Source organism: Girardinichthys multiradiatus, chromosome 21 (genome assembly GCF_021462225.1).
Source record: "Girardinichthys multiradiatus isolate DD_20200921_A chromosome 21, DD_fGirMul_XY1, whole genome shotgun sequence".
Lineage (NCBI taxonomy): Eukaryota > Metazoa > Chordata > Actinopteri > Cyprinodontiformes > Goodeidae > Girardinichthys > Girardinichthys multiradiatus.
In genome coordinates, this window is record NC_061813.1 from 25,645,361 (window position 1) to 25,717,449 (window position 72,089).

A 72,089-nucleotide genomic window follows, 5' to 3' on the forward strand; every position below is an offset into this window, starting at 1 on the left:
TTTCCATATATGGTGGGGATGAGGGCTGTTCACCATTCACTTTAAAATGTGATTAAGTAATGTCTCTTGAAATATACACTACCGGTCAAAGGTTTTAGAATGCCTTTCTCACTTAACTGTTTTCTTCATGTTTATGACAATTTACACTGAACGTACATTCTCACTGAAGGCCTTGAAACAATGAATGAACAAATATGGAATTATGTAGCAAACAAAGAAGTATGAAATAACTTTAAATATGTTCTTTATTTTAGATTCCTTAAAGTAGCTGCCTTTACTGTGATGACTGAAATAATAATCTTCTCTATGAACCTCTGGGAAGTTCTTTCAAGACTCTTTGGAAAACCATTTCAGGTGACCACCTCATGAAGCTCATGGAGAGAATACCAAGGGAGCAAAGCAGTAATCAAAGCAAAGTGTGGCTCTTCTGAATAATATAAAAATGTTAAAGTGATTTCACGCTTTTTATTTACTACATAATTCTATTTGTGTTCTTACACAGTTTTGTTGCCTTTGGTGAGAATCTACAATTTATATATAAATATATATATATATATATATATATATACATACAGTACTGTGCAAAAGGTTTAGGCAGGTGTGAAAAAATGCTGTAAACAAAGAATGATTTCAGAAATATGAATTATGATTGTAGATTTTTATAAATTTACAATATGTTAAGTGAGCAAACACAAACATACAGCCAAAGTCATTAAGAACTATCTTCAGCGTAAAGAAGAACAAGACTTACTGGAAGTGATGGTCTGGCCCCTACAGAGCCCTGATCTCAACATCATGGAGTGTGTCTGGGATTACATGAAGAGACAGAAGGATGTGAAAAAGCCTACATCCACGGATGATCTGTGGTTAGTTCTCCAAGATGTTTGGAACAACCTACCATCCGAGTTCCTTCAAAAAACTGTGTGCAAGTTTACCTGGAAGAATTCATGCTGTTTTGAAGGCAAAGGGTGGTCACACCAAATATTGATTTGATTTAGATTTCTCTTCCGTTCATTCACTGCATTTTGTTGATTGATGAAAATGAATGATTAACACTTCCATTTTTTGGTTTTGCTTGCTGTGTTTCACATAGATGCACACACAAGCTTTTGCTACTTCACTGAGTGAAATGAAGAACAAGCTAAGCCCCCCAAGAACAAGGGGGTGGGGGGGGGGGTGCTAATCTCATATCTAAACATGATATGATGTCATCTGGGTTGTCCACACTGCCTTCATGAGAGTATTTGGTACGCAACATCTTGAAGTGAGTAACTGCCAACTCAAAACGTCTTGAGACACTTTTCTAGTAACAAAAATGCTAAAGCAGAAACAACTCATTCAAGTCCACGTCAACAAATAATTTGAGTCACCACTTAAAAACAATAATTCTGACCTATACAACAGGCTGGCTTCTTAAAAAGGAATAAAGAAAGGCTAGTCTTTTTCGAAGGAAGTCCAGCTCCCAAAAGTAGCCAGAAATCTTATCTCAAATGTCAACTGCAATATTAAAACTGCATTTATTTTGATTGGTGACACATGTAACTGCAAATTATTTTCTAACAAGTTATTAAACGGAGTTTAAAAGGTAGGAGTGGTATGATGTACATACATTAGGGTTGCCCAGTGACACAGCTGGCACCCACCAAGACCCTGGATTCGAATTGTGATCTGAGGTCTTTCTGCATGGAGTTTGCATGTTCTCCCTTTGAATGTGTTGGTTCTCTTGGGGAATTCTGGCTTCCTCCCACAGTCCAAAAACATGACTGTTAGGTTAATAGGTCTTTATAAATTGTCCAGCCCACTCCCCCGTGACGCGACCCTGCAAGGACAAGCGGGCATAGATGATGGATGGATTGTGTACATTGGTACCTGGCTTCTGCCTGCTGTGCACTCATCAGTATTATCCTCAGTTTACTTGTTTATTTAAACCAGATCAATTTTTTTATTATTCATATATTTTCCCAGCACAATGATATCAGTGCATTTAAATGCCTAAATTTCAGACACTGGCAGTTTTTGTATAAACGAGTTTACTCCATGACTAAATGCTAAACCAAGTCAATTCTGCTGTCTTGGTGTGACTCCAAAGTGTTTGGCATTCCTTTCTCAGTTCTTTCTGCTGAGCACTGCCAACGCGTTTTAGAGATAATTATGTGTACTTCTGTGTCTACATTTTTGGAGTCTCCTTATTTTTTCTTCTACTCCAGTTGTTCTTTCTCTCATGTTACTAAACCAAATATGCCAGCAGTCATTGTGCCTGCATGTTTGCATGCGCGAGAGCGAGCAGAGGAGTCGGCGTGTGGGGTCTTTGTGTCCGGGAGTGAGAGACCTGCTCCAGTGATTAATGGGGTTCCTGTGTGAGGCACTGCGAGGCGCCGTACACAATCACTGGGCCAGACCGCAGCCCCGCCAGGCTTGTCCTTCACATGAGAAAGGCGGGAAGGAGGGAGTATGGACAGGGGGAAAATTTCCATGGCTGTTCTGTACTCTATCTTTCTCTCCGTCTTCCCATCCATGCTTATTTTTCTTCCCTCCAGGAACTATTCAGTTTTACTTCTACTCCCACCTATTCTTCACCCCTCGTTTTTGCTCTGCTCAGAACACTGTGCACTGTGTCTGAGTGCACATGTGGTGCACACAGACACCAAGAGCAAACCCTATTTTTATGAACACTTGGAGGAAAAACTGAGAGAGGAAAAAGGACAAAAAAGTAAAGCAGTAGAGAAAATGAGGGAGTGGACGGTGAGGAGCCTGAATCCCACACCCTCCCGGCCTCCTCTTCCCTGCGGTTCGGGTATGTGGCCCCCTCTTCTCAGTGTTAAACAAGCCTTTTAAATAGGCTTTAACCTGGGCCCGCCCTCAATGGGGCCATTGTGGGAACGGATGTGTGGACAGTAGTGCTCAGCAAACACTACGACTTGTCCCTTTCTCACATTCTAAGGACATTCAGTACCGGATAGTCTGGTGGTTGTTCTCAGAGGGGGGAAGTGTGTCTGTAGGCTACGTGTCATGATGAAGGAAAGAGAAAAAAAATTAAGTTTAAAAATGAAGAATTTTAATGTTTTAGTATCTTTACTTTTTATCTATACTGCCATATCAAAAAACATCACAGTGATTTTTCATAATTACAGAACGTTTTTTTCTAACATCTACCAATGATTCATAAAAAAACAATACACTAAATGTTTCGGAGCTAACTTAGTTTACCAATGTCATTATGCTACTGATTTTAATTTTCTTTCTTTTCCCATAGGCTCAAATGGGCCCCCTCCATTGTTGTTCGGGCACCTGCAGTTGTTCTGCATGTCCCGGTAGCTGTGGTAACAACAACTTGCTGTGATGCTGATTCCCTGTGCCTCAGACCCTCCATGTACCCCCCCTTCCAACCTGCATGTCCTCTTGCGTTACCACATTACCAGCAACTCATTGTTCTCCCTCCAACACTGTATCGGCCGTGGACCACTTCAGGTTCTTTGGAACCACCATCTCTGAGGACCTGAGATGGTCTTCACACATAGACACTGTTCGAAAGAAGGCCCAGCAGAGACTGTACTTCCTGAGGCAACTCAAGAAGTTCAACCTTCCACAGGAGCTGTTGGTCATCTTCTACACTGCCATCATTCAGTCTGTCCTGTCTTCATCCATCTCAGTGTGGTTTGGCTCATCCACAAAACAGGACAGGTCCAGACTGCAACGAATAATCAGGAATGCAGAGAGAATAATCAGAGCTGACCTTCCCTCCATCCAGGACTTATACAGGTCTAGGGTCAGGAAAAGAGCTGCTAAAATCTCTGCAGACCCCACACACCCTGCACATAAACTGTTTAGAGTTTTACCTTCAGGCCGCCGCTACAGAGCACTGTTCACTAAAACCAGCCGCCACAGAGACAGTTTCTTCCCCCAGGCTGTTTCTCTGTTGAACATTCAATAGAGTACAGAACAACAGCATACAGATGTTGCAAATGCACCTTTTTATTATATATGTGTATATTGTACATTGTAAATTTGTATATTCTGTAATGCAAAAACAAAACCAAAGAGCAAAGTGTACCAGAGTCACATTCCTTGTTTGTATGTACGAACTTGGCAATAAAGCTGATTCTGATTCTGATTCTGATCCAAAAATAATAATAAAAAGCACCTCTTCACAGGTTATGTCATGACTTGTCAAGCAACCGTTGTGCAAAAAGATTTGATGACCAAGGTGAATACACAGCATGGTGACACATTAGGGAATTACACAGTCAAAATAGGTTACATAATTAGATTTTGAAGAGCTTATGAGAGGTGTGGAAATAGTCTGGGTAGGGTTGTGTTGTTATCAACAGTCACCATCTTACTAGCAGTTGGCAGACTTCAGGGTCTGCTCACTTTAGATTTAAGACAGCAGATTTAATCTGAACCCATGGTTAGGGGAGGGCAACTACCAAATCCGATTCTTTTAGTCAAATATTTGATGCTTGCATTTCTTCCAGGCATGCAAGTATTAACTAATTCATACAGTTTCACAAAGACATCCAGGTATGTGTGCATTAGTAGCGTAGTTGTGATTATATGCAGTTTTTGGATTTAATCTAAATGCATCAGTTTGCATCTAGATTTCAGTGTTACAGATGCAAACATCAGTGTTTGCATCTATGAAATCTGATCAATTCAGATCAAAGATAGAAGTCATTGTAGCATTGATATGCTATGCTAAACTATGTACACAAATCATTTAGTCTCATAATCAATCTCATAATCCACTAATAATTAGTCTAAAGGTTGAAATCTTTACCATTTAATTGAACTTTTGTTACAAACTTGAAAAGGTAAAGAAATGTCTCTCTATCCTTTAAAATAAATATTTAAATAAGGAGCAATATGAAAATGACTACATTTCAGTTGGAATGGTAAAAATACAAGAAAAACCCTTAAAGAACTGGCCCAGTCAAAAGATGTATGTTTGGTTTCAGGTTAAGAAAATATGGGCCTAAAAGCATCGAGTGCATTCATTACTTTTAAACGTTTTCTCAATTGCCAAAACACTAAACCCTATTATCTGAACCAAATTCTCAGTTGCCTGAACCCACTGATTGAATCAGTCACTCCTTTGGCAAAACCAAAAGCACTTTTCACCTGTTTAGACACAACTTGCCAATACATTTTCATTGTGATGCACCTGTGTTGCATAATAGTGAGCACAGGTGGCAAAAACCAAACACGGTTACAGCACGTGTCACTGGTTGAACACAAAAACTCAAAATCACACTTGTGGCCAATGATGTGAGGGAACATTTATAAGCATGTTCAAAGAGCACTGGTTTGTGTGATCAACGAAGACAAAGAACACTTATATCTGATGAAATCAGAGCTACTGTTATATACAATGTTCTTATCTATGGTATGAGCATGAGGGAGGCCGGACAAAGAGAACAACCAAACATCAGTAGATTCATTGTGTCCACCATAATTCGAAGACTTAAAGACGAGAACAGGTAATTACCTTTTTTGACATTATAGTATGTAAATGTTGACAGAAATTACTGTATGACCATAGTATATACTGTACCACAGTATACTGTAAGTACACGTTTCAGTACATCACTGTGTCAATGTACTGTGGTATTGTAATAGAGGGTTAGTCAAACTGTTTGTTGGACTAGTATTCCATGTATATTTTTGTAACTGCATGTTCCCTTTTTGTAGAATTAAAAGACAGCCACATGGGAGTGGGAGGACAGGTATGCTCTCCCCACACCAAGAGACCCTAATTGTCAATATGGTCTGTGTGTACAACACCATTAAACTGTGAAATTTAGCAGAAGATCATTGAGGACCTTGTACATTTAGAGGTTATCAACAGTGTAAGCCTCTCTACTGTTGATTGTGTTCTCAAGCACAACAGACTGCACATGAAACAGCTGAACAAAGTGCCCTATGATCGCAACTCAGACAGAGTCAAAGAGCAAAGATTCCTGTATGTACAGGTTGATATATATCCAGACACATTCAATGTTGATTACTGTAAGTAGTGATTCACTGTAATGGCCAAAATCACTTTTTCTGTATCACTCGCAAAACTAAATCTATTTCTACAGAGAGTCTTTCAACTGGATGCAATGGAAGGACCCCATGAATACATCTACATGGATGAAGCTATGTTTAATCTCACCAAAAGGAGGAGAGGCCGTAGACTGAATGGCCAACAGGCCATCGTTGGTGTCCCCAGGCAGCGTGGTGGCAATGTCACATTGTGTGTTGGCATAATTAATCATGGGGTTTTCCACGATCATGCCAACCTGGGGACCTACAAAACTCACCAGCTCCTCATTTTCCTCAATCACATGCAAGATGCTCTGTTAGGGCAGCAGGATGAACATCCTATCTATGTTGCTGTTTGGGACAATGTGAGTTTTCACAGAGCCCTCCAGGTGAGAGAGTGTTTTAATATGAACAAAGTTTTTATCAATCTTTGCCTTCCACCGTACTTCCCTTTCCCGAATCCCATTGAAGACTTCCTCTCCCCATGGTGGTAAATGAATGCCAACTTTACCTCAGAGTAAATCTCCTGCAAGCCATGGAACTAGCCTGTAGGTGACATAGATGTGGAGGCATGCCAAGCCTGGATATGGCATGTCAAGGTTTTTCCCCTGTTGCTTGGCCAGACAAAATGTGGCCTGTGATGTGGATGGAGTCCTGTGGCCTGACCAAGTATGGAGAAACAATGCTGTGGCTGAGTAATGCATTTATCATTTGTATATTTTTGTACTTTATTTTTATGTAGGTTTGCTGTATACAATTATATTTGTTTTCTAAACCATCCGTTTTGAGCACAGATTGAACTGTTCTGAAGTGAGAGTTTGGTTTTGCAAGAAGAGTCTGAGGTTCTGTGAATATAGGTTGAAAATTGGGTTTTGTGTTCACAGTCTGGAGAATAGGAGAGCAGCTTTCGAGAAATGTGTCTTAGCAATTGAGAAAAACTGTAATCTGTAATCCAACTTTGCTTTACTTTACTTTCTTTTATCATGCCATTGCAAAGTACTTTTTAATGTTTTTTGTTACAGCAATATCCTTTTTTCATCATGTAAAGCACTTTGAATTGTCTTGTTGCTGAAATGTGCTTTATAAAAAGCTTGCCTTTCCTAATGGGAAAGAGGGAAACGAGGAGGAGACCAAAATCAAGGTTCAGAACCAACTTTGATCCATCTTCTTTCAACACCAGTATTGTTTATGATAGAACTGGGAAAGAGAGTGCTCGCTGTGGTCCAAAACTGGATAGATATAACATAAAAAATTATTTTAAAGCTAAATTTGGGAGAAGTGCAGGCTATGTCACTTTACTTAAATTGTTTTTTTATTCAAAAACATTCTTTAGACTAAAGACCAAATAAGCCAACAATTAGCACTGTAGATAATATTATCTTATGACAGGTCGTTCACATCCAAGTTTTCAAAGGTGTAACCAGAAGTTTCAAAACACATTATCTGTTTCAAGTTACAACCACCAAAAGGTTATTTCAGTGCTTTCTGAACTTCTGAATGAGCAAAATAAGACTATTCATTATTACAGCATCTATTGACGAATCTGAGCTTTATAAAAGCATTTATATTTTTCCAGCACTCCATCAAAAGGAATTAAATACTTTTGCAGGTAGATTAATGGTCCATCAAAGAGATTTTGATGGGACCTTCAGGAAAACAGTTGAAATTTCAAATCTGGTGTGTTTGCATACACTTCAGTTATTCCTCCAGGGATTTGGTGCGGCTGCTATGGTTTCATGAGAGAACTGCTGCTAGTGTGTCGAAATAAAGACTGAAAGACTTTTTAGCATCTCATCAGTCCATTGCAGTTCTAATTATTATAATGCTGTCCTGGCCAACATGCAGCTTTACTTGTACTATTCTGATTTTCATTTCTTTTCCATCAACACAATGTCCCCATCAGTCTCTGTGGGTTTTTTGGATTTCAATGATCAAAATCTATACCAAGTGTGGGGGATTAGAATCCATGCAACTAGTCAAATATGTTACTGGCATGCAGAGCGTGAATGTATAGCACTTGAAATATGATAGCCCACCAAATGCTGCATTTAAGCTGTCCTTTCAACACATTCATATTTTGATTGAACATATTATGCAAGGCTAATCCAAAAGAAACTGCAGAGAGACATTTGTGCAAGTGAAAACTATGAACAATTTGGTTTATAAAATGTTAAGTTACTGTTGCCAGCTTTCTCAAAGGATTACTGTGAGTGTAAGCCACAGGTTTCCTCTAAATACTCATAGGAAATAAAGTTTTGCAACCGCTACTGTAAATCCAGGGAGCTAGTTTCGGTTTCTCAGCATTGCCACTCTGTGACAAGCTGTGCACTTTTAACATACAAAAAGACGGAAGTACTATGTTTGTGACGGGAAACACGGCAGCGTGTGATTTCCCTTTCCTTGTGACATCGAGAGAGTGACGAAGAGGGCTTTCCACTGCAGTAAGGTGGAATCTGATGTTCAATTGTTGAGAAATATGTGTTGTTTCTCTGGCACTGTGAGATAATGATAAAGCAGAATAAACTGTGCCTCTAAAATATCAAAAATAATAAATGACAAGCAAAGACAACTGCATCAAAGAGTGATGAATTCATATTCTATATAAATCCTAGGACGTAATAGATCCTAATGTATAAGACCTCTCTTATTCTCAATACTTTGAAAACTGTTTCAGATGAATTTCTTCCTTTGCCCTTTTCTGAAGGCACGTGAGCAGCATGTAAACACTGCATTGAGGAAGTGCTGCCGTCAAAAAGAAAATAGGCCAGTGTGGGGTTTCACGTTTGTTGTTTGGTTCTCATCTGACCCAATATCTCAGTACGCTCTCTTGCAATACGTCTTTTCAAACTGTCATGCAGCCATTAAGCACAAGCTGCCACATATTGATTTCCTGGGCAATGCAGAGAACCATCAAGAGTAGTAAATTCTGGAAGGCATGTTTTTCCAACAATGCTGCTGCTGGAGCACAGCCTGACAGTGGTTTCACAACCATTCAGGAGAGTGTGATGACAGCTTAGAGGTCTACAATGATCACAACATCTCAGTGATGAAGTGGGCTGTTTGAAGGGTTCATGTGAAAGGGAGGTTTAGCTCAGTCCTGTGAATCATCACCCAAGACACTGCTGAGGGATGTGATTGAACAGGCTGTCAGTCATGATTAGACCTTTCAGTAGCAAAACAAGCATTAAGTTTCAGAGTAAAGTGTGGAAACTATTGTAAAGAACAAGAGACAGGTAATTCTTTATTTAACAAATTTGTTAGATCTCCTAATCCAGAGTTTTTCCAATGATTATTGTGAGGTTTTCCATTTACACAGTGTTACACCTGAACTACTTGTACTTCTCTCTTTATCTCACACCTGCTGTCCAGAGAAAAATGGGGATCACCATGGCAACCAGGGACACTGTATGTAATCAGTGTGCTAATAACAAAAAGATGTTTTAACTTTGAGCTTAAAAGTAAAGCTCATATTTACTTTTCAAAACAAGAGACTCTGTCATAGGGAGAAATTAGAAGAAGGTTGTAAAATCCAAATGACATTGACCAGATGATAAATGATAAAGAGTAGATTTTAAATTCCAAATGGGCCTGCACCAGCAATCAACAACAGGATTAATTTAGACTTTCAAAATAAAGCAAACATATACACTCCAAAATAACACATTCATTATTATACAGCGTGTTTAATTATTACCAGAGTAGATTTAGAGCAGAAAATAGGTTTAAACACCAAATGGATCTGAACAAGTAATCAAAATGGTTACTAATTCAAACTCTGAATGAAAGATACGGTTCAAAATAAAAATCTTACTCTGCCATAAGATATATAAAATGAGGTTCTACATTACCTAAGGAACCAAACCAACACATAAAAAAGACAGCATGAAACTAATATGCACCAGACACTATGCAAATCTCTTGAGGAATTTTTCCAGTTTTTATATAATTGTTCTAACCAACCAAATCATCTCTTAAAGATTCTCGGCTGCTCATTCACACAACCTTCTGAATGGTTTTTAGAGTTTGTGTTTTAATGCATTTTCAATCCAGCAACTGTACCCTACTTTCAGAAGAATTGATGTTCTGATTTGTAAAGCCACTCTACAATGATTTATGAATTATTCAAACCAAGAAAAGGGACTTAATCCCAAGGGACAAATGCATCTTGTGCTATCACACCTTAGTAAAGAACCCATCTTCAGATTGTGACACAGTATATTCCCAAAAACAAAAATGTCAAAGATAACATAGTTTTACATAAATAAAGTAGCATTTTGGTTTTGGAATCTTAAAGAGTAATGTGCTGAAAACTTCACATAGAGTAGATGTATTAACTAAGGAACCAAATATTTCTCAATTGAACTAACAGCTTGTCACAAAGATACAAGTTGACCACAGTTGTTTTTTGAATTGCATTATGGCAGAGAGCAACAAAAACCTATTAGCTGAAACTTGTCACACAGTGGACAGATTCATTGAAGGATGATGCATCTCCAGTATCTTGTGTCAGATATTTGTTAGGGTTATGTTTTAATTTGTAAGAGGATTCTATGAGTCTATGGGCGAGAGGCAAGGTACACCCTGGACGGGTCCCCAGTCCATCGCAGGGCAACACAGAGACATACAGGACAAACAACCACGCACACACTCATTCACGTCTAAGGGCAATTCAGAGAAACCAATAAACCAAACAGTCATTTTTGGACTGTAGGAAGAAGCCAGAGTACCCGGAGAGAACCCACGCATGCACGGGGAGAACATGCAAACTCCATGCAGAAAACTCCCGGGCAGGGGTGTCTAACCCAGGACCTTCTTACTGCAAGGCTACAGTGCTACCAACTGCGCCACCGTGCCACCTGGCCTTAAAGTGTAACAATATTTACTCAATAGAAAGAAAAGTTGTAAGTCTGACAGATTTGACAAAATAAAAATTAAATACAGCAACTTCCACATTTATTGTCATTCTTGGTAAAGACTAAAAAACTATTATATTTATATTTGTATTATATTTATATTTATAGATGTGTAAAAAACCTCCAAATAAATGTATTATATACCATAGTAGAATATTTTAAAATGGAAACATTTTTTAAAATTCAACATTTAACTATATTGACTCCATAGGAAAAGATTTCCATGTTAATGTTTTTAACATAACCTAAGGTGTTCCGCCAAGTTCCCATGTTCTTGATCTCGCCGCCTATCTCCTGCTTGTATTGGGTCCCACATTACTTCAGCACATGACAACTTAAGAAAATGAGTTTTCCTCTCCACTGTCGCTACATGCATGCTCAGTAGGTCAATACAATGCCCACTGTCGGTACATGCTCATCCAGGAGGAGTGAATGCTGTAAGTCACTGACTCGATGCAATCTGCTGGGTTTTTCTTAGATAGAAAACCTCTTAACCAATTTTAATAATAAACTGAATTTAGCTGCAGTGTTTGATAGTTAGGATTAATAGGAATGTATGTACATGACATGAAATCTATATAATTTGATTGAACTGACTTTTTTTTTTTTTTAAAGATATGTTTTTCAGCACTAGTGGCCTTTATTTTGTATTTTTTGACAGTAGGTAGAGAGGAAAGGGGTAGAGAGAGGGGGAGACATTCAGTAAATGTCACCAGGTCCAGGTCTCAAACCTGGGACAGCCGCTTCGAGGACTATAGCCTCTGCATATGGTCACAAGCTTCGCCCCTACACCATCAGCACCATGCCTGAACTGACTTTTTTAGGTGCCTTGAGAAGACATATGCTGTGAAATGGCACTATATAAATAAAACTGAATTGAATTGAATTGAATGTTTGTGATATTTTACATTTTTAAGTTAAAGTGTCTAGGACTGCTTTTATTTTTAATTGGACTTCCTGATCACCTAGTCTATACAAATGAAATGATGCAAAAGCCCATGTCTCTAAGACACTTCTAGAAATAGGAAAGACAAGAGAAGATGGCATTCAAGCAAGGCTGCTCTGCGTGGATTTTTATGAGCCAGGCAACAGAAAACAGATCTGTAAACTTGTCAATATCTATTCTCAAAGAAAACTTACCTTTCACCACATACAGTAAGGAAATCGTAATCAAGATAAGAAATCCTGAAAACTGACTGTTGGAAACTAAAACAAAGAGTGGCTCTTTAGGCTCTTAATAACAAGTTATGTTCATCACAGCATCCAGAAATGTTGTGCTGTTTAGGTGAAAACAATATAAAGACAAGAAGCACATTAATAGATACTGATTCCCAATATTTACTGCTTCTCTATTGTTTCATTTAATAGTTATGAACCAGACATAAGAGAACTCCAAACTGTCAATGTCCTGAGTGCAGCCCTTCTTTTAAGCATCTATCAGGAAATCAATAAGATTTTGTCAAGGGGAGTCTATAGCGCACCGCCTCAATGAATAAAGCATAGAACCAGCACCCTCAGAGACAATCCATAGTGCATTAGTCAGACACTCATGTGACGTTGCCAAGTTGAAAAATGAAAAAAAAAACTGGCAGCAATTTTTACAACCTGAAGCTAAAGACACATAACCCAGTAGAGAGGAGCCATACAGTACATGGAGAGGGGAACCCAAACATAGTGCTTGTTTGTCAGTGGATGAATAGAAGCATTGAAGATGGAGCATTTCTTGTCACGGTGACAAGACAAAGGGAAGACAGTGGAGGCAAGATCCTGAATATGTGAATCGTGCCTGTCTCAGAGCTGAACAACAGAAACCCAGTGAATGTGCTGTAAAGTCAATCCTTGAAAGTAAAAGGTGAATGCACCACTAAAAGGATTGTATGTTTTAATAACAGAAAGAAAAAGCTAGAAAACAGTTTTTTTGTAAACATATCAGACCTTTTGGGATTTCTGCTCGTTGTCAGAGGTGGATGAAAGGCGGAGGAAAGAAAAGGTGACCTGTTCTTTATTGGGCAGCTGATGATGTCATAGCACCACACAGATTCTTTGGTCTCTAAGTAAACCAGCTCCTCCACATGCTGATTGGCTGCCTGTCTGAGAGAGGGGGGAGGGTATTTCGTTTTTCTTTTTCTCTTTCCTCTGGATTAATCCCTGTGCCTGAGTGAGCTCATCTTTGTGTTTTATTTTCTCCCTCCTTTGTAATTTCTGCAATTACTCTTAAAGTCCAGCTCATAATTCCATGCAAAATGGGATGATTTAGAGGCACGAGTGGATGATGAGGTGTGTGTTTTCTCCTTAGGATTTAAGTAATCTTGTTAACAAAACACTGAAGTGTTGGGATGCTTAGCCAGCTTTAAGTCCAATAAACTATCCTCTGGCTTGTTTTCCTCTGGCTTGTTTTTGTGGCTGTGACAAACAGTGGCCTGAACTCCACATTGCACTGGTTGGCCTCTGCAGTGAAACACAATGCCGCGAGCCTCTATCACACTCACGTCTGGGGCTACAGGTGACCAGCTGTCTGCCTCCGCTCCTCTCCTCTGGGACAGCTGGAGCCATCAATCAACAAGCCGACCCCCGAGCCCTGTTGTGACCGTCTGCTCCACCTGACCACCACCACTACACAGAGGAAAACATAGCCAGACTGCCTCATCTGGGCTGGTAATCCTCTGGGGAGTATTGCCCTGCAAATCCATTGAACTATTTTACATTTTCTCACATTACAACCGCAGACTTCAGTGTATTTTTGAGGTGGCCAGGGGTGTCCATTTGCGTCCCTTGGAAGGGTTTTGTTTGGCCTGTGACTGCAGTTGAAGAATAATACACATCTGGGATAACAGCACAGGTGATTGATGTAGATGATACACTTTCTCAGGACAAGAATTTTCGCTGATGTAAGATCTTTCAAGCAAGACGAAGTCAAATTAAACTCGTCTTAAAATGGAAAATGTTAAGATAAAGTATTCATCTTTAGTTTTTAGTTTTTTGTTTTTTTTTTGCTTTGATTTGAATTTTATTCTATTTCCTTCTTTAACTAAAGGAAATTTGCAAGACTCTTTATAATTAGAAATCCCCCTTCACACCAAAAATTTGATGACTTTGTAATAACGTTGCGGTACTTGAAACTGCCCTTGGTCTCAAGACCGAGCTTCAGACCACATTTTTACAGTTTTGGTTCTGGCTTGGTCTTGGACATGGACATGTTTGATTTTTTTCTCACAACCAGTTCAGACCAAAACTACAATATATTTTGCCTCAACTTATTAGAACTCCTGGCTGCATTCAGATGCAACTAATACATTTTTTTTACCTTGAAAATTTTTACACATTCACCTTTGCACCTATGTGCCGAGGATGAGAAGATCACAGGGTTGAGCATAAAAGAGGAAAAATTATTGTTCGGTTCAAATACACATATTTTTCGGTCTGTACAACCTGCAGAAAGAAAGAACGCTACATGAGTTTATTCCTTAACCTTCACCCACTGCCTCCTCTCTGTCTGCAGCTAATGATAAGTCAGTTAATGTTTAGCTAGATTTATTTGCTCTTTAGAATTTTCTGGTTTGTCTGTTTATCTTGTTGCAACAACATCTACATTATTATGATTAAAACAATGATCTTAAAAATTTACTTAGTCTTGGACTTGGACTTGTCTCCCTCAAACTCTTGGTCTGGACCTAGTCTTGGTATGCTTTGGTCTTGATCTTGACTTTGCCTTGGGTTAGGTATGCGAGACTATGACACGTCTTAGTTATTTCACTAGAATACTGCATGTTTAATTTTTTATGGAGCAGGTAAAAATGTTTCACAAAAAAAAAGAATTTCATATTTAAATGAATAGTTTGTGGCCCGCAGGTCTATTCAACTTGATTTTGGCCCGTGTGCCAAAAAATTTAGACGTACACCAGGATCAGGTTTGTGGACTTCAGGCCTGCTTCAACACCAACAACCCAGACATCTTCCAACAGCTCACCCAGCTCACAGTGCCGGCCGTCACCTGTGAAGGGATCACCAGCTTCCTGACTGACCAGCAGCGGCAGGTGAGACTGGGAGGCATCATCTTCCTCACAAAAACCATCAGCACCGGTGCCCCCCGCCCCCGGGTTTTTTTTCTCTTCCCACTCCCTTTCTCTGTGTACACAAATGACTGCACCTCTGCAGACCCATCTGTGAAAATCCTGAAGTTTGTAGATGACACAAATGTTATTGTTCTGTTTCAGGACGGTGACGAGTCTGCATATAGACAGGAGGTAAATCAGCTGGTCCACCGGTGTGATCAGAATCCCCGGGAGCTTAACCCGCTCAAGATAGTGGAGATGATGGCGGACTTCTGGAGAACACCCTCCATGTTGCTACCCCTCACCATCCTCAACAACATTATGTCTACTGTGGATCACTTCTGGTTCCTATGAACCACCCTTTCTTGGGACTTGAGGTGATCCTCACACAGAGACACTGTTTGGAAGAAAGCCCAGCAGAGACTTTACTTCCTGTGGCAACTCAAGAAGAACTTTCCACAGGAGCTGCTGGTCATCTCCTACACTTCCATTTTTGAATCTGTCCTGTGTTCGTCTATCACTGTGTGGTTTGGGTCATCCACAAAACTGGACACGTCCAAACTACAAATAGCAATTAGATGTGCAGAGAGGATCATCAGGACTGACCTTCCCTCCATCCAGGACTAGTACAGGTCTAGGGTCAGGAAAAGGGCAGCTAACATCTCTGCGGACCCCACACATCCTGGTCACAGGTTGTTTAGACTTTTACCTCCAGGTTGGTGCTACAAAAAAACATTATTTGCAAAAAACAGTTGCCACAAAGACAGTTCCTTTCCCCAGGATATCTCTCTGATGAACAATTATTGCTGAGATCAATACAATGCATATTTGCGCTAATTCACCTTTCCTCTTTTATATAAAAAACTGTATATAAATACATATTTACAAAAAAATAATAATATTACCTTTCTTGGATATTTATGTTAAAAATGTCTTCATTGAGACAAAAGTGGAACTCAAGTTGAATTCAAAAATAGTTCAAACTCAGTCAGACAAGATGGAGAGGACTTGGGCTCATTATTCATCACATCTGGCCACAGATTCAGAATTTACATCTGGTGTTGACTGGTCATTCTAAAACATGAGTAGGCATATTTAAACCCATGGTTCTCACGCTTGGGTAAAAATACCATGGGGGGCGCTTGGGCTAACTCTAATGGTACTCAGAAGAAATGTTGTTATGGTATCAATTGTTTGTAAAAATATGAATTAAATAACTTTGATATAGAGTTGAAGAGCGCCTACAGCCAAAAACAGGAATGATTTAAGCACAAGGATTTTTGCCTAATCAGAAACGTCTCAAAACAGTGGAAGAAATGTTGAAAACTCCCTATGCAAATTGAAGGAGCCAACATCAAACCAGGAACAAGTCAGAATTTGGACCCGCGAAAGACTTCAGAACCAGCTTAATTGTATCCCAGTTCCAAATTCCAAAACTAGTAGGATTTGATAACTAAAACGCTTGATAACCAGGCTAACACATATTATCACCACATCATCACTGCAAGCTTGTAATAATGCATTTTTTTAAACATTGCATCAATATGTTCACTGAAGAAGGTTGTACAGCACTGTTTGAGTGTAAAAGATTTGTTAAAATACCAATTGTCAGAAGTGCAGACAAAATCTTTTGTTCTCACCATTTTAAATGCAACCAGATCTGAGTTTGGATTTCCCACTTGGGATTCTAACTTCACAGAAACTTTCCCTAATTTTTTTTTTCCTTTTAAACAATTCAAAAAACTGAGAAGTACCAAACATTTTAAAATCATTCACAGTTCAGTGTCACGTGACTACAAATAGTATTTTGTGAGGTGATACTTGTTATTAAAATGTTGAGATTCATTGACCTAAACCATTCCATTGTACCTGCCTCGAAAAGGTTTTCTTCCAGGATTGGCCCTTATTTATTTCTACTTGGAAGTTGGCTTATCCGAGTTCTCGGACAGGAATAAAACAAGAATGTTTAAATTCTGACCAAAGTAAAGGTGGTGAGAGAGGGGTACATTTTTATGAATTTTATCCTTTCCATCCAGTACTCAAGTCTTTACCCAACAATCAGTTTTATGATGCCTCCGATGGCCATAAACTGCTGCACTGTTGAGGCCACTATGCGCAGCACGTGCAGTCACAGTCCTTTCTCCCTCTGCAGATGGAAAGCATTGAAGCCTATTATTGCACTCTTTGAGGGGCGTCTTCTACCATGAACTCTTTGGCACACTTTTAAAGAGAGTGGCCCTAATATATGCAGGCCTGTATGCAGTGGCTTTGGCACTACCATCCCCCCATCAAGTATGTACACTCGCATTGCTGTTTTTCTTTTCTCAGAAGAGAGGAGTAAACATGTGAGACACAGCTTTCCCTGGAACTTTCGTTGTTTATCAAAAAGGGGAATTGATGGGCCTGACAGAGGGACTTAAAAAGGGCGGCATGAAAAGCAGGAGTCCTATGGCCGAGACATTTCCTGTTTATCTCTTGAGAACTTTATGAAGTACGCTTCATCAAAGACCCAGAAACTCAGGAGAAGTTTTTTATTGCTGCCCAGATTTGCTTGTTACATAATGTGCAACATAATGAAACTACACTTTCGAACTTTTGCTGGTGATCCGGTGTTTGCCAACTCTGCTGCTATAATTAGGCGTTACGCTGCAGCGAACCACAGTAGAGGCAGAGTGAGTGAGAATGCCTCCGAGCTCTCCGGGACAGAGGACTAATTGTTAACGTTGCTGATTATTGAGGTCCTTTTTCTTTGGTGAGGAGAGCAGAATTCCTTAGCAAATGGCTGTGACTGCTGCTGTTCATGTGACTGTTGGCCTCTTCGTTCGGGCTGTGGATGCTTCATTGTAGTGTCTTAAAGAGTTGCCGGGCGACAGGGAAGCGAGGCCGGGGTGGAGTCTGTCTGGACATACAGACTCCGCCACACACCCGCACCTACTCTCTGTGACACACCTTGAACACATGAAAACACAAGCAATCACCCAGACAAGTATCATTATCAGCACGTGGAGTATGAGCCAAGTAAACAGGAATCACATAGTGTCATTAGATACAGTATGTATTTACTTGTCTTTAAATGCCTTATGAATTGGAGGTAGTTAAAGCATTGAAAGTATTTCTAAAGTTGTTTTTTTTTCCCAAAACAATCTTTTTATCAGTTTTACTTCTTTTGCCTAAAACAAAAATGTTAAATATATAACACAGCATCTTGCAAAAGTCTTCATACCCAGGGAATCTTTTAACATTTTACAACCACAAACATCATGTATTTGATTTGGATGTTTTGTGATAGACTAACACAAAGCAGAACACAAAGTGAAAGCAAAAATAATACATGGTTTTTAACATTGGTAACAGATAACAAAGCAGAAAAAAGGAGTGCGTTTTTCCTCAGAAGGCAGAAGGCCCATGGTAACTCTGGAAGAGCTGCTGAGATCCACAGCTCAGGTGGGAGAATATGTTGACAGGGGTGTTGTGTTGTGCATTTCACAAATCTGTCTTTTATGGAAGAGTGGCAAGAGGAAAATCATAAAAAGTTTAATTGCCATTTCCCACCAGCCATACAGGAACACATCACCCTGAACAAACCATCCCCGCCATAAGGAATGGTGGTGGCAGCATCATGCTGTGGGGATGCTTTTCATTCGCAGGGACAGGGAACATTGTCAGAGTTGATGGGAAGACTGATGAAACAAAATACAAGGCATATATGGAAGAAAAACTGTTATAAGCTGTAGAAGACTTGAAACTGGGGTGGAGGTTTACCTCTCTGCAGAACAACAAGTTTTAACATACAGCCAGAAGTACAATAGAATAATTAAATGAAAGCATATTCATGTGTTAGAATGGCCCAGTCAAAGTCCAGATATAATTTCAAGTGAGAATCAGTGGGGAGACTTCAGAATTGCTGTTCAATTCTTTATCAAATCTAACTGAGCCTGATCTATTTTACAATGGTAACCATTTTGCGCTCAAGATATGAAAAGCTGGTAGAGATAAAAAGACCTGCAGCTGTAATTACAGCGAAAACTGATTGAACAAAATACTGACTTTGGGGATAATTAAAATTAGGAAAGAACTTGGAAAACCATGCATCGTTTTTCTTCCACTTCACAGTTATGTGCCTCTTTCTGTTGGTGTATCACATAATTTTCCAGTAAAATCATTTAATTCTATGGTTGTATTGAGAAAAAAATCTAAAAATATTTTAAGGGCTCGTACAGCTTTGCATGACATTGTAACTGTCACCAACTAATAAAACTTAACCTCCAACTTTCTGACCTTGTTCAACCTTTTTAAAACCATACCTAATATATTTTTATTTTATATGTAACATCTATTTATTTAAAGTTAATCTTGTGCCATTTTTGTAGCATGGTGCATTTGCCACTCTTGCACACTAACTAATCACTCTCTAGTGTTCACAAATACATTTCCAGATGAGCCGTGATCTCTTGTATCTCACATGTCGATTACCACAGAACCCTGTTTAAATGTTAATTTATGTCTCCAGTGAAACAACCGAAGCAAACAGCTGACATCAAGTAAATCCACATGATGGCATTCTGTTATGTGAAAACACTGTCACTCATTAATTTGAAAAGGCACTTCAAACACTGTTTGTCCCTACCGGGAGCTATCTGCTGCTGATCAGCTTCACGTAGTTGTTTTGCCTTTGAGGTTGATGCCCTAAACAAGGAGACCCTCAGTCTCAACAAGTTGGTGAGAAAAAAGGCTCCCCTATTAGCAAAGAGTAATTAGCAGGAGACTAAGTACACAGCTCTGGGAGACATCTCCCCACATATCTGAGCAAAACCCCGCTATTGACTTTGGCAGGTTGCTTTGCTTGGTGTTCAGGTCCAGCTGAGAGGAAAGTAAAACATCTCCGTGGGCAGATCTACTCAGAAATACCTGGGAGGAGCTCATCAGAGGAGGGATGGGTGCGGGATGCTGCGGTTTCCACAGAAAGTGTTGCAAATGGATCCCGTCGGTATGTTACAACACTGTGGAATTCCAAATATGCGAGCACTGCTGGGAAAATGTTGATGTACTTTACAGAGAAAATACACTCATGGTGAAACTATTTTTTTAAAGCCTTGAATAGAAACAGTAGTTTCAGACATATTCAGGATGTTATAAGTTAAAGTCATGCTAAATCTCATCCAAAAATTACTTTTTTTTAAATTTGCCTTTTCTTGGTGTCTGTTTAGCTATGTTAAATTCAATGAACTGGATCAGGTCTTCCAAGGAAATTCCATTAACAATCAATTACTGCTGATAAACCCAACTAAGTAGACTGTGTTGAAATGTTTAAAACTTTCCCTTCAAATGGAAATAAGTTAACAACAAAACTTATCAAACCTCTCCATATCGAGACGATACGCCTGTAAATTAGCTCTGCAGCTTTAGTCAGTCTGTCCATAAAGTCAACAGTTCTACAAATAATTAGTAGAAAATTTACTCACTGCTTTTCACAATAACATACATATATAATATAACATATCAGCTGGTTAAAACTCCAGAGCCTAAAGAGACCATGTTGTGAATTCCAAAACTTTAACAAATTTTCAATATTGTAAAAAGAAAGTTAGCACCTACTCAGCGCAGCTTCACTCGGCTCTGCTCAGTTTTTTGGATTTTCCATTAACAGTTACTTGCATTTTTTTTTTTTCAGACTGCAAAGATTTTGAAAAAATTAAGGTGCTGCAACTGTGCATGTGCACCTGTTGGGATTACTTGTTGATAATGGGGTTGACGCCCTCGAAAAAAAAGAGGAAAGAAAAAAGGTCCCACAGCTGCACCTGTGCACGTGTACCTGTCTGGATTACTTGTTGACAATGTGATTGATGCCCTGGCAAGAAATGAGGAAGGATGAGCAAGAACCAGCCAGAAAAGCTGGCTTGCAGTGTCGTCATCACATCATGATGTTAGAAGTCTGGCTGCTTGTTTGACAGTTCCCTTGTATGGTCTAAGCACATCTGTCTCATTTTTATCTGTCTTTGCTTTTTTTGTCACAGTTATATGCTCCAGATAATCAAACAGATATTTATATCAGAGAAAGATAACCTAAGTAAATCCAAAAAGCAGTTTTCAAGTGTTGATTTCCTTTAGAAAAACTATATTCAAACCATCCTGGTTCTATGTATAAAAGTAACCTTCCGCCTTTGTTAAATCATGAATTAACTATGATTACCCTCATTATTTGAAAGCTGACATCAATTTCCGATCTGTAGAATCAATAAATCACTTAAAGAGAACCTGTCTGACAACAGAAAGATCTCAAAAAACATGGGGGGATGTGAACCACAGACCCCTTAAGTCTTTAGAGACCAGTTCACAGGGTTCCCAGGACAAGAAAAAAAAAAAACAAGGGGAGTCAGCATGTAGTTTTTACTCACCTCAGCTCTGAAATCATATTGCAGGTGTCAGATGTAAACCTCATATGTCCAAAAATGTAACCTTTCAGGAAAAAAGCCTTGCTTCTAAATGCAATTTTATATGCTTTGGTAACAGTCACATGCTCTTTTTGATACTTTTCACTGGATATTAGCAGTGGAACGACAGAGATGCGTTGTCATAAAAATTATCAATAAAGTTGATTTTCTCAAGAAGACAAAAATGACAAAAATTGAGATACACGTTGCTGCCTGTCAGTGACATGGCTCCTTTACATAACTGTTTACGGCACCTTTCATATTAAGATCAAAGATTATTATATCAGTTCATTTGTATTAGGTCTTAGCACATTGTTTAACATTAGGATTTTAACACTTGTTTCTTAAAACGATTGTTTAAATTTTAATGTGATTCTTAAAATGTCTGTCTTGCTCTTGAATGTAATTTTCTTTGTTACTCTAAATTCCTGTAACGCCGTTTCATGTTCCTATAATATGCACATTGACTCCTGTCTTTATGGTAAATGAAGACGTTTCCTCTGGAAAAAAAATACATCAGTTGTGCGCGCTATCTAAAACAACGTGAGTCACACTGAGACAGCTTAGTCAGTGTTTTCCCTGAAATTGAACTCTCTGCCAAACCAACACAATATTTCAGCACCTCCCACATACCAAATACAGTTGATCTTGTTATCTGTTGAGTGATCGCATCAGTTTTTAAAGCTAATCTGTCTTTAAATGATTGTTCAAACTTACCACTAGAATCACAGTACTCAATGGGCTTCCCTTTAACTGCAAATCAACCACAAACTACTGTCTAGCTTTTAGATATTTTACAAATAAAGCCCCTGGTGTGGCTTGTGTGGCACAGATGAAGAAATATTAGACATGTCTTTGTATGTTCTCACGCAGGTAATCGTGGACAGTAACACGGGAGGACAGGCAGGCAGGCAGGAAGCAGCGTGGGCAGCCTCCCTGTGTCACCGCCTGCGTCAGCCGCGACGCCAGGAGGGAGTTTTCCACTGACGAAAAAGGCTGCGCTTCTCGGCAGTCTGCTTCAGACAAGGGAAGCGCTTCGGCTGGTGCGGAGCCCCGGAGACAATAGCACCGAGGACTGTCCATACATACACACAAATACATACATATATGCGGGGATACGCGCTCTGTTTTTCAGCTTTTTTTATTTACATGTTTTATTCCTTGTGCCATACGGATTACACACCCATCGATCCAGTCCTTATTTGATTCCTAATGGTGATCGGATACTTAAATTGGTGAGTATTGCTACTGAGCACATTAATTTATTTCTCTCAGTTGGAATGTTTTTATTAGTTTGATGGGTTTCTTGTGTGTCGGGTTCGTTTAAATAACATTTTAAATGTTTTTTTTTTTTTTTTTTTTTTTTGTCTTTGCTGCATTTCGTAAAGAACGAGTGTCGCTCAAGTTGGCGATTCATTGTTGTGACGCGCTTGGACACTAAATCTGTTAAAGTGAGTTCTTATCTAAAAGAATATTTAAATGCAGAAATCAACAAACAAAGGTAGCGGTAAAGATTTTTAAATAATAAGTTGACTTAGACAATGTTCTAGCCAATCGGCTTCATTCATTTATTGCCTTTATGCGCTTATTCTGTTTAATCTAAACTCCAGCTCTCATTTGTTGGTTGGACGTAACAATATAACGTATTTTGTGCTTGTGGGGACATTTACATGAACTGTTGATGAGGTTGGCTTTGTGTATTGGATCTCTGTGTATGTACGAGTGTGTGTGTGTGTGTGTGTGTGTGTGGAGTTGTTCACCTCGGCGGTGTTGGTGCGCCTCTTGTAACGAGAGCGACTCCTGAAGGCACTACATGTGAGCGCCCAGCTGACAGGGCTGCTGTCATTAGAATTAGCATTAATCATGAGGAATGATCGGGTCAGGGAGGGGGAAGGAAAGAAGGAGCGAGAGAACCTCTTTGCGCATGCGCAGACTAGATTTGATAATTGATTTTTGATTGATTTGATTAGGATATTATTTGCTTAAGTGAATGATCTGCAGGTGGACACTGAATGCTGAGCACGTTTATTGTTTGAACCAACACTTTTGCATAACGATATATATTTTAACCAACTGATATTTCTGAATGTGTGATTTAATTTGCAGATAAACAGCTTGCATGTGCTGGGTGTTTTTTCGTTGTTTTTTTTTTTTCGTTTATTGTTCTCCTGAATGCTGTCTGAGCCTCATGTTTTTCAGAGATAGTTTACATCGTCTCTAGCGCGACCTCACCCGGATCATTTTTGGAATCATGTTTCCTGACTTGGTCTGAATGATGCTTTGTTTACCGGGAAGGCTAAAAGCACTTGGTGTTCTGCACTGATTGTAACATCCACATTCCCATATTCCGTTCCCATTAATGTTAAGACATGTTAAATATCTCGTTGTGTCATCTTGTAGAGCAATGAAATTCATTATTGGAGCTTCCTTTTCAGAAAGATATTGCGGCGGTGAAACAAAAGCTGTGTCTTTCAGGAAATTATCGTGCCAGCATAGGTATGTGGGCCCCATATGGATTTTAACTCACACTGGATGGGTACTCAGTGGGGCCAGGTTCACAGCGGGCTTCTCCTGTGTGACCCATTCAGATTGATTTAATACAGCTCTTGTCAGCAAAACGAGTTGGGCACCTTGTGTAGGTCTTAGTTCTTGATCCACAACACATAAGATCCACATGGGGCGTGTTTTTCAACCCATTTCCAGTCCACATGGGTCTCATTTGTAAATGCTGACTGAGTTCTAGCCAGAGGTGCACCCACAGAATTTTGCAAATGGTGGCTAAATGGGGGGCGCTGATAATCTTGTAAATGTGACTCAATTCAAAAAGCCATAACAGAACATCTGGAGTTTTTTATATTGAATTCGTTATGGTCTAATCTAGAGTTAAGATGTTAATAGTCTCTAAGCTAATATTTTCTAGTACCTATATATAGAGAAAATCAGCTGATTGGTTGTTTTAGAACATGCTCAATGATTCAAATACCTTTAGTCCCCTAGTTGAGTTTATTATTTGAGGCTGGTGTCATGAGTGAGAGACAGACTTTCAAAAAGAGATATTATAAAGAACAAAAATGTGAACATAGCAGAGAATAAACCAGAAAAAATTCTTGAAGAAATTTGAATGGTTCCTGCCTCTTATTTCATACAGTTTGACAGCATTTTATGCTGCAGGTTTAGTCCTTGCCTTATAAAAAAATTTTTTTTAATCCAGTCAAATTAGAATTCAGCCTATAGAGAACCTAGGCTTTTATTTTGAAAGTCCAATGTAGACAGATTGAAATCCCCACGTTGATTAATGGTTTAGCTCTGTAAGAAATTAAATCTATTCTAGTAATAATCTAAAATATATAAGATTGGATCTCCTATTTTAAAGAGTACCAATTGGCATTATTTTGAAAGTCTAAATTAGTCTCTTGTGGCTTGATCATTGCCTTACTCCCATTAGGACTTCAAACCCATTGAAACAGAGTTTCTTATTTTAAAGAGTATCCATTAGTTTTACTTTAAAATCCTCAACAAATAATTATAAATGGCTGTCTTTTCTTTGCCTAAATTCTTGCATAAAAATATATTATGCATATAGGAGGAGGTGGAGAGAGGTCAGCAAATGGTGGTGGCCATTGCTTCCCCCAACCCCCCTTGGTGGCGTCCCTGTTTCTACCAAAGCAAATATCATCCACCTTCTAACGGCATCATGTCCATCTTTTTATCTTGCATTCAGTTAACCTTGCGGCTCCTGCAGCTGTCAGGCGCATCACAGATAATCTGGAAGGCCACTTCCTGTGCACCGCTCTGTGTTTGTTTCACAACCTCAGGAAGCTCTTGCACACTCTTGGTATCTCTCCATCCCAGCTGGGAGTGAGAAGCAGCAGAAGAAAGCTGAGTTAAGGCTAGGCTGGAGCCCCCACGCTTTTGTGCCGGGAGTACAGAGAGGAGAGGGAGGGAAGAGCAGGGTATGGGGGTAGGAGCAAGGGGAGCTGGTCTTGAACACAGCAGCAGTGGAGATAGAGAGTGAGAGCTCCCATCTGGCTTTGTCCTCTCCCAGCATTCCATACGGCGTGTGTCCCAGACTTGAGCACGACCCCTGAACCCAAAACCTCCTCCTCCCTTCCTGCCTCTGCAGATACACACCCAGAGCAAGAGGAAATTTTCTCAGGTTTACTTGTTTTCTAACAGCCTTGCATAGATTTTAAAGCTACTAGCCAGACTATTTGGTAAAATCACTCAAACTCACATTAGATGTGATATTTTGTCACCTATAGAACCACAATGTAATGGTATTTTTTCAGTTTATTTGGTATTCTCTTATAAATCATCATTTAATAAAGATCAAGTCTGGCCTCCCAAAAGCAAGCTTCTTTGCCTCAGGTTAAATCAGACAAGGCTGACAATTTTTTGGGGGGGGAGTTTCTTTCATGTTTTCCCTCTTTATTTGCATCTTTTAATCAAAATTTTCCTTCAAAGGGGTTTACCTTAATTTTGTATGGATGCAGCAAAACCAGTGAGCCACACTGTATTAGCAAATCCGGTAACTATTTACTCATTTAGTGACTGGTGAATCATACAGGAAGCTAATCAAATGGAAAAATTCAAAAAACAGATTTGTGTCAGTTAAAGTTGTGAAGACGATCATTGGTTGTGTGTTTTATATCAGGCACTCGGGCTACACATTAAAACTAGCCTGTTGGCTAACTCGTTGAAATCTGGCTTTTTATGTGCTCATTAATGAACACTGTCCCTTTTTTAAATAGATACATTAAAATGAAAGTTCAAATACATTAGCATTTATTTTGTAATCTGTCAAAAGTTGCTGGTCAGCCATAACGTTTACTAATGCCAGTCTTATCAGCTTAAGTCTTGTGTCTCATCTGTTTTGTGTTATGGTTTTATATGTTGCATGCATCAGCTGACCAATCCTTTGCACCAAATTAGAGGGTATGTGTGAGGCCCATGCATGAGCCAACGACCTGACAGGTGTGGCTTTTGAAAAACAAAAAGCTCATGTTCCTCAGTGAGCAGGACTTTCCATCGCTTAGCAGCAAAAGCACATCTGGGTTAGATAGAGTCTGTGTTCTTCTCCCACTGTTACAGCTGGAGCAGCGCTGCCAGAGTGGAATTCCTGTGGATTGGAGACATGACATTATTTATTTGTTTTGTACAATCCGTCCCCCTTCTTCCCACCACCTCTCCTTTTTGGAATCGCTGTGCGCGCAGGCCGAAGCAGAGGAACAGAATGTTTCCGTGGCGCAGTCACACAGCTAGCCCTCAGTGAGAACAACAGGCTCATAGAGGAGGAAAGGGGGAAATAACAGCAGATGTGCTTTGCCTGCTTTCCTCCAGCAGGTGGTGCACTTCTGACTGACAGCCAAAGTTTACCCAGCTGGGCAGGAGCAGATGTCACCTACGAGTTCTGATCAGTTACCTATCAGGTGCTACACCCTTAAGCACTGCAGGAGGTTGGGGGTAGACCTGCCCAGACGCAACTCCCACACACGCAGGAAAGACTCCCGGGCTCATCATTATCACATTTATGAGTCAGTCAGTCGCTCAGATGCTGCGAGGTTGTCAGTGTGCCATGTAAATGCTCTCAGCAGGCCAAGATTAGCACAACTTGTCGCTCCCACCCATGTTGTTATCAGCTGCAAAGGGTGCTGGACAGGCAGTCCAAGGGGCAAAGTCAACTGTGACTTGTCCTGTTGGGCTGCGGGGCAGGAGGGGGCAGTTTAAACAGGCTGCTAGTTGCAGAGTTCCTGTGAAGTCTGGAAATTCTTTAAAAGTCTGGAATTTGACTTAGGGTTTTTTCCTGGTCTGCTTAAATATGGAAAAAGAAAAAAGAGGGTGGAAAAAAAGACATTTGTATTTCCAAATTTCATTCAGTGTCCTATTGTCACATCCATCCATCCATCCATCCATCCATCCATCCATCCATCCATCCATCCCTGTCTTAAGTTTCCTACCTATACATGTTTAGACTTGTTTGTTATTTTTAAATTCAATTCAGAAATACTTTATTAATCCCAAAGGGAAATTAATTTTATTCAAAAAATGTTATCTATAAAATTAATAAATTTTTGAAGTTCATCCCGTTTGAAATTTGTCCAACTATAATTGAAGTTATTAATTACACACCTTTCTGATCTGTTTTTAAGGAAATGGCTTTATTGAAGATTATAGAGATGATGCTGGATCTTTTTTTGTGCTCATCATCGGAGCATTTTGTTTACATCCTGATGTCATCCACTGAAATAATTTACAAATCCTTTGTGGTGACTAAAACTTCTGTTTCCAGAAAAGGTAAAGGGATTCTGAAGTCATACGAACAGCCCACAACTGCATGTATCGAGATAATCTCATCTCACTGACACAGTTCTATGTCTGACTGGAGCTTTGTAGTACTTCTGGTGACAAATCTCCTCGCCAGAGATTTATCTCCCCAACTCCGCGGCAACTTGGCTGGGGGAGCACCACAGCGTATGCGTCCTTTATCTGTCTGCTTGATGGAATGACAGCAATGCATAATTTAGTGCTTGCTGAAAACATGCTGCGCTCCCTCTCTCCGGCTCAGCTGTCCGATCACATCCATTCTCCATTTAGAGCAGCAGGCATTCAAAGGGGCTGCCTTTTGTCAATTCCCCTTTTATTCTTGTTCTTTTCCTTCCTTGCCCTCCACCCTTTTGCAAATGACTCATTACAAGACATCTTTTTTTTCTTTTACCCCTGGTCTCCTGCTCCATCCATGCTCCCTAGGACTTGTTCTGTATCAGCAGCAACTGAGAAACTCCAGATTGACTACAAGCCGTCCCTTGCCGGGATTAACCTCTTGCCATTGTTTCTGCCCGTTGAACAGGATTAACAAATCAATGTGTCAGGTAGACTGCAGTCAAGAGACAATGACCCAGTTCTGACACCACTGCCCCCCTTCTCTTCCTCCTCTTTCCCTCTCCTCCCCCCTTCTGTCTCACTGCAGCCCTTAATTAAAAAGACTTTGCTTAGCTGGCGCTATGTGCTCCCTGGAGGATGCCTCACAGCTTTGTTTTCCTTTTTCTTTTTTTTTCTTTTTGCAAAGAATTGGGGGGTAGAAATAATGGTAAAATGTAAGGTGAGCCAATGTGTGCAGCATTTGGAACACACATGTTGTCAGATGAAGTGAACACATAGGCAACAGATTCTTCATCCAGGTGTTGGGAAATTGTTTCAAGGCAAATCCGCTCCCCCCTTCCGTTTTGGATACGAGGCATTTGGAGATTATTTATTGCTCCAACACATTCACAGTAGGGAAACTGAGTTGGTTGTTTTCTCGCTAGCTACTGTTATGTGGAAGCCTTTGTTTGTTACTGTTGCAAGCCAGCATGACCTATTGCAAGGTGATTCATTCATCATGTGTGTACCTTTGACGAACACAGCAAAAACAATAATAGCATGCCTCCTTACTATCACAAGGTTGTGTGTTTTTTCCCCTTGACTCTTCTCTTTGTCATGAAGGACCACTGGTTTAGCATAATTTTTTCCTGCAGTATGCTGAAAAAAGACCCCTCCTCTTTATGTACCTGCTTAATTCTTTTACCTTCCTCTTGTTCTTGGAGTGTTGACTCTCTCATACCATCATACAAGACAGGACAGGCACGTGGGGTGGAAGTTCCTGTAAACCAACTATATCTCTTCTTTTTTTGGCACCTATAAAGAGAGGCAGTGACGGCTTACAGTAGCTTGTTGACATGATGGCATGCCGTTGGTCGGTCTGAACCTGTAATAATTGGCCTAGTGAGACTTACATTTTGCTCACTTGCACAAGCAAAGGATCCCTGCTCCATAATTATCACAGCCTAACCCTTTGATTGTATTTGTTACTAAATTATAGGTATCGCTGTGAAAATATCTAGGAAATGGAGCTGAAATAACCCAAAAACTGAGGCAGATACACAAGTTTAGCTTAAGCTGGAGCAGCTGGGATCACTGTTTGGCAGTGATTGCAAAGGCATGAAATCAAATGGAATCACTAATCAGAATGAGATATTGTTTCAGAGCATTTTATTAATTAGTGTAAAACTAGTCAAATATGTCAAACATGAAATAACTGCAGTCATATAAAGTACATATTCTTAACAGGTGTTCAGCATTTTAACAGCTTATTGCAGAAAGCTGTTTTAGCAGTCTGGTTGTTCTGCTATTGACATTGTGGTACTGTTTGCCTGATAGCAGTAGTATAAAAAAGGTGTGAGGAGTCTGACAATGTTCAGTGCCCTGCTCTTGCATTGGCTTGAGCCAGATCCAATACAGAGGGTAGGGACCTTCCAATTCAATTCAATTCAAAAATACTTTATTAATCCCAAAGGGAAATTAAATAATTACTTAATAATAAATAATAAATAAATAATTATTTAATAATAATAACAATTACCCTTTCAGCTCCCCTTACTGTCCTCCACATGGCACTATTGTAGCTGAGACCCAGTACTTTAACACACTCAACCACAGTGCTGTAGATTGTTTTTTGAGTACTGGTAGGGTAAACAGTTTGTGAAATTATCTCCTTCCCCATCCCGCTTAGTCGTTGGGAGTGTCCACACTGGAGTAGAGCCCAGTCATGTCCTCTCTCTCCCCTCTCTTCCTTCCTCTGTCCTCCTCTCCCAGTTTAGGCACAGTGCCAAACAGTGTAGCGTTCACCACACTCATAATTGGCAAAGAACCCCCCATTTATGTGACACCTTTGTGTCATCTCAGCAATACGTGCAAATTTTTATTGTGTTCTGATCTTTTCCTGGAATTGCTCGATTTCTGAGATATTTATTAACCGGTTCAAATTCAGAATTACACAGATCAACAAGGCTTCACCAGTGTGAGGTCATAGTCTTGAAGATTAGAGGATAAATGGCATTATTTCTTCTCTTCTTCTTTTTTCCCCTCCTTTTTAATTTTTTTAAAGGATTTATTGTTCTTATCAATGAGCTAGCAGACTCTCTTGTGGGAGTTGTGATGAAATGCATGAGTTGCATAACAACAATCCAGAAAAAAAAAAAAAAAATTCCACAGTACATCTTTGTACATGTAAAAGTCCCACATGAAGACAAGTAGCAAATTCCTGTTAGCCTTGACCTGCTTGAAGAGATTGCTGGTGGTTAGATGGCTGGGTCACCTCTGTGTGGTCTGTCTCTATAATCGATGCTGAGGTGACGGGCTTTTTAAGAGGCTGAAGGGTCCAGTAATTGTTGACTTAGGCAAATAAGGACTGACTGATTGCTTCCTGTACCATGGCTAACTCCCATTCTTTGCAGCATGAAACTTGGATGCCTGCACACCCTCACATGGTAGTACACAGGATTCAGTTTTGCGGCTCCATGCAGAACTTCTACAGCAATAAACACAAAAGCATAAAAGATAGAAGTACATTCTGTTCTTAAGATGAAACTTGTGTCACTTTTAATAAAGCAGTGTGGATATTTTTTTTAATAACTTTTGTCTTTCTGCTTCTTTCTGTAGATTCTTCTCACTAAACGCCATGACTGGGCTTCTGAAGAGGAAGTTTGAGGAGGTGGGTGAGGACCCGTGCTACTCCTCTCCATCGCCCTCTTCCCTCTCCTCCGCCTGCTCGGGCTGGGACTCAGAGGGGGAGAGCTGCTACTCAGATACCCTGGATTCCAATCCCAGCAATCCCTGCTCCCCAGCAACAAATTTCAATGGTGAGTATCCTCTCTCAAGCATTCTCTCAGCTTCAACATCCACTAAAGCTCTGATAGCAACTCAGAAAAAACTCAGAGAACAGCTTTAGCAATTTATGACATTGGCATTTGATGAAACACTTTGTAGAAATGGGTCCAGACATCTACAATGAATGCCTGTGATGATTTTTATGCCGTAAAGCTGCTAAACCGTTGATCATTAAGCACGGGGGCGGCTCATCTTGGTTATATCTCCACCTTTCTCCCAGAACTTTGTAGACAGACATATTGCTTCACCTTTCCTTTCAGAGATTTGGGTCAACCAGCTTCAGGGTGTTTATATCTGTCTGGACCCAGCTGAGTCTTTAGGGAGACTGGTGGTGAGTTTGGAGACGGGATTGTGTTGTGTACAGGGAAGAAGGTTCCAAGGTTTCCAGGATGGTGGGGCAAAAAGCCAGAAAGAGAAGCATTGGCCGTTTGCCAAGGCTGGAAACACACAGCGCCTTGTCTGAATCCTGGGCGTACACCCAACACAGGTGCTGGAAGAAACTGGGTGAAGGGATAGAAAAAAGGTGTGGGGGCAGTGGAAGAAACAGAGGCATGCACGCCTATATAGAAGAACTGATTGAATGGACTATTATGATTTGGTGTTTGTGTTGGCTAGAAAGTTGTTTGCTAGAGAACAGCCTGCAAATATATTTCATTTGGAAGCTGCAGAGTGGGTGTCCTTTGTCTATTGTGGTTGTCATAAAGCTGACTGAATTGGATGGATGTGAACCTGAACCTGGCACTTGGTTTGATCTGTATTACCCCAGACAGCATATTAGACAACTCAGTAAGGTTGTTGTGTGTATCAAATGTCCATACCCAGGCAAATGGCTACTTTTGATATAAACCTTTCACTTTAAAGGAATAGCTCAAACATTTTGAAGTTAGGTCCTTTGACCAGTAATAGTTCCCTTACCCCTATTAGACAGATTTCATATTGCAGTAAATTCATAGCCCAGTGGGAATGAAAAATCTCCTAGTGGTGGAAGGCTAACAATTAGTCATACGTAGAGCAACAATTTTAGGTCATTTTAGCATAGTTTTGCAATTTCAAATTACTCAAATGAAAATGTTTAAACAAGTGGAATACAATACTGTATTAAAAGGTATTAATTGTTTACACTTTCACAAGAGTCTGTTGTTAATTTTATTGCTGTTTTCTCAGCCAAGCAACAAAGAATGGGTATGAACATTTCCAGTTAGAGCTGTTTTGAAATTGCTAGAATTTTCTAAAGCCAGTTAAAATGGCAGCCCCCCTTTGACTAGTTGTTAGATTCAGATGAGATGGCAGTATTAGCAAATGGCTAACACTAATTTTGTTCGTCTGGGAAAATGGCAACAAACGTAATGGCATCTTGTGAAAATGTAGATGATTAACACAGCACTTGTCTAAAAACGCAAATATTTCCAGGAGTGTCCCTATCTGAATAATGATAATAACTACAGAACTTTACTCAAACAAAAATCCAAACTTTCCTCCTTTAATTGTCACAAAAAGCTACTTTTTTTTTTTAACAGGAACTCTATAAGGAGTTCTCTTCCATAAAACAAGGGTAATGTGGACCAGATGGGCCAGGGGTTAGCACATTTTTCTTTAAACAAATAGGCTGCTATTGTATGGCTCAGTGAGCTTGAAGGGTGGAAAAAGTTGGTTGTCCAACTTAAAAGTCGAAAATCCCTTTATGAAGTTAATTGAATTTACACTAGAGCTTAGATGTGCTTCCCACTCTATGGTTTATTTCAGGGTAATGCTCATCAGTGACCTTTAACTGTGTGGATCATGATTCAGGTGAGAATCATGATCATCATCCTGCCTGGAAACCCCAGGGATTTTACCCATCACTTTGTGATCCTCTGTGCCTTCTTCAGTGAGTCCACCACCAACAAATGGGGAAATTCCTTATTTTGGAATGTAGTTGTTCTTATGCTAGTATAAAACTAGTAGTTTGGGTTTCACTTTACAGGATGTAAGCATGTTGGACTGCTCTTGGCAGGATAATTTAATTGGGTACATGATAAGGCCAGGTCAATGAATCATAGAGGTGTCCTTTTACAGTTTTTATAGCAGCATCAACACAGAGAAGTGGAGCAGTATGCCATCTAGTGGTAGAAAATAATGCAGCATCACCCTTCTTGTATTCTAAACTTCTTTTTTTGTCCTTCCATAGCTACATCCATTCTTAAGAAATCCAAGAGAACGTGCCGGGGCAACGTGACATTCCACCAGGTGACTGTGTTCTTCTTCCCACGGTGCCAGGGCTTCACCAGTGTTCCCAGTCGGGGAGGTTGCACCCTTGGCATGATGCAGCGCCACAGTGCACGGCGTACATACACTCTTGCAGAATTTGCTGTGGAACAACAGCTCCTGCGCAGGGAAAAATTTCTCAATAGGCTTAGGGAAGAGAAGCTGGAAGCTTTGAAAATGAAGGTGAGAAATGCTGATAGCTAAAATCTATTAATAGGAGCTCCACCTCCTGTCTGAGGTAACAAAGAAACATTATTTTTTATCTTTTACAGCTGACAAAGAACGGAACCCAGGAAAGTGAAGACGCGGATCGGCTTACGTTAGATGACATCCCAGAGCATGACATCGACATCAGCAGTGCCAACCTGGACGAGGGGTCTTTCCTCCAGCCTTACCCTTCTAAGAAGCGCTATGCACTGCTTAAAGCAGCTGGTGTGAAGAAGATTGACAAGGAAGAGAAGAGGCAGCTGCATGAACTGAGGCTCTCCAGGGAGAATTGCGGCTGTGACTGCCAGGGCTTCTGCGAGCCTGAGACATGCAGCTGCAGCCTGGCGGGCATCAAATGTCAGGTAAAAAAAACTCCTAAAATTTCTGCTGGTAACTGCTGCCAAACAGGATCCAAATGAAAGTTTCTATTGGAAAGATTTTACCACTTCTTTCTGCTTTTTGTAGATGGACCACTCTTCCTTCCCGTGTGGCTGCACAAAAGACGGCTGCGGTAACACAGAGGGTCGCATTGAGTTCAACTCCAACCGTGTACAGACGCATTACATCCACACTATCATGAAGCTGGAGCTGGAGAAGAGGCTGGAGGAGCAGTCCAGTACAGAGGAAGAGGAGGAGGAAAACACTACAGACACCAGCACCCAGCTACCAGCGGTGCCCTCCTTCCCTTTCAGCTCGGAGCTGATGGCAGCTGGAGAGAACAGCAGCAGCAGTGACATGACAGACTCATCAGAATCGTCTGGTCAGAGCGAGGACTCTGAGGCGGGCGAGAGCCAATGTGAGCATCATAGCCCACTGGACGTCGACGAGAAAGGCCTGAGCCGGATATTGAGTTTTAACGATACAAGTAGTGGAGAGAGCGAGGATAAGGATGGTAAAAACACTTGTTTCCCAAATCAACAGCTGCAACAGAAGCAACAGCCATCCACAGAGACATTCAGTAGCTTTAGCATAGTGGACTTTGCTGATGAAAACGACAACATTGATGCTGCGCTGTTGGAGTCCATGGACGGTCACACAGACAATCGAGTGGCATCCATTTCAGAACTTTTGGATGAGAACGCTAACCAGGGAAACGGCCTTTTCCACAGCTGCAGCGTGCCGCATACGCCTTCTCCTAGTATCGACCGGTCGGCGAGCTATGACATGGACCTGAGCCTTTCTTCGGAGTCGGACCTGGAGTTCTTCGAGGGCTTCCCCTGCTTGGGGCCCAGCTCGCTTTACAATTCCCTGAAGGAGTACGAACACATGGACAACTATTTCCAGTTTCAGCTGCCCAACTACCCCAGTTTCCCCGCGGCGAGCGACACAGGGACATGCCTTCTGGAATCCCTGATCGGCCTCTCAGAATCCGTCCCAGAGCCCCCAGCGACATTTACAGACAATCAGCTGATGGAGGAAGCCATGAAACTGTCTGTGATGGAGTCTGTGAAAGTTTGACAAAATATATGAACTATATTAGAAAGGAAAACCCCACAGGAGATTCTGGGGTGGGGGGTTAGAAGGGGGTTGAAAAATGCACATAAGATGTCAATGGGTTTTGAGGTAGCTGTGATTTCCCTCTTTTTTGCCTACTAAATATTCAGATTCCAGACTTGCCTTCAAAATGTTAGCAAAGCAGTTTGGGATGATTGCTGTGTGAGATGGCAGCTAAGGGTTAAAAGTGGACAGAGATCAATTTGACCAGGCCAATAGAAACAAATGAATCCTAAGAAAGCTCTGTTGACCAAACCAAGACCACCAACCGCTCGCTGAACAGGAATCAACCTTAAAACTGTTTCCAGGTTGGTTGTTAATCTCAACACAGCTGAATGTTCACCTCAGGGAATTACATTTTTTCTAGCTTTCTAGCTTTTGGAGGCGATGTGTGGTGACCATTGCTGTGATTGCCTTCATACAAAACCCGAGTCAGTTTGTGACGTACAGTAGTTCTGTTTGTGTCCCCTCTTCTGTAGATGACTTAAGTGAAGAAAAGCTGAAGTCTCATCCCAGAAAGTCTTTTAAGGTACAAGAAAAAAAAATCCCTCCCAGAGCTCCTTGATTAGCACTTTATCTGTGAAAATGGCAATGTATGCTTAGGCATTGTTTTGGTCGTTTGGGATGGATTCAACAGTTTGATGCTAAATTCTGGAGTTTCTTATGTATGGGCTGGGATTGTTGCTCATGTTCTTCAAAAAAGAAGCTGTATCTGTATTTTCTTTATTGCTTTTGTTTTAAATTATTTCATTTATCATTTTTATTTATTTCAGATGAAGCCTCCCTTCTTTCAAACAGCACTGTGGGTTGTTTACCTTAAAGTGCAGTCTTCTTCCTTTTTCTTTCATATCACATTAAGGTATTGCTATGGGAAATGGAACCCAGTGGGCGGTTTTTGATATTCGATATGTATGTAGGCAGTTGCCCTGGGTGGCATTACAAAGGGGTGCTCAAGAACTAGTTAGAAAATATAACTTTTGTGCCCTGAACAAGTTTCAAATTTGCAGGCAGAGGGAGAGTGCCCTCTGCTTTCTGCTGTACATAGGGAGACTAGTTTACCTGCTTTGTGTGGAATGGCAGTACATTTAAGCCCACCCCAGAAACTCGTGTATTTTTGATTGGTTGGGGGGTGGCAGAAAGAAGGACAGGACATCATCCATTCGAGAACCGCCACTGATGGGACCACAAGTCCATCCGAAAGTATTTAATATCTATTCTCTAACACCTTGTTGTAAATTATTTTGTTTTTATTTCATGAGTTATTTAATTTAAAGACATTTTGGGGAAAATTTTGGGTTGTAGTGAAATTTACTGGATGTGCCTGTTTATCAGGGGAGCCATGCCAGCAGGTGGTGTGCGCGCAGTGCTTCCATTTAAGCTTTTGGGACTGAAAACTGTGGAATCTCCCTAATCACTGAAACAAATAAAGAAAATGATGGTTCTATTTGTATTGCTGCCTATAATATAACCATAGAAAAATTACACTAATATTTTCTAACTAATATATGTAGGATGAAGAAAGAATTCTAATCACTGACAAATTGAATATTTTATTAAGAAAGCAAAATTAATAATTTTCAATCTGAAACGACCTTTGTAATATATGAACTATAGAGAAAATGTATGCTTATGAAGGTTTGTGCTCTTTAGCATTCTGAAGTATTTTTAATAGGCAGCCAAACGGTTGAATATCTCAGAGAAAAGCCACTAAAACGTAAATTACAAAAAATCAATTTGATTGTACTCTGAATACCTCTGAAGTCTGTGACTTGGGTTAAAATATGTTAGAAATTACACAAATAAGAAGTTTTTTTGTATTTTAGTGGATTAAAAACTGCATATATTATACAGTTTTAAATCCTGAACCCTGAAATTTGAAGAGTTGCCTCACTGATTAACAGGCAAGACCTTTTTTGAGCTGAGGGACACTAGAGAGCTGATGTACATATCCTCACCCTTTCCACAGCTGTTTTAACAGCCTTTTCTGGACCCTTTAGAAATTATGCATGCAGGTCCTGTTTGTTAAAAATCTTCTGAATAATTGCATACTTTGAAAAGTGCAGAATGCTCATTGGAAATGTATTATTCGCTTTTTGCCTTTTTTTAAATTGATTTCATCCTGTATATGTTCATACGCCACAAAGATTGGCACTATTTTTATTGCAATCTTTCTCTTGTGTAAAACATTAAATCTCATGAAGAAATGGCATCAGTGAGTGTTTATCAGTGTAATATATTACAGTACAGTTTATTATTATTATTATTATTATTATTATTATTATTTCAAAGAATGTGTCTTACTTTTTTGCCTTTTTGTGTTGTGCATATTTCTGCTTGAAAAGGTCCTGCAGAGCAAACAAAGCTGCTTTATTTTTTACATATTCACACATTAATCTGCTGTTCAAAAACACTTTCTTTCATCTAAGCCATTTTGACAGCTTGTCCCTCCAAATGATAATAAAAAAAAACATTCATTTGTAAATACCTGGCTGTTTGTGTGATTTATTGTGTGTTGGCTAAATGTATTTTAGAAGTATAAGTGCCTTGCAGATGTATTTACATTTCTTAGAAGTTTTTCACATTTTGTCATGTTACAACTACAACCGTTCATGTCTTTTATTGGGATTTAATGTGACAGACTAACAAAAATAGGACAAAAGAAGAGGATACGTGGGGTTTTCAAATTTGTTTGCGAATAAAAAAAAATAAAAAGTGTGCATTTGTAAATAGCCTCAATTACTCTGATACCCCTTCAATAAAACTAATGTAATCTCAGCATAAATAGAAATGCTCTGTTAGAGGCCTCAGTTAGAAAATTCTGGTGAAGAAACGGTGATCATCGTTAAGAACACACTATCCCATTCACAGTGAAGCATGGTTATGGAGTTATACTGTGTTTTTCTTCAGCAAGATAAGGAAGCTGGTCAGGATTGAAGAGATGGATGGAGCTAAATACAGGACGATAATAGAAGAAACCCTGTTAGAGGCTGCAAAAGACTTGTAGTTGGGGAGAAGGCTCACCTTCTAGCAGGAGAGCAACACAAAACATACAGCCAGAGCTACAGGGGAATGGTTTATATTAAAGTATTTTTGCATATTAGAATGATCCAAATCTAAATTGAAATGAAAAGCTTTGGCAATAATTAAAAACTGATACTCACAGACACTATCCACCTAATGCAACTGAGGCTGAGCTATTTTGCAAAGAAATATTTTCAGTCTCTAGATTTCCAAAGCTGGTAAAGACAAACCAGATGGGACTACTATCAAAAAGTTAATATGTAACAGATGTAGAATGTCACGTTTCACTACAGAGGTTCAACCTGAGCAATAAAAACTAATACTATAGATAGTTTATGAGGTCAAGAAGCCATTTTGTGCACAAGCCATTTTGAAATTTCCATAAAGAAATAACTACACCTTCCATAAAAAAATGCTTCTTTTTCACACAGTCCCCTGAAGTCTGTTGTTGAAGGTCTCCATATCTAAAGAGAATGGAAAAACACCCAATATGATGTCATGCTGTAGTCTCCCCAAACACCACAAACATATGGCCAGAAATTCCTGGCGGGGGAGTATGTGACTGCTTTTAGCTCACATTTGGTCACAATTACGATTGTATGGATCCGGGGTGAAAATTGCACAAATCCTTTAGCTTTCCTTGATCCTGACAAGGCAGGAAAAAAAGTTACCTCCATGCCATTTAAGTCCTTTTCAGTCTGAAAAACACCAGTTCCCTGTGATCTTTGGTTTAAAAACATCCTTTGGAATTTTCCATCATCTCAGGCTGCAGTTTGGGAGGTCAGGAGATCAGGATCATAATAACTTTGTTGTTCCTGGACCAAGGAGCATTCAGACAGCACGCTGGATGTGAGCCAAAAACAGCAACAGGACATGCAATCAGTTCAATAAGGAACGCATTTCCAAGACTGTAGAAGGAGTGTAAGGCTTCAGTTGCATCAGTATAAAGAGGAATATGATGCCGTATGGTGAAAACATAACTCACTTTGGAAACTGAGATACTTGAGAATTTTATTTGACCGATAGCATGTAAAAGTCAATGCTTTTCTATCTAATTAGTTTGATGTATCACCTGAAAAACAGAACAAATAAAAATCAAATACAGCCAGCAGTCATCAATCTGGGTACATATCAGTTAATTCTGGTGGTTTTAGGTTGCTTACTGAAAAAATCCAGGAGAGGAAGGAAGATACTCTGGTGAAGACGGTGGGTTTGAACTGCTGGTTGCACATGCCGGCTGGACCGTAACTGACAATGCCGTGGACTCTCCAAACTCCATCAGTTAAGCAGTTTAGGGGACCTCCAGAGTCACCCTGGGAAATTAACATCATTGATCAGCACTACATAACTGCCTCTAACTTTTTCTTTATGAAGTGCACAACTCTGTATAGATTATTCTGCTGGGGGACTTAAACGCCCACGTGGGAAATGACAGTGACACCTGGAAAGGCGTGATTGGGAGGAAAGGCCTCCCCGATCTGAATCCGAGTGGTGTTTCATTATTGGACTTCTGTGCTAGTCACGGATTGTCCATAATGAACACCATGTTCAAGCATAAGGGTGTTCATCAGTGCACTTGGTACCAGGACACCCTCTAGGCAGGAGGTCGATGATAGACTATGTTGTCATGTCTTCAGACCTTCAGCCGTATGTCTTGGACACTCAGGTGAAGAGAGGTTTGAGCTGTCCACTGATCACCACCTGGTGGTGAGTTGGATCCGCTGGAGGAGGAAAGAGCCGGACAGATGTATTCAACCCCTACCTCCAGGAGAGCTTTGACCAGATTGCGGGGGAGGTTGGATATATAGAATTCGAGTGGACCATGTCCTCCTCGTCTATTGTTGATGCTGCCGCCCTTAGCTGTGGCTGCAAGCTCTGCGGTGCCTGTCGCGGTGGCAATCCCCGAACCCGGTGGTGGACACTGGCAGTATGGGATGCTGTCAAGCTGAAGAATGAGTCCCCTAGGCTGTTGTTGGCTTGTGGGACTCCTGAGGCGCCTGACCGGTACCGTGAGGCCAAGCGTGCCGAGGCCCGGGCTGTGACAGAGGCGAATACTTGGGCCTGGGAGGTGTTCGGTGAGGCTGTGGAGAAGGACTACCAGTTTGCTATGAAGTGATTCTGGCAAACCGTCCAGTGGCTCAGGAAGGGGGAAGCAGTGCTTCACCAACACTTTTTACAGTGGGCGTGCAGAGCTGCTGACCTCAACTGGGGAAATTATCGGGCAGTTGAAGGAGTACTTCGAGAATCTCCTCAATCCTGCCATCACGCATTCCCTGGTGGAAGCAGAGACCGGGGGACTCGGGGTTGGACTCTTTCATCACCCAGGCTGAAGTCACCGAGGTGGTTAAAAAGCTCCACAGTGGCAGGGGTTTGGGGGTGGATGAGATCTGCCCTGAGTACCTCAAGTCGTGGACCGGGGCCTCTGGGCTGGCAGACTGGGGTGGAGGTCCTCCTTCACAAGAATGGTGACCGGAGGGTGTGTTCCAACTATAGGGGGCTCACACTCCTCAACCTCCCTGGTAAGGCCTATGCCAGGGTATGGGAGAGGAGAGTCTGGCCGATAGTCGAACCTCGGCTGTGTGGTTTTCGTCCCAGATGTGGAACTCTAGACCAGCTCTACACCCTCTACAGGGTACTCGAGGGTTCATGGGAGTTTGCCACATGTGTTTTAAATTCGACTGTGTCCATCATGATGCCCAGGAGTACAGAGTCGGGGGCCCTTTATTAGGGGCCATCTGGTCTCTGTGCAAGCGGAGCAGGAGCTTGGTCTGCATTGCCGGCACTAAGTCGGACCTGTTCCTGGTGCATGCTGGACTCCGGCAGGGCTGCTGTTTGTCAGCGGTCGTGGCGCAGCTAAGGGGCAGAGGGCGTCCGATTTGGGGACCAGTGGATTTCATCTCTTCCATTTTGCAGATGACGTGGTCCTGCTGGCCCCATCTAGCCGTGACCTACAGCATGCACTGGGCCGGTTTGCAGCCAAGTGTGAAGCAGCTGGGATGAGGATGAGCCCCTCCAAGGCCATGGTCCTCGACCAGAAACGGGTGGCTTGTCCTCTTGAGGTTGGAGGGGAGTTCCTGCCTCAAGTGGAGGAGTTCAAGTAGGGTCTTGTTGACGAGTGAGCGGACAATGGACTAGGGTATTGGTGCGGCTGCCGCAGTAATGGGGACGCTGTGTTGGCTCGTTGTGGTGAAGAGAGAGCTGAGCCGAAAAGCGGATAATTTACCGGTCGGTCTACGTTCCTACCCTCACCTATGGCCATGAACTTTGGGTCATGACCGAAAGAACGAGATCCCAGATACAAGCAGCTGAAATGAGCTCCCTTAGAGATAGAGCGATGAGCTAGGCCATCCGGAAGGAGCTCGGAGTAGAGCCGCTGTTCCTCCACATTGAAAGGAGCCAGTTGAGGTGGCTCAGGCATCTATACCGGATGCCTCCTGGATGCCTCCCTTGGGAGGTGTTCCAGGCACGTCCCACCGGGAGGAGGCCCAGGGGACGGCCCAGGACACGCTGGAGGGCCTATGTCTCTCGGCTGGGAACACCTTGTACTCCCCCCAGAGGAGCTGGAAGAGGTGTCTGGGGAGAGGGAAGTCTGGGTGTCTCTACTGAGTCTGCTACCCCCGCGACCCGGTTCTGGATAAAGCTGAAGACGACAAGTACGAGGACGAGGACGAGTACAAGCACGAGCACAAGGAGGAGCACGAGGACGAGCACGAGCACGAGGACGAGCACGAGCACGAGGACGAGGACGAGTACGAGTATGAGTAGGATACTTTAAGTCCCAGTTACTGCTGGTTAAACTATGAGTATTGCTGTTTAGATAATGAAATAAAGGCGTAATGCCCACACAAACATGCCTCTTACAACCAACATTGTATTTAATGGCAAAAATATTCCTATATAAATTAGTTTTAAGTATTATTTTGATCTGGTAATTATCAAGATCTTTGTTAATCAGCTCAGCAAATACGGGGCAGAGCTGCTCCATTAAACTATCAAAAGTCACTAGTTTTAATAAACAGGGACTATTTTTCCATCCATCTTATATACTCATGTACTTACTTTTTTATTGTAATGAAAGAAAGAGAACAAGTGCCAGTGGACAAATACTTTGCATTTTTTGTTTTTGTATGCTGTTTTTAATGGCTCATTTTTGAAAGTGTTGGGAGAACAGGTCCACAACGCGATATTAATAATGTTCAAGGTATTTTATAACAAAACCAACAAATGAAATACCTTTAAAATATCAACTAGGTGCCGCTTACTGCCATGCTGTTATCAATTAAGTCTTTTTCATTTGCTGTTTGGCACCTAGGCTGTCACAAGTTTTGCTTTTGCCTTGGACTTGCCCTACCCTCTCGTATCATGTTTCATGACCTACAGTGGGGCCCCAGCTCCAATTTGAGGCACCATAGCGCCAGATGTTAGCCATTAGCCATCATAAAATATTTTTTTTTGTTGATGATCTTGCACCTCAATTTAAGAAAATGGTTGTTCGTGAGGAAAATCATTTAAAAATACATTGTAGATTTTTTTATATTTATAATTTACAAACCATGTCTTTGGTCTCCATACCTGGCAACCAGATATGACTCCATCCCCTCCAGCACAAACCATTGTTTTCAGAGCAATGCTGCCCCACCACTCAGGCTGAGAACAGACAGCGTGCTCCACCACACCTAGGGGAGCCTCCTGCAACTTGTCTGGGACGTTTCCATAATCTGAGTAGGTGAACATCAAATACTGAATGTCTTTTATTTATGTTTTTGAGCCATACGTACATATATTATGTGTATTCATAGATCTGTGTACTCACAGTCCATCAATCCCCAGCCTGTGATGTAACAGGTGAAGCCATGAGGCAGTGTCTGTTCTGGGTAGGGAAGGTTTGCAATTTCCACATAACCATTGCCATAGATGGGTTTAACCAGCTTCAACAGAGCGATGTCATTGCTAAGGGAAACCAGAAAAAAATAACTAATATTACCAATACAATATTATTAATTAGGACAATATTAAAAGGGGTAGCCCACATCAGCAGCGCATTACTATTCGTGACAGACAAATAAAAAGAATTAGCTAATATTAATGATAGTTAAATATACAAAATCATATTATTTCTTCCTCCTGTTGAGCTAATTACTCATTTACTTACTCATGCCTAACTTAACCCTTTTCTGAATTTCTGCTTGTGTGGGATGAGCAAACAATGTTTTTAATCTTTTGTCAATGAGAACAAAATAAATATGCCTATTACTCATTCACACAAACATGCAAATACATTCATGCCTTTGTTGTCTTGGATTGTTAAATTTTTTTTAATTTAAATTTGAATTTAATGAATGTAATTTAGCAATACATTTTTAAATAAAATGTTTTATATTAAACACATTTGAATTGATCTTAGTTTTATTTTATTGTATGTTGGGTCTGTCTGTTAGGTGTATTTAAGTAACAAAATAAAGAAATGTGGAAAAAATGCCATTGCATTATTTAGAAGCAGCTTATGTACTGAATATTTTTCTGTGTCATAAATCACTTTATTTTATTTGTTCGTTTTTGTAGGTTTGAGGTTAAACTGACAGATCAAATACTGCTAATTGCTTCGTTACCCATCGGCCAGATTTTCATTCCAGTCGGGATGGACGATGATTGTTTCCACAGAGATGAACTGTTCGCTGCCTTCATACTGAAACAGGTTGTACTCACCCAACACCACACGGTACTGACTGACATCCGAGCTGATGGAACCAGAAGGGGAAAAATACACACAATATGATCACATACTCTTATTTATCAAGCACCACAGAGATTACGATAAACCTGCAGATCTGTTTTAAGAAACTCCAACCTTATGATGCAGTGGGCTGCTGTCATGATGTGGAAACTATCAACAACGGAGCCTCCGCAGATGTGGCTAAAGAAGCCTTCATTGTATGAATCCAGCTGCAGAGAAACCTGAGAGAAAACAAAAGAGAGAAGATCTGTAGCAGTATCCAATTGAAGTATTAATAAAGCAGAAGCTTTATTAATACTTTACCTGCCATTTCCAGGTGTTTGGTTGCGCATCACTGCCTCCTATGACCCTCCCATTGTTCACCTTATAGTTAAAGGGTTCCTCGCAACAAATCAGCCCTTTAGAAAACACAATTATACATGCAGGACACAGTAATGACATGAAAGTTCACAGTTTAAGAACAAAAGTGAATTTTTGTTGATATATACCAAAGCAGGACAAGAGAGCCACAAGCCAAATCATGGTGACGGACATAATACTCAACGCAGTTTGCCTTTCAGTATTTATATCAGTTTCATATTAGAAGACCTTGAAAATGTTCCTCTGAATCACACAGATGTTGAATTACCTGGCCCTATCAGCAGCCAATGTGGTCATTCTTCACAGAAACTGGGAGGTTGACAAACTGTAACTGTAATGATTAACAAACTAAGAAGTTAGATGTTTGCGTTGTTCAGCCCCAAAAATTCAGCTCCAAATTACATTCAGGCATATAAATGTAATTTTTATGCATGGAACTAACATTAATTACAAGAGAACCTATTTCTTTTCTAAGTTTTAACATGATGGGAAAAGACCAGGTGAAATCTGATGATGTCCTCCAGTCTCATTAAAACAAAGTAAGGTAAATCCACAGTGAAACAGCTGAATCAAACATAAAACATGTCCAGTGAGAGAAGTGTTTAAACAGAGCAGCAGCTAAACTACAGAAGAAAATGTTCTCCTGACTATAAAGTTAACAAAGTTCAACAACAACTGATTCTAAAGATACAAATATGTAAGTTAGGTACTACAAAATGAGTACATTTTAAATTTGAGAATTAGAATTTAAATAGTCAAAGAAAAAGATAGTGTTATTTAAAGTACAACGTTTTAGGTGTTTTTTTTTTATATTTATGCTGTTAAAATGTCAACTTAAATGCTGCACATTAAAATGCTGCAAATTAGCTAATTTCTTTCTTTATTATATAGAAATGGCCTAAAAACAACAACAAACACAACAAAATGTTGAGATATTGTACTCAACATTTTGTTGTGTTTGTGAAAGCAAACCTTTGGAGAACAAACCATAAACATTTGTTAGACATTCTCAACTAACCTCCAATGAATTAACTGCATTATAATTATCTATGCATTATGAGCTACAGCAACATTTAATTTCCCTTTGGGATTAATAAATTATTTTTTAATTCAATTGAATTAAAAAAGATGTGCAAAATGAGTTTTAACTATGGAGCTAATGGATTTTACTCTACAATTTCTCCTGCAAACTGTGGACAGGTATAATTCCCATCCCCAGTCTAAAGTAGTTTTTGTCTGTAACAGGTTTACTCCAGGACTGCCCTGTATTTAGCTCCATCCATCTTTCCATCAACACTAATGCTTTCTAACAAACCTCTGAGGTCTTTAGGGAGCAGCTGTTGAAACTGGCATTAAATCAAACAGAGGTAGACTCTTTAACATTTATGAAACATCTGAAGGAAAGATTTTGCACTGGATTTTTAAGTGTATAAGAATAAATGGGGCCTGACTACATATGCACACCACATTCAGCTGTTAAAGAAAAATTTTTTACTTGACATTGAATTTAATAACTTTAATAAAGCGTTGTACTTTGACTCACTATTCGGCTGAAGCCTTTCATTCATTCATTCATTCATTCATTCATCTTCTACACTGCTTATTCCATAGTGGGTCGCGGGGGAGCTGGTGCCTATCTCCAGCAGTCTATGGGTGAGAGGCAGGGGACACCCTGGACAGGTCGCCAATCCATCGCAGGGCAACACAGAGACATACAGGACAAACAATCATGCACACACTCATTCACACCTAAGGGCAATTTAGAGAGAACAATTAACCTAACAGTAATGTTTTTTGGACTTAAAAAAAGGCCAAAAAACATGACTGTTAGGCTGAAGCCTATTCCTAAATAACTCAAGTTGACATTGGGTACAGAATTTATTAATTTTTTTATTGTTGTGAAAAAGAAAACAGAAAAAAACAAGCATGAACGACATGAACAAATAAGGAAAAAAGAACCACAATGCAATTTTATTACATGTGAACATTATCAAGTTTATGTTTGCATTTGTGACTGAACGAAAAGTCCACGTTTTATGGTATGTGGTTATCCGCATGTAACAAAAGTGGGTAAATATTGTATAAAATGAATAAACGAACTAAATATGTAAATAAATTGATTATTTGTAGATGTATAAAATTATCCTTTATTAAATATTTATAAAACTTTCCTGCCCAATAAGCTTTTCTGTCCCCCCCCACACACACACACACACAGCGCACCGCCAACCATGTAACAGGATGTGGAAAAACAACCCACAAAGGCTACTAATATTTTTGCTAGGAGTTCAGTGATGGAGTAATTTCATGTAAACTGCTGATAATTGCCAGTTTAAACTTTGAAACCATATAAATACACATTTTCAGGCAGTGTAGCTTGAAAATAGTCACTACGGAAACATTTTCAGATACCAAAAATGAATGAAACTGTTGTCCGTTCCTTAGCAACCCTTCAAGGCCCAGTTAATGGAGTACAGATTTCCCCCTCTGTTTGCAGACCGGCACACACCGGTTCGACTTATCTCTTGTCTTTATGTTGTAGCTTTGCCTGGCTGTGCCATGCACCTGCTGTCAAAGTGCCTCTACTGCTAGTGTTGGCTAGCTGTATCCCGGTGGACTGTATGTCTTCCGATAATGGTTGCTAACACAGCCCTACCCAGTGACAGTTAACACGAACTGTAGCCGCTGAAGACAATGGGGCTATCGCAGAGCTCGCTCCTGTCGGACGGTGGAAGTAACAGCGGATATCATGTTCACGGAGTACGTTGTTGTAACGTGTAGTACAAGATTATATATATATATATATATATATATATATGTATATGTCACCACGGTTCAGTTTTTAAATGGCTTTACAGTATAGCATTAAGAACTTTCTGACTGTGCTTAGTTGAACATCCATCTATGCGACATTTGTTGATATAAGTCAGAGATGTTCCTTTAAGTTTGCTGTTGGAGTCATGACGATGAGGTGGCATTTGGCACGTATCCAAACCTTTCATCTTTTCCTGATATAATTTCAGCGTTTTCTGTGCAAACGGTACGACAAGTTACCTGGCATAAACGCTAAAGTGAGACAAACCGTGCAAACACGCAAGGAACACCAGCTGTGTAGTAGTGCTTTTCAGCAAAGATTCTTGTTTTTCTGACACATGCAATACCTGAAACAGACACACGATGGCGATAAATGAGCTTTTGTACCTTTCAGGTTCAAGCAGACTCGCCTGCACTGAAGGCTGGTCTGGAGCCTTTCTTTGACTTCATTCTCTCCATAGGGAACACCAGACTTGTGAGTAGAGGACATGTTATCTTCATAGAAACTGTCTGTAAAGTCTGGAGAATCTTATAATCGGATGTTATGTACTGATAACTATAGAAAAATATTTGAATAATCAGACTTTATTCACTATCAAATTTTCTCATTCATCCTTTTGTCTGTCCATTGCTTTCTTGCATTCATTGGTTTTCGGATTGCATAACATGTTTAGTGGAAAGAAGAGGATGCATTGTTTTCAAATAAAAGCGAGGAGTTGTATCACAACAGAGTCAACACTTTGTGGAAACACATTTCTCTCTGCAATTACTAATACATATCTTTTGGGGTCTTTAGACTTAAATTTATTTCCTATTCTTTGTAAATAATTCAAGCTCAGTGAGATTGGATGGAGATCATCTGTGAACATTAACTTTCAAGCCCTTGAAACAACATAAATATGCTTTGATTTAAGCAAATTACATTGTGGCTTTGAATGGATGTGTACTTTTATTGTACTGCTTGAACCTCTGACTCAGTCTCAAATGTTTTAGAGTTTCTCACAGGTTTTCCTCCAGGATTGGCTTGTTTTTAGGTCCGTCCCTTTTTCTATCAACTCTGATCAACTTCCTTGTCTCAGCTGAAGAAAAGCATGCGGTCATATTTCCCCTTTGGGATAGTGTGCCAGCTGCAAATGGGACGTCTTTAGCTTTCTTTCAACAACGGCTTCCCTAAAGCCACTCTTCTGTAAAAGCCAGATTTGTGGAGTACAAGACTAACAGTCATCCTATCAACAGAGTCTCCCACCTGAGCTGTGGATTTCTACAGCTCCTCCAAAAGTTACATGAGGCTGTTGATCTGCTTCACAGGTGGACTCTACTTACTAATTAGGTGACCTCTGAATGCACTTGGTTGCTATGGATTTCATTTAGAAGGTTGACTTTCACATTTATGTATTTACACAGTTGCTATCAAGTAAAATGTATTATGATTTATTGAGTAATAAACAGGGAGTTTAATTTTATGAAATACATTTCTGTACAGCAGAGTGTAAAAAGATTCAGATATAACTTAGGAAAGCTTCCTTTTGCACGTTCTGCCACAGGTCTCTTTTTGCAGAGGGTTTTTTCCAGGCCTTCCCTTCAAGTTGCTTCTACATCTTTTATTAGACTTACTGGTGTCAGCATGCTGGATGAGTTAAGAATTGTGTTTATATCATGTTTAGGCGATGTAATGTGTGTTTTGAACTGATGTTTGTGTCTCTATTTTACTGCAAACCCACTCTTTCTAATCATCACAATGAATTCGACACTTCTGGCTGGAATTAAAGCTTTAGTAGGAATTGTAATGCCTATTGCCTTAAAGGGCTCCCATTTTTCTTTGCACAGCTATGATTTTAGTTTTTTCTTCCTTTAGCACAAACTCAGGCAGATTCACCCTCATGCCTCTGTTTCCCCAGAATAAGGAGAGTGACCTGTTGAGGGATCTACTGAAGGCCAATGTGGAGAAAGCAGTCAAGCTTGAAGTGTACAGCTCCAAAACGCAGCGTGTGAGGGAGCTGGAGGTGACACCCAGCAACATGTGGGGTGGTCAGGGGTTGCTGGGCGCCAGCGTTCGCTTCTGCAGCTTTGAGGGAGCCAACGAGAATGTGTGGCATGTGTTGGTAAGTCAGGTCTACTCCTTCTTTTGAGATGCATGTTTTAGGCTCTGACCATCACATGAACATTGCAAGCAAAAAAAACCTTTATTATCTGTGAAATTATTTTCAATGCAACAAATCCCTTTTTTGCTTTTAGGACGTGGAAGGAAATTCTCCCGCTGCACTTGCTGGCCTTATTGCGCATGACGACTTCATTGTCGGAGCTGACCAAGTGTTACAAGATGTAGGTTTTAATCTCTTGTACATAAATCGTTTTTTTTACACAAATAATCAAAAAAGGTTAAAAAAAACCAAAAAAAAACCCTGCATGAATGATTTGATTTTTGTTTATCTCTGCAGTCAGAAGATTTCTTCTCCTTGATTGAAGCCAACGAGGGGAAGCCTTTAAAGCTGTTAGTTTATAACACGCGGACCGATCAGTGCAGGGAGACCGCAGTGACCCCCAACGGTGCCTGGGGAGGAGAAGGGAGGTTGGTGTTTGACTTTTTGATTGAAGTATTAATAACTTAACCTAAACCTAAAAATCCAGATTTCTTAATAAAGCATTTCTTAATTTAAACTATACTTTTGGAGCTTGATCAGTCTCTCAAGGAACCTTTAATTAGTCATTCTTGACTTCCTTTTTCCATGGTGCATTAATATGGTGTGACTTGGAGACCCATTTCACTTAGGCTCTCTTTTAAATTGGAAAGGCAAGAAAACAAGCCATAGAAATAAAGGAGTAACAATCATAGTGGCTATTTATTTCAAAGGTTTTTGTACACATGTACGCTGAATTGCTAATAATTCTGAACGCGTGTACTTAGTCATGTAGTTCATTATAGGCAGTATGAGTTTGATTCATAAATATGTTCCTTATAGGTGCGTTCCTTGCTCCAGCATTTCAGGCGTTCATCACATTAGAAAAGACTGAAAAAATATGGATATCATACATGCAGGAAATGATTGCTTTTCTAAAATTAATGAGGAGAAAAAGAGGTGTGTTCTTTCTTTTGGCTACTAGTTCCTGAGCTTTACAGTTAGAAGAGATTATTTTGTAAATGTAAAATACAGTATACATCTTTTTTTGGGTGTGAATATTTTTCTTTTTTGTAAGTATGGGTAGAAACATAAATATGACCTGTCTTTCCATTTTTAAAATGTGTTTTAGTTTAGGCTGTGGTATCGGCTACGGCTATCTGCACAGGATCCCATCTCGCCCAGTTCTCCCAGATGTCCAGAACAGAAGTGTTCCTCAACCAGCAGTTCCAGGCAGCAGGAACATGATGACCTTATCTGGTCACAGCGAGGTACAGATTCTTATCTGTTGTTATCTGTTGTAATATTTAAATGCACACGTTTTAAACCCTTATTTCTTTCTCCTCAGGTGCCCCCAGTGACTGAAAGTATCTCTACTAATGGAGCAGGTTTAACTGAAACTAAAGGAGTTGTTCTCAATCTGAGGGAAATCCCACCAACACAGGAGTCTGCAGGTATATGTAATACACCAGCACATAGTGTTGGTTTTGAGTCTTTTTTCAAATATAAATCTGAAAACTGTGGCCTGCACCTGTATTCATCATTTCTAAGTCAAGACATTGTAAAAAGACATTTAAATTCAATTACAGCTGCGGGGCTTTTGAGGTTTGCCTCTACCAGCTTTGCACTTCTATAGATCATATTTTTCTTAAAGGACCTCAACCTTAGTCACATGGGATGTGAACATAAGTTTCAAGTCTTGCCACCGATTTTCATAAAAAAAAAAATTAGATTTAGGCCTGGACTTTGACTAGGCCATTCTAACGCATGAATAGGTTTGATCTAAACATTTGAAGCTCTGACTGTATGTTTGGGGTTGTTGTTCTCCTAGAAAAGGATCTCCACCCCAGTTTTCAGTTCCAAGCTACGTCTTACAGGTTTTCCTCCAGGATTGTCTCACCAGCTTTTCTATCCCTGCTGAAGACGGGCGTCCTCTCAGCATGATGCATCTACCACCATGTTTCACTGTGGGAATAGTGTTCATAAGGCCAATGAGCATTGTTAGTTTTTCTCCACACTGTGTTTTAATGTAGTCCAAAAAAGCTACATTTTGGAGCTTCATTGAACAACTTTCCTTTACGCTGTAAATTTCACACAGGTGGACTCACTAAATTGGCAACTTCTGAAAGAAGGTTGTTACACTTACATTTATTTAGAGGTTTCAAAGTTAAGGAGGTTAGATACTAACCACACTTTCCTGATTTAGATTTTTTATTAAAAAATCTTGTGTCAGTTGTTCCGCTTTACAATTATGCACTACTTTGAGTAGATCTATCACATAAAACCCCAGTTACATTAAAATTGGTGGTTTTAACATGACAAAATGTAGGAAAGGTAAAGGCAATGAGTGTACATCTAACATTAAAACATGAGGATCTCCTAGATATTTTCTATACTTTCACACAAAATAATCAACCCTTGCATCACGCTGTCTTCAGACATCTCCTGGACTCCTGGAGCCAGCATCTCAGATTTACCCGAAGCCGTTTCCACCAATGATGAAAGCCACAGCTCAATGTTTGCTAATTATGGAGATAACACGCATGACCAATGTAGCTTGGGTAAGTGCTTCACTCGCAATTACATTGTGCCACTAGATGGAACATTTACATGTTTATAATGCTGGCTTGGTTGAAAAGAATAACGAGCTCTCTTTAAGCACCCTCCAGCTCTCACTTCATTAAATCCCTTGATAGGTGCATTACTTTCTGTTCCTGCGCATTGAAATTACCTCACCTAAACATAACATGAAATGCTGGCGCTCAGTCTCTCTCAACACCAGACGTAGGAGACTGATGTATAGCGTGAAATTAAACTTTTTCTGCAGTTTTACTAAAGTTATGATTATCTTTTATAGATGATTCACTATTTGACCTAAAGCCTTTATCTCAAGAGATGGAGGAAGAAGAAGACACTCAACAAACACAGCAAGAGAGCGTTTTAAATCTGAGCAGCAGCCCCAGCGAGGATGCAGATGATGCCGCTGCCCTCAAGGATACCACAGAGAGCTTACGGACCATCCCAGAGATGCAGGATCCTAACCTGGAAGTTTTCAGCTCAGGCGATCTCTTAGAGCAGGAGATGGTTGAGCCCGATATGTCAGGCAGTTAAATAGCTGCCTTAAGAGATTGAGGTGCAGATAGAGAATAAAGAACACACTGTGATGGAGAAAATATACTTTTTTGTTTTTTTTTTTCTTTTAAAGCCTTATCACTGAAGCTGTTTTTAGGTTTAAAAATACTTTTATTTCTACCAGTGCCAATGCTGTATGCTGCAATGCACATTTGAAAACAAAAGGATTGTATTAACTGTATAGATAAGAATTACAGAGAATGTCAAGCATAATGAATGTACTCAATTTTAAGTTTAATATTTAATTTATTGACACCTTAGTTAACCCTCCTGTGGTCCTCATATACTGTATGCACTCCGTGTCCTCCTGGTCATAATGACCCAGCTTCACTAAACCCCCAATATAAAGCAGCTTAATTGAATTTTAAACACCAAATCTTGCCTGAAGGAACAACTTGCCGTTCACCACAAATTGAGTGAACCCCTGAATTTTCCGTGTTCACATGGCAGAAAGACTGCATTTGTTCAGGAGATACCACTTGTATCTATGACACTGTTAACTGTATTATTTTTAGTATAGGGGGTGAGCAATATTTGTATAGTATCTCTATAGACTAACGTAGCAGAAATGTGCAACAAGTAGTTTGTAATTCATTTTCATTCATCCCAACAAGTAATTTCTTTTGTGCCGCTCCACCCACTTGTTCCAGACCTCTCTTATGGCTGTGAATTTGTCTGTCACACGTCTTTCAGGTCTTGACTAACGGTTATCAAATCGTAGCAGTCTTGAGTAAATTGGAAGGAGTGTGAGAGGCACTGTGGTATGAAAAATTGCTCTTCCACTCTCTGCATCGCATAAACTAGCTCTAACCTCGCCTCAAGACCTGTATACACCAGCTATGAGTCGCAGCCCTATGTAGGCATGCAGGTCAGTCTCATCCATTCTTTTCCACCTGTCTGTATATTTTCCAAAACCCTCTAGATTTGTCATCTCCAGGATTATTTCATCTAATGCTGGTGTGATTAACAGGTAGATTGTTGAGGCAATGTCATGGACATGGGAAACGGCGTATCTGGTGGGTCCTGGGGTCATCTACATGACATTTCTTTCTGCCATCTTGTCATTTTTGTCATATGCTGCTGAGGACTGTTATTTTGCCATTTTTTGACAGGAAAGTCTCTCATTCAGCTTGAGGCATTTCTTCTGTGGATGAATCGGCATCTTGCTCTGGGTTGTACTCCTCCCCAGCTTCATCTTCTGATACCTCCTCCGCTGTTGTCTTGCTGGTCATTTGAAGAAATCTTCTCTAGAACCTGTTTAACAGTGAAACGCACACTCATGGTTGCAGCAGAGAGGGTTCGGGATGCTATCATCTGCAGCGCTTTTTGTAGGCTCTGAGCAGTCTCAGAGACTAGCAATATTGTTACACTTCGATCATGAGAACCTGTACTTTCCCACACTGCTCTTTTTACCCTGTGTAGGATGGGAAACTGCACACATACTGACCAGGTGGCAATACTGTTACATTTTGATCATGAGATTCTATATGTTCCTGCATTTCTAGACACCCTCATCTATAGTGCCACCCCCATGGCTGCCAAATCCAGGCAGTAACCCGAAGGCAACAGGAGGTTTAATTTGTTTGCAAAGAAATCTGACTTGTATGCACAAAAAATGAGGCCAGGATTTTTAAATTGTGCATTTTGGAATGTGGGTTTTATATTTTCATTAGGGGCATGAGTGATCTTTTTTTTTTTTTTTTTTACTATTTCATAATTTCTGCCAAGGTGCTTGTATCAGTTTGGAGTTGTGCTCAAATGTGGGATGCTGCTTCTCTTTTTGGTGGACGTTTTTATGTGAAATTTTGTTTCAAAGTTTGGTTTATATGAAGAAAATATATGTATAAACTGAAAGTGGTTGTGTTATCTCTATGTTTACAAAGTATTTGTACAGAAGGTTTGGATTTTCTCCCAGTAGGAAATGTCAGAACGAATGATCATCTTAAAACATACCTAACGCATTCTGTGTATGTATGAAAAACGCGTAGCTTTTCAGAGCTGCGTCATCCTGCAGACACACATCAGTAGCATATTCACAGATGTATTTGCAGGTGCTAAATGGGGGCAAACTTGAGTTTCTAATTCTGAAACTACACACAATGAGATCTCCTGAGCAAACAGGACCGAGCAAATAGCTCCTCTATCTGCTGACGCTGTTAGTCTGCATTCAAATAAGGTAATATGCATGATATATTTAGAGAAAGGTTTCCCCAAATATAAATATATGTATTTAAAATACTGCAAGAGGAAAATGCTTGGCATTCTAAAAGACCTGAGCTGCTTGTGTTATGCAGATTATACAGAAAAAATGACATCTGATGAAAACTCTTGGTTATTTAGGTACAAAACATGGAAGAAGGAAACCTGTAGTCCCAATGGATTTACTAGAAATATGTCAAATCTTTTTGTTTTATTCAAATGTCTAAATGTGTTCAAATATTGTATTATAAATGTACTCAGCTCAGTTTGTTTCAATATTTAACAAAATAACGCCTCAGTTAATTTGCTGCAAAAAAAAAGTATTGTGCAAAGCACCAACAGCTGTTTTACACCATTATTATAGAACTCTAAAAAATTAACTGCAAAGATCTGTCTACATTATACAACATAAGAGAGGTGGACTAAGAGATCTGTGTCCATCTTGGCACTGGGCAGAGCGTAAGCAAATCATTTGCATTGAAGTGAACGGGTGGAGGAGGTGGCTAGCAAGCACTCAACCAACACATCCCCATATAAACCAAAGCCCTTTTCTGTTTATTAGGTGAAATAAACAGAAAGGGTCATTGCACACATTTCTTTTTACAATTCTGATATAACTACAAGCTACAGCTGGTACTTTCCCAAAATGTAAAGGTTACTATCTAGAACTTACCAAGTACTTTCATGAAACTTCCTGGATCTTAGCAACTACAGTTAAGGAAATGTAAAGGAACTTAAAATATATATTGGAAAATACCTAGTAAATTACATGGTTTACAGGAACAACCTGGTAAATATCAAGACAGTGCCTGAAAAGTTGCACAAAGTAACTTCTAATTTCGGGAAAGTACAGACAGGATTAGGAAAAGCCTCACCATTGAGTTCAATAGTATAGCTTTATAAACAAAACTCTGCATCATTTCGCTGTTACAATCTGCAGCATCACTTAGAGACGGTACAAAACTGTACAATTCTGATGTGATTCCTCCAGTCAGTTGTTCTTAAAGTTTTGAGGAATGCCTTGCCTGATCAGGACATGGAGTTAAGATCATGACTGTTGCGTTTATAACCGAAAAATTGGAACCTAATGCAAGAATAGGTGCAAATCTAGCATTTCTGCTAGAGTTGATGAGAATATTTACATCTGCATGTACTCAGAGCAATATGCGTTGTGAATTTGTTGCAGAAATAAAGCAAATAGTGTAAGTTGTAAACAAACAGAAGAGATTGGTTAGTAAATTTCCCCTCAAGCTAGTTACAGTTTCAGGTTTTGAATAGAGGCTGTTCATTAGGATTTAAGAGTGAGGTTAGGCTTTCAGACAGCAGAGGTCAGCAAACACCTTCTAACGGATCCCAGCAGAGCTTTTCGTCCACTGCAGCTTAAAAAACGATGACAGATCAAGGCTCATATTTCATATCCGGAATGGAGCGGTGCATCTAATGTGATGTTCTGATGTCAATTACATCTGCAGATTAACAAAATGATTTGTTTGCTAAATCTGGCTGAAAAGATGTTGCTTCAATTATAGATGCAGATAAATAAAAAACAACACAGTGGCTTCCAGACCCAGTAATGTCATTTATTATTTGTACAAGTTGTAGTTTTAAATGCATAGGGTTATAATTAAGACTTGTAGTGCTTTTTATATTATTAGGTCAGGTCACAATTGCAAAAAATGAGAGATCTAAAATTACAAATTAAAATAAAACATAAAAAGCCACAAATTTGTACAGGTTTTTTGAAGATGTTCGGGACCACATAACGCTGTCTTTAGATACAAAAGAGCCAATCAATATGTATCCATAAAAGCAAAAATGTCCCATTATGCTTATAAGTAGGACCAAATATTACTTGCACAAACTGGGAAACCATCAAGTTGAGAAGCTCCACTAAAGCAGACGGGGGAATGTGCCTCAATTATTTACCAAGTAGATCCTCAGTTGAAGGGGGGATGGGCATCTTGGGAAAGAAAGCCTGTGTGGAGGCAAGAAAGAAGAGAAGATGGATTTATCTTTTCCCTCCAGTGATGGAGCAGCATTCTCAGGGAGGCACACCTGTGATTCTACTGGATGTTTTAAAAGGATTATAGTTTTTATGTGAATAACATGAGGATGTCTGTCTTTGAATTTGCCTAAAGAATCAATTACAGTGTAGAAATAGTTGAACCATTTCGACTTTAAACTTGTGAAATCGACACAATTTCAGTCCAGAGTTGTGATATATTTTTATAAACCTGTATTACGTTTGACCTCTGTAATAACAGCTTTGTTTGAAGCAGCTGTTTAAAGCAAAAAGACAGCATCTGTGTGCCAGGATGAGCAGGAAGGTGGGAACTACAAAAGGAGGCCACCTCTTGATGAGCACGCTTTCCCTGTATTTTCTCTCCTCTTTTTTCTTAGACTGTTTCAGAGGACACTGGCGCAGCTGAACCCACACGTCAGCTTGGTTTTATCTCAGCCCTCAGAGGCGGTCACAGGCACCGGCGTTCAGCCTCGTGCTGCGGCATGACAAATTGTGAAAAAGAATATCTACAGGGGGGAAAAAATAGAGTCGGGGGGCTGAAACATGGGAAGGGTAGAGATGCAGCTTCATTCTGCAGCTGAATTAACATTCAGTGTTATTAATTAAATCTCTAGACTGGCACACTTGAACGGTTGTGTAGAAATTTATGTATATGTAGTTTATAAAACTGACAAAACACTGTTAATGGACTCTGTTTGCATCCATATGTAAGGGAATAAATTCCCTCATGCTTCCAGACATCAAGTGTCTGTTTTTATCACCTCCCCACCCTCATCACAAACACATTGACAAGATGGAAGCTGTATTTGGAAGTGCTGAGAGGTGCATTTACATACAAGATTCACACAGTGTTCCTGACAGTGTGGACAACAAAAGAAATAATCTGAGGAGGTGCTTGTCTGTGTCAGACCACCAATGTACAGGCTGTAATTAGATTCATTCATGCACGAGGACTGTCGCTGGGAGGGGTCTGAATTCATTTGGAGGTTGTTTGCATATCTTGCAGTTGATTCCAGAGGACGGTGTTTTCCTCTGATTGTAGAGAAGCTTTGGATTCACACTTTTTTCTCAGATTTACCCTTAAATGACAATTCCAGTCATTCCCAAGCCATTTGAAATATGAATTCTTATGTGGCCAACACATTAACCACTGAGACTTTCTTTCATGAACTTTAATGATGCTGTATACATAAATCCCAGAAATAGGTACATAAAAAGTACAACACAGATTTACTTACATTGCTTTCTGTGTATATGTGAAAAACAGAGTGCTTCTAGTTTAGCCTTTCAAGGCCACACCATCCTACAAACACAGGCATATCACTCATTCATGGTGGAACCTTTATCATGCTAGCAATTAATCACTGATATCAAAACAACATCCTCATTAACACCAACATAGAAACGTACTGAACACAATACAGTTATGTTGCCAAAATGGACACCAAATAGCAAAAATCTGTGGTCCCTAAACAGTCACTCAATTTTGGGAGCAATGACTCATGAGCATTCCTGCAAGATCTAGCTGTACTTTATTGCTAACACTGACTTGTATGTAAGCAAGAAAAAAAACTTGTTTCTTCCTTTCTCGAGGTTTTCCACTGTTTCTTATGTTTTACAATTTCGACTCCTATTGTTTGCACTAAAAACTATTTTCCACACTTCTATTTGTGACTGGTCACTAAACACAGCCGACAGTTTTACTTAACTTTACTAGCTAGCAGTTGGAAGTGCGTTGTTTTTGTTTTTTTGTTTTTGTAGCACTAAAAGATTGAAGACGTTTGTGAAGATTCTCAGTCAATCAGGAAATGGCAAAAACAAAAAAGTAAAAAAACAATATAAATCAAAAAAACAACTGGATTTCAGTTCTTATAGTTGAAGATGTTTTGCTCTTCATCTAAACAACGTTCTCAGTTCAAAGCTATGGGAGCCCTTCCCGGCTTTTAATCTATTTTACTTTCCCGTTCTGCACATCTAACTTTACATACAGATTAAACTCATCTAACAACAGGACCTTGTTAGCACCGTTTGTTAGCCTGAATCACTGAGAGATGTTTTGATCACACGCATGAAGGTACGAACTGGTTTGAAACTGTCTGCATATCAGGCTGAATCCTGAACTGTGTTATCGAAAGCTGAAATCTGAGACCTCCTCCTCTGTTTAGAGTCAATATTTACTCATTGATCTTAAGAGGTGCTTAGAGCTGTATGAAAGCTGAGTGAAAAACCAATCAAAAGTGGAAACGTTCACCAGACACATTAACTCTGTAGATAACAACACCAAGTTCCCCAGAGAGGATGCTAATGGCAACAAGCTGCCTTTTTTGGACTGTTTGTTGCACATGAAAAGAAAGGGAAGCCTCAACATTGAAGTTTACAGGAAACCAACCCACACAGATCAGTACCTTCTGTTCAACTCTCACCACCCACTGGAACCCAAACTTTATGTCATCAGAACTCTACACCATCATGTCCCCATGAAGATAGAAGGAAAGGGAAAGGAACAGAACCACATCAAAAAAGAAATCTCTCCTGTCCTGTGGATATGCTAACTGGGCCTTGGTCAAGGCAGTGAGGAAAACCATCAGTGTACATTTACACACACAGTGCTGTGAAAAACGTTTGTCTCCCTTACAGATTTCATCGCGTTTTGCTTTTTTGTAGGGGTTAAATGTTTCTGATGATCAAACAAACTTTCAGATCAGCCAGAGATAATAAGAGTAAATATAAAAGGCAGTTTCCAAATGATGCTTTCATTTATTAAGGGATAAAAACAACCAGGCCCTATGTGAAAAAGTAATTACAAGCTCTAAATCATTTCGACGACTTGCTGTAATTGATGGAACAATGAAATCTGCTCTCAAGATGAAAATCTTGAAGGAGAAGGTTTGTGACCTCAAGCTTAAACGCACTTGGGTTATGCAGCAGAACAATGATCTAAAGCACACCAGCAAATCCACCTCTGAATGGCTAGAATAAAAAACAAAACACAGGCCTTGAAGTGGACAAACGTATGATGGCATTTGTTGCTGTCAGGGACAACAACTTTTCCCATAGAGCCAAGCTAGTTTAGATAGCATGGCCCAGTAGATTTCCATAGATATAGTGCAAGTGTTACCAAGTAAATACCTCTAACACAATAGTAAAAAGCTTTAATACCAACATTTTGAAACCACACTTCACTTAGGGTTAATAAACTAGCAAAAAGCTGGCATTTTCTCTCATTACTCCCATATAATGCTGCAAAACTGAATAAAAACACAGTAATCATGCACAATTTCCTATGTTTTCATCTAGAGGAGAGAGCAAGAGACAAAGCAGATAGCTGCTGTCAGTAAAAATGTTCAGCAGAGTGCCCTCCTTTATTTCCACTACTGATTGCCATTCAGCTGGCGTGAGGAGCCAGCCATAGAAGACAGCAGATGCTGTTCTGCTGTCAGGATGTCCCTGCTGATGTCAAGTCCAGCCCCATCTGCTGCTGTGGCTGTCTGTCACCCTGAAGAAACAACCTTCATAGTATGGGTCATCTCTCACTGCTGCTCCATGAGCATGCTTGACTTTAGATCAGTAAAAATCTAAGGCAGTAGGAAATTTAAACGTTTTTTAAAATGGAGGCCATTTTTCTTTATCTTGCACCAAAGACATATCTGTAAGAGAATGTGTCAATGTCCCTGTAGGGGCACCTAATCTGATATTTATAGTTGTGTAGCAGTTAACCATAACCCTACCAAAAATCATGCTTGTTCACATCTTTCTTCTGTCAAAATACACAAAAACATGAGGTACACTGGGCTGCACGGTGGTGCTGTTGGTAGCACTGTTTCCTTGCAACAAAAAGGTCCTCGGTTTGACTCCCGGCAAAAGGTTTTTCTGCATGTAGTTTGGATGTTCTCTCTGGGTACTCCTGCTTCCTCCTACAGTCCAGAAACATGACTGGTCTCTTTAAATTGCCCTTAGGTGTGAATGCATGGTTGTTTGTTCTGTGTGGCTCTGTATTGCTCTGCACCAATCCAGGGTGTACCCTGCCTCTTGGCCAACTGCTGGAGATAGGTACCAGCTCCCATGTGACCCTGTACGGAAGAAGGAGGTATAGAAAATGAATAGATGAGGTACAGCATACCTTTCTCTGTTAGGTAAAAGAAACCTTACCTAATGCTAACTTTATGTGACACATTTAATTTAGGGTAATTTATGGAAAGTAAACTTGTAACTGAATGGAAGCAATAAATGAGAGGAAGCCAGAGATAATCACATCACTGGGGATTTTTCATTTGGGCCATTTGGGCTGTTCTTTTACCCATGGCAGGGTTTAGAAAGGGGCAGGAGGATAAATATAACTGATAAACATATAAATTACACCATGAACAATTTTTTGTGGCTTTTTGTGTGTACAGTTGATAGGGAGTTGCCCTCTGTTTGCTCTTAAGAATAGGGGAAACAATTTACGTGCTTTGTGCAGGAATGCGATGAGTTTTATCCCACCTTTAGAATGTAGAAGAGTTAATGCATTGATTGACTGGGGGGTTCGTTCAAGTAAAATACGTATTTAAGAGAGACTAAAAACATCAGCAAGCTGATAGAAAGCAAAGATGAAAAAAACATCCTCAAGGTTTTAGGCAAAAGCTTTCACACTTTGACAAAAACCTACCATCAAGTCAAACAAATGGGCTTCAATTTTCACAAATGCACTTGTGTAAAATCCTAGATATGATATTGTTGCTCCGCGGCACAACAAATATTTTAAATCTTTAATCTCATACCAACCTCTGCTTTGGAAAGAACCTGCCATTTATTTTGCGCTGACATGAAAACCCCCCTCTGCATCTGTGTGATTTATAGCCTGCTTATAAAAGCAGCTCCAGCATTTTGCTTCCAGTTGTAGCTCACTCAGCCAGCTCTGGTCTGGTCCTCTTTGAGTGTGTTTGAGAACAGATGACAGCTTGATTCTGGCAACGTGGGCGCCACACAGCTCCTTACTGTGTCAGTAAATCACTGATCAACTTGATAGAGTAGAGTGAGCGTGTGTGTGTGTGTGTGTGTGTGTGTGTGTGTGTGTGTGTGTGTGTGTGTGTGTGTGTTGTGTCCCTGCAGGTTATAGCAGCAGCAGAATGGTGGAGGGAGATGAAGAATATCTGCCTTTGGGAGGCATGTTGAATGCCAGGCTGGGGAGGGGGTTGGGTAGTGGAGGCGCATTCAGACAAATAAAATTCAGAATTAGAATTATGCTGCGACGCTGTTGGAGGTGTGCAGATGGGTGAAAAGTAGCAATTTACCTCCTCTTTTGTAAATTATTTAGATTTAAAGATTACATTTACAGAGATGTTGAAGTGGCTTGGTCTGCATAAAGCTTTCAAAAACAAAAACAGCCCCAACGCTGAAATTATATGGAGGGATTGTATTTTGGCACTCTGAACCCTCCATAAAACGACCAATGTTTGCGGCTCGAAGAGCAATACGAACCAAAGGGAAAACATGCTCAACAGGTTAAACAAAAGCCACATTTCACATCCTTAATGAAATCTACTTTTACAATGATTATTTATCAGATTGTTTTGGATAAAGGGGTGTATTGTTCGTTATCCTCTGTCTGTTGATTTTTGCATCTCCTTGGTTTAAACAAAACAGACCTGACATTTGCGCTGTAAAACATGGATGTTGGAGTGCATTTCACACTAGCCAATTAAAATAGAATATCCCAGAACCTATTATTAGGTGAGAAATAGGTTAGAATCTATTAGAATAATAGGTTCTAATGTTATTTATAAAACCAACTCACATCTGCTGCTCCATTCATCTTACAGTCACTGCCAGCTTCCCCACATCATGATGCTGCCACCACCATGTATCACTGTTCAGATGGTGTGTTTAGGGTGATGTGCAGTGTTTGTTTTCCCCCACATTTGGAGTTTCACGTGTAGGCTAAAAGTTCGATTTGGTGGAGGAAAACGTTTCCTGACTCGCTCCTCCAAAACACCCCAAAGTGGCTCAATAATATTTAGATCTGGTGACTGTGCAGGCCATGTGAGATGTTCAACTTCACTTTCATGTTCATCAAACCAATATTTCACCAGTCTTGCTGTGTGTATTGGTGCATTGTCATCCTGATACACGGCACACCTTCAGGATACAATGTTTGAACCATTGGATGCACATTGTCCTCAAGAATGGTTCAGTAGTCCTTGGCAGTGACGCGCCCATCTAGAACAAGTATTGGGCCAAGGGAATGTCATGATATGGCAGCCCAAACCATCACTGATCCACCCCCATGCTTCAGTCTGGGCATGCAACAGTCTGGGTGGAATGCTTCTTTGGGGCTTCTCCACACCGTAACTCTCCCGGATGTGGGGAAAACAGTAAAGGTGGACTCATCAGAGAACAATACATGTTTCACATTGTCCACAGACCAAGATTTGTGCTCCTTGCACCATTGAAACCGACGTTTGGCATTGGCATGAGTGAGCAAAGGTTTGGCTATAGCAGCCCGGCCGTGTATATTGACCCTGTGGAGCTCCTGACGGACAGTTCTGGTGGAAACAGGAGAGTTGAGGTGCACATTTAATTCTGCCGTGATTTGGGCAGCCGTGGTTTTATGTTTTTTGGATACAATCCAGGTTAGCACCCGAACATCCCTTTCAGACAGCTTCCTCTTGTGTCCACAATTAATCCTGTTGGATGTGGTTCGTCCTTCTTGGTGGTATGCTGACATTACCCTGGATACCGTGGCTCTTTATACATCACAAAGACTTGCTGTCTTGGTCACAGATGCGCCAGCAAGATGTGCACCAACAATTTGTCCTCTTTTGAACTCTGGTAGGTCACCCATAATGTTGTGTGCATTTCAATATTTTGAGCAAAACTGTGCTCTTACCCTGCTAATTGAACCTTCACACTCTGCTCTTACTGGTGCAATGTGCAATCAATGAAGAATGGCTACCAGTCTGGTCCAATTTAGCCATGAAACCTCCCACACTAAAATGACAGGTGTTTCAGTTTCATTGTCCAACCCCTGTATCAGCCTACTTGACAGGGCTGAGCCATCCTATTGCCCTTGCAATATAACAAAATGGTGGACATGTTCACCTTTGCACTAAAGTCCATAAATGAGGTAAGCAGTTTCTATTTGCTAGGAGCAGTGCAGACTCTGAGATCCTTGTCTTTACTATTGTGAATGAAACTTAAAGGAACTTATTGTCAACTCTTGGACACAAATATTTAAATTATATCAGTTATGTAGTATAATAAAAATTATATTCTTATGTTATTTGATTCTTAAGAAGTTAAGATTGTTAAACTAGTACATTTATACAATTATTTTTGTCTTTTGAATGAAAGAAAAATAATTTAATTAATTCCCATTAGTTTATCCGTTTAATCCTGACTTTGAAGAGCTGTAATAAAGGTAGCTTTTGCTGTGTTGTTTTATGAATAGGCGTTAATGGTTAGGGCTTTTTTTTTCTTTTCCTGAACTATTAACACAGTCAGTTAAGCTCATATTGGTGTCAGGGTAAAGCAAACACAGTAAATGACAACTGTATTTACCCAGCGACATGCAAACAGTGTCTGACAGGTGGGTTTGTCTTCCTGCTTTCACCCGTGTCTCCACTTACTTTGATAGATGGGGATCCGGGGGCTCAGGTGAGACAGCGTGAGACGGACCATCACTTATCTGGTGCTGAGTCACCAGCAAATCCCAAATGTCAATGACTAAAACATGATCTGAAGAGGAACATTGAGCATCTGCCTGTATCTCGATGTGTTTGAATTTGTGTGTGTGTGTGTGTTTGTGTGTGTGTATGTGTGTGTGTGTGTGTGTGTGTGCGTGGGTGGTTTTGTAAGGCGCTGATGATTAGTTTCCACTGTGGTCATCCAGTGTCGTCGGACTGCACAGCTGTTAGTTTCCACAGTTTTTCAGCTCTGCTTGCAGATACATGTGCCACACAGATACAACGAAGACACTGGAAGGAGTGCTTCACTGATTTAAGCTACGTTCCTCTTAGAGACATTATGTTCCCTTATATTCAATATGGAGGGCTTTGTAGTAACAGCAGTAAAGAGGTTAACTCATTTCATTGCATTATGTTAAGCTTTCACTGTCATTAGTCTTTAAGTTTACAGGCCGGAGACAAGAACATGTGTTGAAAAGTTAGTAGGACTAGAAGAGCAGCTTTGCCACTTTGTCAAAAAAGTCCAATGTTCCACCCATACCTTATTATAAAATGGTTAAACACTATGCTATAATTAATTTCATGGTCTGTGTCCCTGTGGCAACTGAAAATTACCACGTAGGACATAATTACAAGCTTCTGCATTGTGTCTAAAAATTCATGAACTGTTAACTGAATGTTTTTATGCACATCATCACCCTTATTTTCCTTTTAATGAGTTACAGTTACAGCTTTAAGAGCCACAATTATTCCTAATACTATCACAGCAGCAGAGCAGCACCTCTAGGGTGTTCATTTTTCAAAAATATGATTTCATTTGATCTTTTGCTGTAGTTGCAGTATAATTTAGCTCGTTGGGTGGGCAGGAATTTAAAGGCATACCCAGAAATTAGCCATCTACCAGCTGCTGATTGTTGCCTTGAACCACATCATGACGTTTGAAGCAGCATACAATTACGGTTAATGATGTGAGACCAAATATCATGTTTCCAGCTGAGAAATTATAGCCCTATTACATGTTCAGTTTTGTTGCATTCATGTTTAAATGATTAGACTGTAAAGTTTTGACCTGTTCACAAAGTGTAATGATCATTTGAAAAGAGGAGCAAAAATAATTTTAATGGTGCACTTGTTGCACAGCATTGTTTAAACACATTATGTCTTTTAAATGTCTGGTTTAGGCCCAACATCGATCTGTTTTAGTCTTTAAAGCTTTTTAACAATCCAGATCCTACATTTTTAATATGTGAACCACATGAACAAGCTAGATGATTATACTGAATCTGTGAGTACAATTATCTGAACAATGGAAGAATGAAACTTTCTGAAGAATATTTGTGAGCTTTATTTTAAGGTTCAACATAATTGGATTCATATTGCAGGTTGTGGCCCATTATGAGTTTAAACATTTTTTTGTGGTAAAGTAACTTGAATATATACCTCATATATATTTTTATGTGAGTACACTGTCACATAACAATCTAGCCAAACAATAAAAAATGGTTCACAAAAGAAATTAAATTCTGCTTAACTCAAATGAAACGAGCATTTCTTCAGGGAGACAAAGAGAAGGTGAGAGAACTGAAGAGGGAGTTCAGGAGAAAGGTAGAGGAAAAACTAATATTTGGGAATGTAAGGGAGGTATGGCAGGGATTAAATATCATGATGGGCTGTAGCTGCAACATGCTGCACAGACCTGGCCTTATTTGCAGAAGAACTTAACATCTTCTTTAGTAGGTTTCACCAAAAAAATTAATCAAGTACATTTAGTTCTAGCAGTCAGACTAATAACCCATCACATTCTGTTGATAAGCAGCTGCTGACCTTTATCTTAAACTCACACAAAGCCTCTGGCCCAAATGTACTCAGGGGCAGGGTGCCAAAGCACAGCTGGGTGCAGTCATCACCAGAGTGTTTCAACCCCTTTTGGAGTCTGGGTTTGTTCCCAGCCAATGAGAAGAGTTCTTAATAACACTCACACCCAAAAATGCACATGCTTAGAACACTAAAGACTTCAGATCTGTGGCACTGTCATCTGTATTGTGCAAATGTATGGAGAGATTCTTAGGTGGTTTCATGTCACACGTGGTGTCTGAAAAACTGGACCCTCTCCAGTTTGCCTACTGGGCAAAACAAGGTGTGGAGGACGCAAGCATAACATAGTGGTAACAAATATGGACTCAGCACAACCATATACTTGGATTTTATTTATGGACTTCTCCTCTGCCATCAACACTGTAAACACTGACACTTTGCTGCACTGTCTCCAGAACCTACAGATTTTATGCATTAAAGACTTTTCAATGGACAGACCACAGTAGATGCTTTTAAATGATGACGTGACCCTGGTAGCCACATGGACAGTATGAAGGCTCTCACCCTGTATCAACTGGCTGTTGAGGACCTGGTCACAACTCTTGGTGAGAAATCACTAGAACTTAATATCACAAAGACAAAGGAGCTGTGCTGTGTGGGCAGAGACAGCAATTACGTCTCAGCGTTTTAAGCCTTTGACTATTCAGTGAGAGCAGGTGGAATAGGTGGAGTGCTTTAAGTATCTGGGTACATACGTAGATGGATACCTGTCTGTGTCACGGTTTATAATAAAACCCTCCAACACCTCCATCTTCTCAGGAGGCTGAGGTATTTTAACATTAGCAAAAAACATTTTAATCATGGTTTGCCGGTCACTTATAGAATCCATTCTCAGCTTCAATATCACATCTCACATCCTGGTACAACTTCATCACTAACAAACGGAAAATAAAACTCCCCCACATAACAAACCAAGCTAGCAAAATAATTGGTTCATCACAGATTTCACTGTCCCATCTGAGTGCTCTGTGATCAGCAAAGCTCTGTGTGATCACAGAGGAACCCTCTCATTCCCTCCATTACTCATTCAGTCTCCTCCCACCAGGCAGGAGACACAAAGTCCCACTGGTCAGAAAAGCAATTTACTAAAAAATCCTTCATTCATCAGTAATTACAGCCCTCAACAGCAGAGGGATTTCAATAACCTGTTCATCATTTCTTTTGTGTGTATTTTGTGTTTATCTCAGTGTATGTTTTTATTTTTATATTTTTGTATTGTGCCTATCTTTTTTGAATATTTTATATGTATCTTATATAAATATAAAGATTTAGGCTCTTATGGTTGACACAATTTTGGAAGCTGGTCTTGTAGTCAGTAAAGGAAAAAAAAAAGAGTATCCATCAAGTCCATCAAGAATTTATATCCTATAGTTGTAAATAATAAAACCTATGAAAAAGTATATTGGTGTTTTATTTTGAAAATCATAATCTTAAAAAACATAATCACTTTTTTCTTTCCTTGTTCAGGTCCATTAATAATCTGGAAGGTCCATATTCTTTATATTGATAGTTTAGTCATTTTTGCCTTTTTGCCGGTCCGGTTAAATAAAATTAGTTTAGACCCACAAAAGCAACATGACTCTTCAAAATAAAAGAGCTTGTTTTCATACCTATTAAAGGAAATAGTTTAGAATTAATGAACAACAATTTTACAATTAAAGAACAACTCTTTTAGTAATACATCATCTGACAGACAGAGTTTTGAATACCATCTGTAAGAGTTCTTTTTCTTCAAGTCCCAATTAATAGATAATTAATAGATCATTTCAATGCCCTTAAAAAATTAAAACCATATCTAGTGAAAATAACATACATTTGACAGAGTGACTACATTTTAGCTTGAAAGTTGAAAAGAGTTCCTTTGCCAGGTATACTGCATTGCTCTCCATGCATGTTACAGGCATCAATAATAATAATAAAAATGATATTAATAATATTACTACAAAGTTAGCCCGTCATTGTCTCTTGCTGAGATTCTAATATAGGATTTTAATTCAATCATAAATTTCACAAATTTGAAATGATTAGAGCATTACTGTCCAGTTTGGGATAAGTATTGCTGGTTTGCATGCAGCATCCTCTAAATTTATTAGTATCCCTTGTAAAAAGGGTGTAAAAAGTGATCAAATACCAAAAATGATGATAATCTTGGAAAGCGCAATAGATCATGTGTTAAGAATAGTTCACGGTCTGTGATGCGTGTTCTCGAGCACATTTGCTGCCCCCTGTCTTCTGACCCGGTGATAACCTTTAAAACTCTGTCAAAGGTAATTAGCTGACCAAAAGCAGTTAGTTGTGTTTGTCTGCTTTCTTGAAATAGCCTCTGGCACCACAAAGTGTCTATGTGTTCCTCCATGGTGAGATGCCTCTGAGTCAAGTAAAAAAAAACTGGAGGAGGAGCACCTGGAGGCAGACTCAGAGGGTTCTAAGCTTCTGAAACAGAAAGTAACAGTTGTGCGTGAGCACATAAATATGTTATATTTATGATAAGAATCAGTTTGGAGTTACTGATACTTATACATTAAGCTTTTACATGAAAGGAATCAAGTATTGTTTTTAAAGAAACCATTAGACATTTATCTGTGATTTGATAAAGCTGTGAAGCAGATGCAACTTACTTTCTGGTTGCATTATAAAACAAACTAAACACAAAAAGACACAAATGGCATCTTATGCCTTAAACACAACTGCTTTTTGTGCAAATGATGTTTATGGATTCATATAAGCGTTTCAGGCTACCTACTGTGCAGCAGACATTAATATAAGGTTTGGATGTTCCATCTTTCCTCATCAAACTCAAATAGAGATACTACATCCTATTGTCTTGAGGTTACGACCTATAAAAAAAGAGCTACCTCTTGTTAATTGCTCCCCAATGGATTTGTCTTCTGTGATAATATTGCTCTCAGGCTGCTGCCAGGAGCTGTTATCATCATCTGCTCCTCAGAGCGAGCAGAGGAGGCTTTTATCTTGCCTGTTGATTTAATAACACGATGGCTATGATGTCGACAGACCACATATGCAAATATGGACATCGGTGAGAGGGAATCTATAGCATGTGGGTTGAATATGCAAGAAACAGCAACAATGAACAACAAATGAAAGCCTAAAGTCATGAATGTGATAAACATTTATTTAAATTCTATGAAATATATAGTGAGCCCTCTCTCTGACTGCAACCTTTCCTGCATGACACAGCAGAAGAAAAAGAAACCATCAACATTAAAACATGAGACGTTTAGCTAGAAACTGGAAACATACTGAAATGTTGAATCTTATGAAACTTCGCATTCATAAAACCACACAAAAGTGTTGCGAAAATAGAAGAAAATTTAAAACAGGTTTGATTTTGAAAGACACGTCCAGAATGCAACCTGGGGAACCTCTAGATAATCTGCTTAAGTGTTAAGCTTTGATTCTCTGCAGGAAAGCGCATGAGTCAACAGCATTAATTTTTTCCATGCATTTATTTTTCTGTGCTAAATCCCACAACAATCTGAGTCAGGGATTGAAAAGGAGATGCACTGGACGTGAGCTGAATCTAGTATACTCTCAGATATGCATACAGTGCCTTGCAAAAGTACCCCTGTGTATTTCATTAGGACTTTGTGTGACAGACTAACACAAAGTAACATACTTGCAAAATGAAGAGAGTATGATACAGGATTTTTGAATGAAGCCTTGAAAAAATTGTCATGTACATTCATATTTAGCCCCCTTTACTCTGATACTCTTGAACAACACGTAATGCAACTGATTGCCTAACAAAATCATATAAATAGTTAATGTATTACCCTTTGCTTGCCATAAATACAGCTGCCATTGACGCTGCCGATACTTTGTACACACCACCCCTTTAGTGAAACATGGTGGTAGCAGCATCATGCTGTGGGGGTGCTTCTCTTCCGTAGGGACAGGAAGCCCAGTAAGACCTGATGTGAAGATGAATGGAGCAAACTACAGGGTTAACTCAGGAATAAAACCTGCTGAAAGATTTGAGACTGGGTGAGAAGTTGAGTTTCCAGCAGAAGAACCCTGAACACACAGCCAGAACTTTGGTTGAATGCTAGAAGCATATTCAAGAGTTAGAATGGCTCAGTCAAAATCCACACCAAAATGTAAGTGACAATCTGTTGCACGGCTGGAAAATTGATCTTTAGAGAAGATCTTAATCACATATGACTGAGCCTGAGCTTCTTTTCAAAGATGAATGGACAATAAGCTGCGATTGCAGCAGAAGGTGGTTCCAGAAATCAGGTAGAGGCTGAACACAAATCCACACATTTTCAGATTATAATTGGTAAAATATTTTGTACCCCAATAACTGTAATGTGACAAAAAATGAAAAAGATTACATGTCATGGATCATATAAAAGCACATCTGATGGATTAAAATCTAATTTTAACACCAGATATCAACAAGAGCATTTTTTTTTATTAAGTCTTACAGCGTAAAGCCTCACTGCAGCATTTTACCATGATGTAAATGGCCCTAAATGTAATATGTCAACACCCCGATGTTCACCTTTACTTCAGTCTTTATACCTAAACAGTATTTTTATTAGTTCCTGAGGTTGTTAAATCTGTGTTTCTGACATCTGGTTTCATTGTGTTTATGGGAAGTCTGGCTGAAAACATGTCACAAACCTACAGCGATCGGTAATGAGGGCAGAGAGGCCGAAGAAAAACATTAAAGCTTTAGGTTGTAAAACTAAATCAGTGACATTTGAGATGGAAAAACTAGGCCATAAAGCTGAAAGTCAGCACCTATAGTCTGCAACACTAAAGGATCAATAAGAGCTTTTAAATATTAAGCACTCACATCATTTCCATAATTTCCTTAGATTTGCAGCAACTTCGGCAATTTAATCCTGCAACAAATAGACAGTATAATCAAATACATTTACATTTTTGCAGGACGTTTACTGCTGAATTACTGTGATACATCCTCTGCTTGCCAGCAGCCTCTGGCGTCAGTGATAACGACACATGGGTGCTACCTGACCGATCTATCTACGTCACTACATGACTCATACCTTATTATGTCGTGACTATCAGTTCTCCTCTCAAGCCCCTCCTCTTGCTCTCTCCCACATCCCCTCTTTGTCCCAAATGCTCTCTTGAACACTTCAACGCACATGGATTCTACCTCTATTAGTCATTGTTGGTCTTTGAGCACAAAAAATGGGAAATGTTTGTATTATAATAAGAAAGTTGACATTTTCAGAAGGATGGATTTTGGGTTCTGAGTGAAAGCACTGTCAAGCAGCATGACCCGAATACTCGTGGCAGGGCATTTTCTCTCCAGAGCTTTAATTTGGTATTCTCCAAAAATCCTAGAAATAGCATATTCCACATTTCAGGGTGCTCTGCACTCTGCTGACAGCTGCTCTGCTCGCATAAACAGCATCCTCCAGGCCAGGCCCAGACAGAGAGGAGCGAATGTGCGAACAAGAGGAAGAGAGCTGCAGAGCAGAACAGTTGGCAGGCTGTGGATCTGCCTTGTTTTAACATGTGCTCAGGTCGCGGTGTGATACAAAGAGGAGGAGCTGCAGAAGTTAAGACAGGGAGTTCTTCAAGAAGTTCCACAAAATGTCTTTGTGAGAGGAAAAAAAAATCTCCTGCTGAGTAAGAGTCCTCCATAATGATTTTCGAGGGAAGAGGCAGATAAATCAACGATTCTCTTCACAGATGGTGGAAACTGCTACACTGGTCTACTCGTAAAAGTCTCTTCTTGATTTCTTGATTCTCTGAATGCACGCAGTCTTTAAAATCTATTTTCCAGCGATGTAAGGAGGCAGGGAGGAGCACTCGTCTATTTGTAGATATAACAATCTGCTATGCTATGCAAAAGTATTCATGCTTTACTGATTTTTCACATGTTGTCACATTGTAACCATTGTAGCTTTGATTAGTACCTTCAGGTGCCATGCAGAGCCCTCCCAACTCCATACGCTGCATTTACTGAAAGTAAAGCTGCAGGTCTTGGGATATGTCTCTATATCTGCTTGCATGTTTAGAGACTAAAATGTCTCTCCATTTGTCTTTTCAAAATAACTCAAGCTCAGTGAAGAGAGAGC

At 39.9% G+C, this 72,089-nt stretch overlaps 3 protein-coding genes across 4 annotated transcripts; 2 read left to right on the forward strand and 1 right to left on the reverse strand.

The window, feature by feature from the left end:
• The first annotated feature begins 22,415 nt into the window (after positions 1-22,415).
• csrnp1b (cysteine-serine-rich nuclear protein 1b) lies at positions 22,416-37,552 on the forward strand. Its single transcript, XM_047349756.1, has 5 exons — positions 22,416-22,655; positions 30,898-31,097; positions 33,293-33,552; positions 33,642-33,938; positions 34,042-37,552. Exons 2-5 carry the CDS (start codon positions 30,917-30,919, stop codon positions 35,032-35,034), a joined length of 1,731 nt encoding a protein of 576 aa, XP_047205712.1. The 5' UTR covers positions 22,416-22,655; positions 30,898-30,916; the 3' UTR covers positions 35,035-37,552.
• A 1,533-nt stretch (positions 37,553-39,085) lies between these two features.
• Positions 39,086-44,378, reverse strand: LOC124858041 (chymotrypsin-like elastase family member 2A). The gene is made up of 8 exons (XM_047349757.1): positions 44,314-44,378; positions 44,129-44,223; positions 43,940-44,046; positions 43,701-43,829; positions 42,905-43,041; positions 42,664-42,809; positions 39,255-39,404; positions 39,086-39,163 (listed from the first exon to the last, which is right to left on the reverse strand). The coding sequence occupies exons 1-8, from the start codon at positions 44,357-44,359 to the stop codon at positions 39,143-39,145; spliced, it is 831 nt and encodes a 276-aa protein (XP_047205713.1). The 5' UTR covers positions 44,360-44,378; the 3' UTR covers positions 39,086-39,142.
• Positions 44,379-46,647: 2,269 nt separating this feature from the next.
• On the forward strand, positions 46,648-52,291 carry LOC124857724 (Golgi reassembly-stacking protein 1-like). 2 transcript variants are annotated; one of them, XM_047349103.1, is made up of 9 exons: positions 46,648-46,945; positions 47,394-47,474; positions 48,898-49,101; positions 49,235-49,321; positions 49,438-49,568; positions 50,249-50,387; positions 50,465-50,570; positions 51,555-51,677; positions 51,974-52,291. In XM_047349103.1, the coding sequence occupies exons 1-9, from the start codon at positions 46,880-46,882 to the stop codon at positions 52,225-52,227; spliced, it is 1,191 nt and encodes a 396-aa protein (XP_047205059.1). In that variant the 5' UTR covers positions 46,648-46,879; the 3' UTR covers positions 52,228-52,291. The 2 variants fall into 2 exon arrangements, with proteins under 2 accessions (XP_047205059.1, XP_047205060.1); XM_047349104.1 differs by lacking the exon at positions 47,394-47,474.
• Positions 52,292-72,089: the final 19,798 nt, after the last annotated feature.

Bases quoted from the DNA above. Each gene is read 5' to 3' on its own strand.
- csrnp1b (XM_047349756.1), top strand. From the start codon at position 30,917: ATGACTGGGCTTCTGAAGAGGAAGTTTGAGGAGGTGGGTGAGGACCCG. The intron at 31,098-33,292 runs GTGAGTATCCTC...GTCCTTCCATAG, and splicing joins CCCAGCAACAAATTTCAATG to CTACATCCATTCTTAAGAAA. The intron at 33,553-33,641 runs GTGAGAAATGCT...TATCTTTTACAG, and splicing joins TGGAAGCTTTGAAAATGAAG to CTGACAAAGAACGGAACCCA.
- LOC124858041 (XM_047349757.1), bottom strand. From the start codon at position 44,359: ATGTCCGTCACCATGATTTGGCTTGTGGCTCTCTTGTCCTGCTTTG. The intron at 43,042-43,700 runs GTAACGAAGCAA...GGTTTCCCTTAG, and splicing joins AATGAAAATCTGGCCGATGG to CAATGACATCGCTCTGTTGA. The intron at 42,810-42,904 runs GTGAGTACACAG...TCACCTACTCAG, and splicing joins AGGCTGGGGATTGATGGACT to ATTATGGAAACGTCCCAGAC.
- LOC124857724 (XM_047349103.1), top strand. From the start codon at position 46,880: ATGGGGCTATCGCAGAGCTCGCTCCTGTCGGACGGTGGAAGTAACAGC. The intron at 47,475-48,897 runs GTGAGTAGAGGA...CTGTTTCCCCAG, and splicing joins CCATAGGGAACACCAGACTT to AATAAGGAGAGTGACCTGTT. The intron at 49,102-49,234 runs GTAAGTCAGGTC...TTTTGCTTTTAG, and splicing joins AGAATGTGTGGCATGTGTTG to GACGTGGAAGGAAATTCTCC.